Consider the following 70,387-nt stretch of genomic DNA (forward strand, 5'->3'; position numbering starts at 1 on the left):
ACAGACAATTGCAACCTGCACGTTACATCTCCCTTAACAGACAGATGCGACCTGCACATTACATCTCCCTTAACAGACAGATGCAACCTGCATGTTACATCCCCCTTAACAGACAGATGCAACCTGCACGTTACATCTCCCTTAACAGACAGATGCGACCTGCACATTACATCTCCCTTAACAGACAGATGCAACCTGCACGTTACATTTCCCTTAACAGACAGATGCAACCTGCACGTTACATCTCCCTTAACAGGCAGATGTGACCTGCATGTTACATCTCCCTTAACAGATGGAATGTGACGCCAGCGTTGTATTTGATCACATGACGCTTTTTCAAGGCACATGACCATTGAAAAGCATTGTGATTCCTAGGCCTTTCTATGAGTTTTCTATAGGGTACCTTTGTTCATAATGGGTTGAGCCATGGGTTAATTTCCTCATTATTAAGGGTCTCACTCGGTTGCCGAAATTTGGTTCACACAGTGCTGGGACAACCAGGCAGAAGATGGTAAACACAAAAAAATGAGTGTTAGTGTGCAGGCAGAACGATTAGGAGGTGAATCAGACCAGGCAGCAATCTGCAGGGGAGTCTTCAGGAAGAATGTCTGTGCCATCCCTGTTTGGCCAAGATGGAGGCACCGTCTCTGGCCCTGCATTGTTCTACAAACTAAAAGCAATGTCCTTACAAACACATTAGAACTGTACACAGATGACCTAAATACATTATCTGTAATCAATACTAGCTCAGTGTGCATGAAATACATTTTCCATTATAACTGGTTTCTTTTTATATGGAAAGTGTTATGTCGTTTCCACACCACATTTTGTTCACACGCTTTTTTATTCTAAAATAATTTATTGATATAACAACAGAGCTGCTGAGAAAATATTTGAACCAACACACACACACACATATATGGGCACTCTCTCACACACACACACACAGAATTTATGGCCAATGTCACCTTCACAGGGAAGCAGTCCTCATAGCCTTGAGGTCTGCTCCAGCCTGTGTATGCACTCTGCACATTATCCCTGCACGGTAAAGCGCTGCAGAGGGTACATGAGCAGTGGTCAGGAGCAGCAGCAGGGATGAGCAGCCTGTGGACGGATCAGTGAGTGCTGACCATAACCAGGGATAGATCCAGTCAGAATCAAGGAAATCGTGAGAAAATCTCGAATCAAGGTAAATTGGCCTTGTTGTGTGCCAATATTCATTTGCATGGTAGTTATGAGGAAATACATATTCATATACGCGTTAAGTCACCTGGTTCTCTGAAGACTTTGGCCATCTGTTCCTCCCTATGTCTTTCCTGTGGGCTCTTTCCTATGAACCTGCCCATTCACTGTTCCAGACCTCCACAGGGGGGAGATGACCCAAATATAGAGGGTCTCTCTGGGAAAGAATCTTCTGGCAAGAGTAGCTGAGGAAACAGTTATGTAACCAGGGAGACAGATTGGAGCCATTCATTGTAGATCAGAAAAAAAAAATCATCCTCATTCATGAATTAATGAGGATTGCATCCGGGTTCTTGTTTGCAGCATGGTTGAGCAAAGAACAAAGAATGATTGTTTTTTTCTTTGTTCTTCTTTTGAGGTTCTCAGGGTTTTTTGGCTTTTCTTATTCCACACACTCAAAATGGCTACTAGGAAATGTGGCTAAACTAAATGTATAACACAACACATTGCAGAGGGCTCGATCTAACCATAATCTTCTCTAAGGTGTGTTCTGGGGGATTATTTTATGGTTATAGTGTTTTCTTGAGACTGTAAGTTGCTGAATTAATAGAAAAATTAAGACAACGGTTAACGGTTACAGTATGTCTCCATCTCTAAAACTGTCACAACTTCTGTCCAGTATCTTATACTGCAAGTTATTAATGGATCACTGCATACAAATTGCTTTGAAAATATTGAAAAAATAATCAATATTGTTTGATTTACTTTAGAGTTGTTGTGGTGTGACAATGTTTGTTTGAACTCATTTGATCAATAGAGAGAAGCGAAATACCATAATAATGTAAAACAGCACATTGCTGTTGCCTGAGTCAAGGTGAGGCTTGGCTGACCGAATGTGTATTTTTATTAGGAATGTCACATAATGAATTTATTGTGAATGTTATGTTACAGAAAACGGAATGGTATTTAGCATGCTAATGGAGGCATGCTGTAAAGACCATGGGCCCTGCAGCACACAGCTTAGCCTGCCCTGAGATTTTAAAGTGCTGTGACTGGTCACAGATCTCCCTTTTGGCCGAGACTCAAATAGCCATTATTAACCCCCGGGGGAATATCGCAGAGGCTGTTCAAACCTATCAGGATGAATGGCTAGGGTCTGTTACAGGAAATGCAATAAATTATGATATGTATTTCTTTTTTCTTTACAGATGTCCTTATCCTGAGCAACTCTCAGTTTGTTTCTTTAGTTCTCCAAGTATACAGTTGGGAATTTTTAAAACTGAAGCAATTCAGGTAAAACCAGTCAAGGGTACAACAGCTGTGCTTTATCTGATATTGAGACCTGTTAACCTATTGCCTTTCAGTTACAGAGTTGCTTAACCATTACACCCTCACTACCAGGAATTAGGCAACAATGTCTCCAGTGTGTGTACAGATGCACTTATTTCCTCTACTAGTGAAACTAATAAAGAAAATTAATCACTGAAATGATTTGCTATCGCATTTACTTGAAGGTACCAGATCATTAAGTAGGTTCACATTGCATACATCTACAGTTGATATCCAATGTAATTACGGCACATCTCTCTCGGTTCACTGAGCATATTTCCACTCCTCTGGGTTGTGGTCACACTGAAAGCCTGCTAGCATCAGGCTCTGTGATGTAGATCTTCTGTAGTACAGCCCTTCAATGGCTGAGCTCCAAACACAGCAAAGCAATCCAGAGAGAGCGCACTGACCAGACTTCACAAAGCCAGGTCCAGGTCAAAATATTAGCATGACAGAAGGGATGGGAATGCAGTATACATGGCTGTAAAACGAGTGCTCTTCAGAATGGGCTGGACAGCAATGTTGGGGAAAGAGTTTTTGGGGAAAGTTCAGCTCTAATAAAGGATGGACCAAATACTTTTAACTTACAACTACAATGGAGTGCCTTGGAATTGGAATTTGAACCTGTTGCAAGGTTATGTAAATATGGGAACTTCTCCAAAAACCTCTCCTACAAAATGTTTTTGTATTCCCATATGAAAACACAGTGAAATAATCAACTTATAAAGCAATACCACCATTTTGTCATTAAGTATCCATGTTCCATTAGAATGAATGTCCGTAATTACTCCCTGACTTTTCTTTTGGCGATCTCTGGGAAAACATGATTTCTTACGTTACTTACCTTTTCTTTACTTACATTCACCAGGAAGTCCACACTACAGAAGAAATACTGTACTTGGGAGGTCTTTTTCTCAACCTCATACATTTGGTTTTCACAAGCAGTCAAAGTCCTTCATTGTTGTATTATTTATTAAATAATAATTAGCCAACTTTTTGCAGCTTTAAAAATGGCAGTTAAACCAGTGGAATGACAGCAATGCCTCCAGCACTGACGCACGAACAGCAGCAGCTGAAGAAACAGGTCAGCTTACTGGTGACAGGTCACACACAGTCCAACTGGAGGTCAAATGCCACCTGTCACACAAACACATCTGACACTGGCATGAGGATTCATCGAGGCTTCCACTCAATACTTATGAGAGAGTAGCAATATTGGCATTATAATGGTACAATTGTAAAAAATTACATTATACTGTATGGGGTTTTGGTTCCAGTTCTGGATATTTGATGATCAAGTCTTATACTGTACACACACTGACAAAAGAGACCAAAAAAGACTAATACATTTATTATATAGACTAATATATTTATTTTGGCAATAAAACCTCTCATCATGACAGGGATGACCAAAAAAACCCCCCAAAAAAACAATCAAGACGCCATCACTCCCAGTGTAGCCTAGACATAATATTGCTTGATAATGCTTAGAAATACATTTGCTAGTTTTAAAAACCACCTGATGGTACATATCACTTCATGGCTCAATACACTTTGGTCACCCGTGGGTCGACTTGGAGGACCTGAGGACCTGAGGGCCGGTGTAATCTGAGGTTTACGTGATCTGTATGTGATTCTCAGTTGCTGGCAGCAATCATGCCGGTTTTGAGCGGCTGATAGGTAATAAAAATCTACAAAATCTATTTTTAAGAGGCGGCAAGAATACAAACAAACTGAGACTGAAATCAAATCGTCACAGTTTGATTGTTAAATCAATTATTAAAAATAAAAGTGCCAGACCAAAGCAGAAATGGCACAATAAACGGATGCTGATAGGACAAACACTGCACTGGCACTAAGCTGCTGCTGCTAAAATGACCTGGCTCTACTGTATCGCATTGAAGAACAGAAAGAAGGAAAGAATTAAAATCTGTTTAAAGAGCTTGGCAGTGACTGGACGGAGATTGGGAGGGGCGTGGCATCAGTGGCCAGCAAACGTCATTAATCTGATGCAATCTGATGTTGGGCAGATATGGGATTGAAATGTTTAAGCTCTGCAAGTGTGTGTGTGTGTGTGTGCATGTGTATGTGTGTGTCAATTGGGATTTGTGGGACTTTTCTTGCCTAGGTTGTCTATGGGGGCATCTTGAATGAGATCTACAGAGCTGAACATTAATCTATATACAAACACAATATGGGAAATCTGATAAATGATTTTCAAACAAATAATTTAAATAATTTAAAACCAGCCCTGCACATAATGTGACAGTTAGCACAAGTGACTTCAATACACCGCTGTTCCCTGCAGATCTGAACCCCACACGTCTGGGGTAGAGGGAGTGATTTTGGGAGGTGGGTCTTCACTGGAAGGAGGCGCGGACCTTACGCCCTTTCAGAGGCTGAGGAGGACGATAGTTATCCACCATGCAGCACGGGGTCTCCCCTTCAGCAGTAAACAGGAGACTGCGGAATTTATACATCTGTGTGTGTATGAGAGAGAGAGTGAGAGAGTGAGAGTGAGAGAGAGAGAGAGAGTGGGAGAGAGGGGGAGAGAGAGAGAGGGAGGGAGAGAGAGGGGGGAATGAGAGAGAGGGGGAGAGAGAAAGAGAGAGAGGGAGTGAGAGACAACGATACAGTTTACATTTTAATTTACCATTTACATGCAACATTTTCAACATTTTATTCCATTACTGCATGTCATCTCGGTTTGCCAAAATGAGGCAGCATTTACGATTCTGTGTACAGAGGGAGGGAGAGCGAGAGAGAATAAGCGTGAGAGAGACAAACAGAAAGAGGGAGAGTCAGAGGGTGTGAAAGAGACGAAACAGGAATCAAAACTGTCTTCAATTTGGTTTTCCACATGCCAATAAAACGTGCTATAATAAGATTTAAATGGCAAATTATAAATTTGCAATTTGTGTAATTTGAGAAACAGACTTGTGAAGTAGTTGTGTGTGTGTGTGTGTGTGTGTGTATGTATGTGTGTATATATATATATATATGCCACTAAATCCCCTAGGAACTCTAGACAGAACAATGCATTGCTGTGTGTGTATACATATCTGTCCCTCCATCCATGTGTGTGCGCGTTTGTGTGTACATATGTGCATATGCGTGTCTGTATGTTTGTGTTAAAAGAGGTAGAGTGACTAAGACATGCACATGAATAAATCAGTGAAGGAGAAGGGGCAGAGAGAGAGAGACGTGGGAAGGGGAGATGTCTGTTTTTCTCTTCCTCTCCTGCAGCTGTGGGCAGTGTGTGCCGTGCTGGATGTTTTCCCCGCCACAGGCCGGGCCTATTTTAGGCCCTCTCATTGGAGGCACTAGCTATACACTGACACGCTCCAACCCCAGCCTGTTTTATGAATGAGACACGAGTGAGTTGTGACATGTGACCTGCAGGGCCTCCTTTTTCCCATGAGCATGGAAAATATTAAATTAAAAAAACAACAACAACCACAAATGACTCTCAGAACCTCTGACTGGGCCTTTGACTTGGGCTATCTGCTGCTGTTGTTAGAGGTCTTCAGGTTAACCCTATCTAAGGTAGCACTTAAAGCGGTGGGAATTGTCTCTCATTACAACACTGCTAAAATAAAAACACTGTGATAAAATAACAGTACCACTGTTATATGTGAGAAAATAACCTGAGAATCTACAGCAAAGAGAGCAGCCTCGGAGTTAAAGATCTCTATCCTTCCTCTCTCTGAAGTGAACTACAGGCAATTCAGGGTGAGCTCAGTTAACAGAACAACCGAGGGTGCATAAATGGAAATGAGCAAAGGATATATCCGCACAGACATTAGGAAATGTGTTTTCACACAGAGAGTGGTCAATGTGTGGAATAGCTTGCCATGACATGTAGTGGAGGCAGAAACACTGGAGGTTTTCAAGATCAGGCTTGATAAGGTGCTAGATACTATTTAGCTTTTGGGCAAACTAAGCAGTAGGCAAATTTTAGTGGTAGGAAAATGCAAGCTTGGCTGGGCTGAATGGCCTGCTCCCGTCGTTATGTTATGTAATGTTATGTTATGTAATGGCCTTCCAAGCTTCTGAGCAGCAGCATTATGATCAGTGAACAATGCATGTGCATTTGTGATCAATCAATATTGACCGATTGCTTGGTAATCCACTAATTAGGTAACTGGTATTAATTGGTAGCAGGTTTACAAACCTGACAATTACCTGGTAATGTTATTTAAACGACGGGGTCATTAGGTCCAGTTGCTAAGAGGATATGTGACCTTTGTGCTACACTGATTATTGTTGCCATTGTGGGTGGCCAGTGCAGGCAGCATGCCTATGTTTGCATTACATACATTTCACACACAAATTCATACACATACGCATGTGTGCACACACACACACACAGTCACACACACATGCCACATACTGTATGTATGCACATATACAGTAAATGCACACATACATTACTCAGAATTTATACTCATAATTCAGGAAGTAATTCAGAAAGAATTTTGCCATGTCCATAAAAAATGGTTATGAAAGACTGTGGCCGTTTTAATTTCTGTAACCATATTTCATCCACGCAGTGGCCATCATCTCCATGAACCCATAATTATCACTTTGTGTAAACTGCAGCAGAGCTTCGAAGGCTCAAACTCTGACCTTAAATGAGCTGAGCTCCACCCACCCAAGGAGAAACCCGAGGTTGACTTTGCGCAAGCGAATGGCAGATCACACGGGAACCGTGGCAACAGTGTGGCCTCTCTGTGGGCGACCCGTCAGTTTCGGAGAAAAACAGTCTTGAGAATGAATGGCAACTAGATGAGATGACTCCACTTCCGCTGTGACTGCCTCACTCTGCAGTTCAGTTGCTGACTTTCACACAAAAATTTACACTTTTTATAGCCGTTTCACACAATCAAGCTCGCTCCATTTCCCGCAATGTATAAGACATATGGGCCTGACCTGGGAGGAGAGGCACTGGAACTATGCTATCCCACTGAGCACAAGCTAGGATCTAGACGTCTACAGAAGTGTAAATCTAGGTCGAGACTTTGAAACGTACTAGGTTAACCCCAATATAGCTCAGTTTTTTATCTGCATACCGTATAGCCTGTTTTCATTCTAGTTGCCGAGGAAACTCTGACTTTTCAGCAAAAACCGCTTTCCCCCAACATGTTCACTACATCTGACAACAACAGACCATGGAAGACAAACACAGTGTCTGTTGGTTTCCCCTATAGGCAAGGGGAAGGAAGGGACAACACAATAGCGATGTGTGTTCTCAATTCACCATGGAGATTCAGTGAGCTGTCACTCAAGTAAGGCAATGGGGGTAGCAGTGATGGCATATTAACTCAACAGGTAGATAAGCGGGACACGGACTCAAGTCAGTGGGTTAAAGGCAGTAAAGTTTCTTCATTTCTCACCATGCATTATTAAACAGCTTGCTTTGGATTTTGTTTCCAGACCGGAATCCGACTCTAATGTATCAGTACCTTGCTGTTGGTGGCAGTATTCTAACTGTGTGTGTGTGTGTGTGTGTACTTTTAATCTAGCTATTTAAACCCAATAAGCATAAGTTTATAAATTACTATAAGTGAAGTTCACAAAAATGACACTAATCTAATTCTATAGTTGGGAAGTAACTGTATTACTCTAGAGGATAGAAAAGAAATACGAAGCTCACAATTTGATAAAGAGAAGCTTTAAAAAAAGTAAATGATAAGTAAAGTAATCTACCATTACAGAGGGCACCTAGTCCTCACACCACACAGTATTTGGAGGAGGGGTGTTGTGGCAAAAATTTAAAAGGCCTCAATAATAAAGAACTGTTTAAAAAAAAAGCTGGTGGCAGGAAATGTATCGACGTGACAGAGGGCACAAGGGTGAAATGAAAAAGAGGAAAGGGAGGGGGAAGGAAATAAAAGAAGCAAGGGAGCGAGAGAGAAGGAGAAAGAAAGAAGGCGGCTGTTCAGACTTAATTACATGAAACACAATCGCGCCTCCGCATAAAATTCACTTCCCTGTGACCAGAAATAACGGTTTAGGAACTGAACTCTATCTAAACACACACCACTTCAGACTTCAGACAGAGAATAATGTCGCTCTATCATTATGCCTGGATCTGGTCCCTGGTCAAGTTTTGCCTTACTTATTTAGCTCTACCTTTTATATTACATTACATGTTGTTTGGCTGATGCTTTTATCAAAAGCGACCCTGGAGCAATGTGGGGTTAAGGGCTTTACTCAACAGCTGTGCGGATATAATTGTGGCTATACCGAGGATTGAACTGCTGTCCACTTCACAATATATTTTCATTGTCTTAGTTTATTCAATCCTTCTGTCATTGTGGCCTTCATTGTAATGTAATGCAATTGCAATATTATAATTTCTGCCAAATATGTGTAATAATTTTTTTATTTTAATAGCTTGCATAGCATGAAAAAATCACCTGATTTGCAAATGACTAATGGTGTAGCGTGACTCTGGATACCAGGGAAATATGTCAGTTCATGCATCGATAAGCAGTTTATATTGACTTTATGTCATATACAAACATTTAATGTGTGCGTTCCACCATTGTTACTTAAAGCCCTTCATTCATTAAGTGGGAGTGTATGTGTGTGTTTGTGTGTAAGCAAAGCAAAGTAACTATGGGGGTGGCTGTTAGCAACGGGTGTGATGTGCTAAAACAAAGTACTAAAAAAGGTCAACCCAGACTACAATCAGAAACAGTCCAAAAAGATTTTTAAAAGTATTTATAATTTCTTATAAAAGGGTGAGGCCAACAACTTTTTATTTTACAGGGGTAGAGCTGATTCCAATTGGAGGGGGTATGTATGTTACCTGGGTAGAACTGACACTGATTGGATGGAGTATGTATGGTACCTGGGTAGAGCTGACACTGATTGGATGGGGTATGTATGGTACCTGGCTGGAGCTGACACTGATTGGCTCCTTCAGGACAATCCAGGTGACACTCTCCAGCAGGGGGGGTGTGGTCAGGGACCCATCGTATGTCCAGTAGTCCAGAGAGGGAGGGAGCAGGATCGCCGGGTCAAACTTCGAGAAGGTTGTCTGCGAGCCCTGGACCAAACAGACATTTATGGAGTCAAAAGAGCGAATATTCACAAAACAGTGGTCAAACTTTCCAAGGTTAAATTAATCTAGGTTGATCAGTGAGATCTCACCTTGGACTTGATGCTGCCCAGAGCATCTAGAACTGTCTGTAGCTGGGGGTTGTCAGCACCAATCTGAGGAGAAACAATAAGGTCTGATCAAAAGCAGTTCCGACCCAGACCAACATGGGTGATTTTTCTCAGGATTTGCACTTCATAACGCACTCATTCCTACAATTGTGGTTGACGTACCCTACTTAGAGTAGGTTTCATCAAACAAAGGAACGGATTCATCAAAGTTCATTAACCACAGGTGTGCAGTCTCACACAAGCCTGCCGATGTAGATGTGAAAAGTGAAGATGAGGCTCACCTTGAGGAAGACTCCGACCACAGCCAGGCCGTCAGGCTTGCTGGCAGCATCCCCAAAGCTGGGGTATTTGGTGTTCCAGTGAACCAAGTGAAGCTGTGGAGAAGCCATGTCAGGGGTACGGGAGAAGCAGGCATTAATGAACAATGCCAGGATGACCAGGTGTGGTCAGCTTACAGAGCATAGAATATAAAAAACTATACAATGTATTGCTGCGTGGTTCACTTAGTGGCAATACTAGCAACACGAGAAGCTGGATTTCCAAAATTATGGAAAGACCCCAAAATGATGCCCTGCATAATTTTAAACAAAGTATATGGCCTAAATATGGCCTATATTTGTTAAACAAAACCAAAACAAATGCTATGATTAAGTAGCCCTGGGGGGCGGGGGGCGGGGGGTCCAGGTCATGCAGGTTGGTACCTCGCAGGCAAACTTGGTGCCTCCCACGGTGTGCTCTGAGCCTCTGTCATCGCCTCCGCCCCAGTGAAAGTGGAACTGCCTCAGCCTGTATGTGCCCGAGATCGGGCCTCCTGTCAAAGCTGATGGACAGTACAGATTCATTGTGAGTGAGTGAGAGAGAGGAGATATGCTTGCAGTAATATTGGAAAAAAAAAATGATGCTCTGCTAACAGGCTGGTGCATACAGCAAGGCTGAATCTAACTCGGCAGAATGCACTAATGCTGTCCCCTGGCCCATCAAGGCCTCCAGCCTCTTGGCACAATGAATGCTCCCAGTCCATCCTGATCAGTTCTGCTGCTGAATCCAGACCGGAATTTCATAACAATAGTGGTATCAGGATCGTTGCAAAGCATCCACATCCAGTTTTACATCTTATTCATATACGGATCACGGTGATGACTGGTTTCATTGCACAATTATAGTTTCAGCTTTACTTCCATCACCAGTTCATTCTCAGCTAGCTTGATTAAAAAGATCATGCAAACCCAAGGTTAAACAAATACCAAGGACTTTATCTCCCCAGATAATGATTTAGTCTGCAAACATAGACAAGTGCTACTAAAAAGCTAAATAAAAGCATCATAATTCGAATATTATATGATATTAGTCATAGAAACCATTATAGAAAAGCCACAACAACATATGAATGTTTGTCCACTACAGTGAATGTCCAGCAAAAGCTAATGACCTTCCCCTGAGGCGTTAAAAGAAGTGGATAAAAACAAAACGGCGGACGTTCTGTGCTCGTGCCTGCATTGATAATTAATAATCCTGGATTGCATGTCCATACTCTTAGCCTACTTTGGAGTAATGTTTATAAAATTTGAATGTTTTTGGAAGCGTAGACTATTTACTTAAAGAAATGTTTCATTTCTACAGATTTCCTGGCGTATTACACATCAGCTGGTTAATTTTTAACGATTTTTTTTAACAGCTCACATAACACGAGAAATAATCTTTTCTTGCACAAGACACTCGTGCTTGTTCTCCATGTGCGGTTACAAATAAATCTATTTACGCATGCTTCGCTGCTACATATTGCCACACATGTACAAAAATGCCGTAATTATATAGTCTCTGTGACACTAATACTTACTACATGGGTCACATTAGCCTATCTATCACTGTGCGTACGACATAACCAACTGAATATCAGTTAATTGCAATAACCTAGGTCTGGGGTATATTAGCTTTCGTATTTCTGCTGTTGAACTTCTGACAAATTGCTAATAGTAGCCGACACATAGTCACAATAACAGTTACCGTAATAACACATAATCAAAACATATGCTGACGAAGAACAAAATAATGACTAACTTGAGCGGTCATCGTCGTCAGCGAAGTCCACTTGGAAGGAATGTCCGTTGTTAAGAATGCCTTTGGAAGTGGCCGGGTCGTACTTAAGTTGGAGCGGTTTCAGGGAAGCGTCGTACTTGGCTTGGCTCGGGACAATATCAATGGGTGACTGCCTGGGTCCATCGGCAACAGGAAAGTCTTGAACCCATTTGTCAGGCCCTGGATTTAAAATATTTAGGGAAAAAAAACTATCTATTGCTGTATTGTCTGGAGAGAAAACAACCTGACATGGAAACACGGTTCACTTGGTGACAATTCAACTGACAAGGAAACACGGTTCACTTGGTGACAATTCACTCAACTGTTTGCGAAGTGTTTCCTTAATTTTATTAACTTGTTTTTATTTACATTTGTGTAATTAGATTTGTGAACTTAAACTTATGCTATAACCTTATGATATAACACAGTAAAATGGTGTTTCCTGCACATTAAAGTTGCGCGATGAGCACGCCAGCCAGCCAAGGTGAGTGCCGGCTACTACTGTAGGCTACAGACTGTAAGCCCAAAATGAACGAGGAACAGCGCCCTTGACGGTCCTTCCACAATGGGACGCTGAAGCAGAACTTCGGATCAAATAAATGTATCCATAATTGCTCGATGGTGTAAATATATGTCATTCAACATAAACCATTCACAGTAGCTGTATATGCAGCGTCAAATCTTGCGGTCAACGGCAGACGGTCGCGATTCTCACCGTTGCATGGCGCATATCCCCAGGCATGAGACATGGTGGAAAAATTGCGAGTACCGAGGTATCTACAACCTGTAATTCCTTCGAGTGGGTCAGATCTGGATGCAAACAGCCAGTTTCTGATACCCTTGCGGGACAAGTGTCAGCGCTTATATAGACGTCCCTGGCTCATATGTAGGTCTATCTCAGCTGCCTTCAACAGCTGCAGGAGGAGTTAAAGATAGGAGCCATCAATCGATAGGTGGCTCAGTTATCCCCCCCCCCCCCTTCTCTTTCTCTCTCTCTCTCTCAAGACTACACTACAGTGTTTCTTTCCTATAACAAGGATGGAGAACCCGCTGAACCTAATTCAGTTTCTATATCCAAGGACACACAGTCCTCGCGATGAATATTAACATCCGTCCTGATGGCATTTTCTGTGGGAGAAGCTTGCATTCGACAAGCGTGCATTCTGTCTGTATGTTATTGTCAGAATTTCAGAGAAAACATGAGAGAAGCAGTAGATTCGCTCATTTGCTACATGGTATATCCTAAATATAGAAGGTTTCGGATGGTATATAGAAATACTCCGCTAGCATTAAACCGCGAGCTGGTTAGCACATTGCAGAATCCAATAGCCTACCCTGCAACGATGTGTTTCCTTCTTCTCAACCACATATTTTAAAGGGACCACCACACTCCAATGACTGAACCGAATATAATTAATTGGCTAAAATATAAAAAGGGAATCATAAATTATCATACCCTACATATTTATATGATATTTGTTATTTTATGACCCATTAACACATCGGTTGTTCAAAAATATATACAGGATCAGCTCAACTAAATCATAACTGAACTTGAAACTGGGTTTTTAAATGAACGTTTTCTGTGGATACAAATAGGCTACACGAGTATCGGCAATGGTACGCTACCTAACCGTATTTTTTTCATGGATACTATACGTTTTCTAATTCGAAGTTCACGATGTTGCAAACTAGTAGGTCCAGTATAATGTGATAATATCTGCAAATCACATAAAAACCCGTGATACAATTCAGCTGTTCTGTTAACATTCACTTCGTCGATTGAATTTATCACCCAAGCACTAAATTGTAGCCAATTGTCAGATTCCAATTGAAGCAATAGCAAGCTTTTGCCACCACGTTGTGGTTGAATCCTGTAATGTCATGTAAAAGGACTCAAGATAAAACACTCATTCAATACACGACATTTAATGAATGTCGCTGAACATAGTCGCCTTGCTTTCCGCTCACTTCTTTTGTTGTGGGTCCACAACTGGACAAATTTAGGCCGTCTATTGACCTCACGCATTCCGCAATTACGCCAAACACTGGCATGTATTAGGCTATGCAGTGCAGTAAAAACCACTTTCCTGATTCCCTCTATTATTGTATTGGCTATTTGTCTCACTTAATGGTTTCAGATCTAAATATCTAATATATTAGACTGAAGAAAAAAATATTTGCAAAAATGATTTCATTTATTTAATTAAAAAAAATAAAAAAGTAATCAAACACCCATGTCACCCATTAGAAAAAGCAATTTGCCCCTTAAACTTAATAACTGGTTGTACCAGCAATAATAGCAACCAATAGCTTCCTATAACTCGATACCAGTCTTTCACATCGTTGTGGAGGAACTTTGGCCCAACTCGTTTCTACAGCTGGATATACTTCAGCACCCTTGTACCATTGAGCAAGCTGCCTATTCTGCAATGCTTTAGTATTTATCCCTTCAAATATACTAAAGCATTGCAAAATAAGTAACTTGCCCAAGGGTACAATAGCAACATCCCACCTGGCAATCAAACACCACAACCCAGTTCCTAATATGATACTGCCTCTCACTTCAGTTCAGTTTGCCTCCGTAATTCCTTTTCTCCTGATTATGGTTACACAACCTTTTAAATCTCAATTATTGGATACTTATACAACTGATACAGCAAACAGTCACTAAAAAAAATACAAAACTACAGGGATTATATTACATTGCATTCAGGCATTTGGCAGACACTCTTGTCCAGAGCAATTTACACAGTTAATACATATTTTTTAAATACTATACGTTTACGCAATTGGATATTTACTTCAGTAAATGTACACCAGTGCATACTATGTTTTTGAAAAATGGTCAAGCAACATACTTTTCATAGTTCAGTATTTCCGACTAAAGCAAATAACAGGAAATAAATGCCTTTAATTTTTACTTTATTTTTAAAAACAGAAATACCAAATGTCAGCTTCCAAAGAGTTGGTGAGCAGACATTATTGATACATTTTTGTTATCATTTAAGTTTTCACAAGGCACCGGGGCAATATTGGATAATGAGCTGGTATGAAATACCAAAACAGATTGGCCTTCTTTCCGATCCCATTTTAGGAGAACAAACCATGTGAACAGCAACTGAATGCGGAAGTGAAGAGTTGGATGCTGGTTACAGTATCAGTAGCACAGCTGCACTGGGCCTGCAGTGGACTGGTTAAGAGGACTACATTCCTACCACTACTGCTAAAGGCTAAACTGAAGCCAAGCCAAGCAAGCCTGACACCATGTTAGCAGATACTGTATGTAATCCAATCCAACTTTATGGTAATCCACCTTGCTTAAAATAAAAAAAAAATAAAAAAATTAAAAACAATGAGTGCCAAACAGTGAGATTTCACCAACTGAATTTTCACACAAAGCGCACTCAAAGCTACATGTACCATCCTTTATGCTAAAACAGGAACACGTATACATTTCAGACATCCCCTAGTGGCCGAATGACACCAGTGCACCAGTGCAGGAAATGATCCGAGTTCAGATGAAAGACAGTAACGTCAGTGGTCATCTCCTATACTGTTAATTTGTCATAATTTCCAATGATGCAATGGACAAAACACCTAAAAATGTCAAACCTTAAAATGGGTTCTTGGGACCTGGGGGGATGTGGATTTATGGGGGAGTGGTTCTATGGGAATGTGGGTTTTTTGGATCTGTGGATGTTGAGTTTTTGGGAGAATGGATCTATGCAGATATTCGTTTTTTGAGAGTGGGTCTATGGAGTTATGGGCTAATTGGACAGTGGGTCTATGGGAATGTTGGCTTTTGGGATCTCGGGGGGATATGAGTTTTTGGGGGAGCGGGTTTATGGCGATGTGGCACTTTGGCAGAGTTGAAGCAGCCGGCAGAGCAGGTCCACTTTGATGGCGCCATACAGCGATTGGCAGAGCCGGCCCATGGTGCAGCCCACTAAGCCCTCCTTCATCTTCCACTTCTCCAGCATCTGGTGCACCTTCTCCTTCAGCCCGTCGCGGTTGTAGTCGTGGTCGATGGTCTCCATCTCCGTCTCCGTGAGGCCCAGCTGTCGGGCGCAGCACTTCCACTGGGCCGCGATGTTCTCCCTCAGGAGGTCCAGGTGATCCTCCGTCACCGGGGAGTCCTCTGGGGGCAGTAAAACACAGCACTAGCAACTAAGCAAAAACTTGGTTAGTTCTTTGATGGGAGACCACCACCAGAAACAAGCGGAGCTTGTGCGCTTACCGTATTGCTGTAGAAGCTCGTTGTACAAGCATTTGCTGGTCATGCTGGGCTGGTAACTGCCTGACGCAAAGTCCTGGCCGCGGATATGCATGCGGTTGTTGCTACCAATTTGTACTCCACAGGCGCTGTGTATGAACGTGTTTCCTAGGGGGGTAAGGCACACAGACCCCTCTGTGAAAGCCTTCCACAAAAAGGCTTTTTGAGGTGCTCCAACAATGGACAAAAAAACTGTACTCTTTAAATTAATGGCATTAAAAAGTAATTCTAAATGCATTCTTTAGAAGTTCTAAAAGTGATGTGTGATAGTAGTGATAGATGTGTGGTAGTGCGAAGCTGGTCTTTAGGTACTGTAAATAACTGTGAATTCAAAGTCCTGGTAAAATTAATCCTGTTTACAAATCATATTCTCATGGGTTTTGGAAAAGCCTTTAGTTTTCACAAATAGCTTATCTTCATAAACCAGTTATATGAGTCAAGCATCTAGCTACTTAATGAAAAATTTTCAAATGTTAGGAAGTCCATCTGATTCCCACTTGGTTGATAAGAATGTCCCCAAGCAGTATTAAGAGTATATGAATTGTTCTGAAGGAAAGCTCTGAAAAGAACATTCTATGTGTTTCGCATACATTTGAAATGAAAATGAAGACCATCCACGTTGCCATGTTCTAACATTAACTTAACAACAAGAATTATTGGTTGGTACCAATGGAATTAAAATGACCCGGATTCTGAGGAAGTATTATATACTAATTATTTGGGTCTGGAGACAGAACGATTCTAGCATCTGGACCTACAAGTGGTATCTTCGTAGTTACCATGCTCTGAAAACAGTATCTTATAAGAATTCCCTGGGGAAGGAGTGAGTATATCCACATAATTACCTGCCTCTGGTGTTCGCATCTTGGCAGACATGTTGAAAATATTTCCAGCTGTGAAATCAGGAGCCTCTGACTCTGGTGTGGGATTGGCTGGGTTGGAGTGGAGGCGTTGGAATAGGGAAAAGGGGTGGTTCATCATAAAGGGGCTGACTGGAGGTATTCCCACACCATGGGCAGGGCTCATGGGCGTGGCCTTAGAAGTGGAACTGGACAGCGTGTTGTACGAGTCCAAAGGCTGGGCAGGCTCCTGGCGGACGTGGTCATTCTTGGACCAGGACTGAACCGAGGACTCCAGGCGGGGGACGCCCCTCTCCATGGGGGCGTTGAAGAGGGGGGCGGCGTAGTGGGCATAGGGGGAATAGGGGGCAGGGTTTTGGTGGGACATCGGAGTTTGAAGCTCCGAGTGGCTGTAGCTGCCATGCTGGTGATAGCCTAACTCCTGGTCCAGTTTGGACTTCAGGCTGCTGTCAGCGATGGGCCCGGCATCGGTTTGAAGGGACCCTGCCCGGGAATCCTCAGAGACCCCCAGGTCCTCGATGCTGGCCTCGATGGGCACACTGTCCGAGCTCCGCAAGGGGGTCGGTGAATCTTACAACCGAAACCACCCAAATTAACAACCATACACAATCTGCACCCACCATAATATATGAAATGATCAATAAAAAATATATATCATCAAGATTCACAACAGACACAAATAAACAAATTATTGATACTTTTAGATTTGGCAATATAAAGACATATTTTACTGTGAAGTATATAAATAATTATATTTTAAAATAATTCTACATATTTAAAACATATTGCAATATATTGGTCAGACAAAATGTTGTTAAGATACTGTTTCCACAGTCAGATACCTGTATGTGTCCTGCCCAGGGAGAGGGATCTCATAGATTTCAAATAGTGGTCTGGCCCTTCATACTTGGCCTGCAGGTCAGAAAGTAAAACCTCGGGGACCTCAGTGTGAATACATCATTGTAAACATGAATACAGTACAACAGGTATAGCATTGTAAAGGCTAGCTGTACAGTGGTTCTAATCGTTGGTCTGTCTGGCTAGGTTACTGATTCTAAAGGCTTCTGTGACTTCTTACTGATATGCACTGCATGCAGAAACTCTCAGGGCCAATATAAACATAAAATAATATCAAAATAACCTAGAACTAAACTATCCCTTGCAATAGGTTGACTTCAAAAAGGGACAGGAAATCAGTTTGTTTTTCATATCCATGTACAAATAATACAACGTGTTGCCTTTTCTTGCAGTATGCAAGGATGATGGCTGATGTAAGTCCTTATATTTTTGCCAAGGACTTAAAACATGTGTACTAAACATTTAATTTACATTTCATCCAAGATGTATGCATTTAAATTGGTTCCATAGTTCTTACCATGAGCTCTGCAGAATCTTTCTCCACATTCTTTTCTAAATCTTCTCTGTAGAAGGGCTGGAAGTATTTGTAGCTCTCTGTGCAAAGACAGCATAATGGAATTACAGCAGTCACATGAGCTAAATTCCACCATGCACTCCCCAAGGGGGGAAGAAGGGATGACCAGAGGTTGAAGGTTGCAGATTTAATGTTGACTGAATCTGTATGCAAGTAGACCGTTTACAAAGCTCTTGGCCAATCAGAATATGAGGCGATGGCATCAGCCAATGACTAACCGGAGGGGGGCATCAACATCATCACTCACCTGCAAAGGTGGGCCGCTGCTCGGGGTCCTGGCGCCAGCATTTCCGCATTAATTCTGCCATCTTCTCTGGGGTTTCAGGAGGAATGGCGTTTTCATCCGGCCGATCGCCGTTACGCACACACTGACACACTTGGTCTTCATTCCGGGCATCTGACAACCGGAGAGACATAGACAAACTCAAATTCTGTCAAACCCTAACAGCTGCGTCGCATCAACAGAGCTTTACCATCGCAACCGAGATTGACGGACAGTGGTGACCCTCCACTCTACAGCCTGTGACCTGGAGAGCAGCCTGAAACTGACATCTACTCCTGTTTAAAATGGCCATGTCATATGAGCGCAGAAAACCCCGGCGGGGCGCTCACTCTCGTACGGCTCCTGGGTGGTGAGGATAACCCACACGACGATGGCGAAGCTGTAGACGTCAGACTTCTCTGAGGACCGGGTGTGGATGCTCTCCAGGTGCTCCGGGGCCATGTAGAAGAGGGTCCCCGCCGTGCGGATGTTACTGCGGTCCCCTCTCCTGCTCTTCCGCCGGGACTCCTCTTTGGTCAGTCGGCTCCAGCTCTGATAGGTGGCCAGACCCAGGTCTGCGATCTGAACACACACGTACCACCACGGTGATGATTTTACTACTCTTCTACTTCTACTCTACTACTCTTCTACCAAATTATGAATCTCCACGCTGGAACATGTGGAAGTCAGGAAATAAATACCTTGATGTGGAAGTCCTTGTCTACCAGAATGTTCTCAGGTTTGAGGTCCTTGTGTATGATGTCATGCTCAGTTAAATACACCATTCCTTCCAGGATCTCCAGAATAATCCTCCCCTTGATGGACAGTGGTACATTCACCTAGCAGAGTGTAGTAGAACAATGTAACCAGAAATACAAAAATGAACCTGCTCTCTTTTCACCAATCGGAATGGACTAGATTTGGCAAGATTTTCCGCTATTTGAATATAATGTTATGAAAATCTTCATCTTTTTTTGTTTAATACCATGAAGACAGGTAAAAACAATGACAATCACCAGCACTAAATCTGTGAATTCAGTATGAGTTCAATTATTTCAAATGCATTTTTTACTGGTCTGGGAGAGAGACGTATGGAGAGAAACGTTTCATGGGCAGTACAGTATGGCAGCAGTGAAATGAAATGCATTTATTTATTTAATCAAATAAAGATTTACTTTCTGGTGACAGCCTGGGGCAAAAATGCAGGTAGTGAATGCAAGAAACCATACAGCCAATAAATAATGGTGTCGGGGGGGGTGGGGGGGGTGGTGGTGGTAATGGAAGTGTCAAACAGAATTAGGGAGGAAGCCTAATCATGCATAAACCATGAATTTCCACACCATGCTCATAACTCCTCAAAGGCACCTCTTTGGGCACAATTTAAGGCAAAGTATAGTTTAAGCCACATGGTAAATAGTAAATGGTTGGCTATTTATATAGCGCCTTTATCCAAAGCGCCGTACAATTGATGCTTCACCCATTCGTACACACACTCACACTCCCACACCAATATTGGCTGTCATTTTAGGCACCAACCAGCACCAACACATCCAGGGCGGGATCGAACCGGCAACCCTCCGACTGCCAAATGACACACACACACATGCACACAAACACACACACAGAGACATGTGCACTTACATACATATACACACACAGACGCACATAGACACACACACACGACAGTGCATTGTGGGGACCTTACTTCCTGCAACAATGACATCAGGTTTCCCTTGGGTATGAGTTCCATCACTAGTGAGTACGCCCCATTTTCCAAAATCACCCCCAGCAGTTTGACGATGCGCTTGTGGTTTAGCTTGAGCATCAGGTTTCCCTCCTCCATCAGCGATTGCTTATATCCCCTGAAGGAGCAGACAGACAGCCACCCATTAGAACCATAAGCTTAAAGGTACAATAGGTCATTTTGGACTTCTAACGGTCAAGAGAGGAATTGCAGCAACAAACACGTTCAAACCACAACACTGTTTATCCCTCCCCTTCTCTGTAAACACGCTGACATTGAAACACCATTGGCTGTGGCAATTAGAACCAATTTTCAATCAATGAGCCTGAGTTATACACTGTTTTGGTACAGTGCCGCTCTGTTAACTGTATATTCTAAAACCCGAATTCAAGAACAATAAGTAGAGAGTGAGTCAACATCTCAGTGAGCCTTTTTCAATGATAGGAAGGGATTTACAATGGTCTTGTAAGAATGTTTTAACACAAAAATCTTACCTATTGTAAAGTGTTATTACACCTGGCCTGTATTCATTACATTACATTACATTATTGGCATTTGGCAGACGCTCTTATCCAGAGCGACGTACAACAAAGTGCATACCCATAACCAGGGATAAGTTCGCTGAAAGACCTTAGAGGGAAGTACAATTTCAACTGCTACCTGTACAACAAAGATAAGGACGAGGGCCAATTTTTTTTTTTTTTTTTTTTGAGAACAAAGAAATAAACAGAGCAAAAGTGACCAAAGTTAACTATCCAAACACTGCTTACCTAGCCAACTAAAAATACCGATACACAAAGCAAGTCACAGAGACAACAATTAAGGTTCACAGGGAGGTAGGGAGGGATGGGGATAGGTGCTGCTTGAAGAGGTGTGTCTTCAGCTTGCGCTTGAAGTTGGGGAGAGATTCTACAGTTCTGACCTCAACGGGGAGTTTGTTCCACGACCGTGGAGCCAGAACAGACAGTAGTCGTGAGCGTGAGGTGGAGGTTCGGAGAGGGGGAGGTGCCAAGCGGCCTGTGGAGGCTGAACGAAGAGGTCTGGCAGGGGTGTAGGGTCCGATGATTTTTTGTAGATAAGCTGGGGAAGACCCTTTAACTGCTTGGAAGGCTAGCACCAATGTTTTGAATTTGATGCGAGCCATGACAGGCAGCCAGTAGAGGGAAGTAAGCAGGGGGGTGACGTGTGAGTATTTGGGAAGGTTGAAGACCAGACGAGCTGCTGCATTCTGGATGAGTTGGAGGGGTCTGATGGCGGACGCTGGGAGGCCAGCCAAGAGGGAATTGCAGTGGTCCAGGCGGGACAGAACCATCGCTTGGTCCAGGAGCTGGGTCGAGTAGGGGGTGAGAAAGGGGCAGATTCTCCGTATGTTGTATAGGAAGAACCTGCAAGACCAGGTCACCGCCGCAATGTTCTCGGAAAGGGACAGTCTGCTGTCCATCACCACGCCGAGGTTCCTTGCACTGGGTGACGGCGTGAGTGTGGTATCCCCGAGGGAAATAGAGAGATCCAGATGGGGAGAGGTTTTAGCAGGGATGAATATCATTTCAGTCTTGCCTGGGTTGAGCTTTAGATGGTGGTTGTCCATCCAGCTCTGGATGTCCCTCAGGCAAGCAGAGATACGGGCTGAAACCTGCGTACCTGGAACGAGACGAAGAGTTGGGTATCGTCCGCGTAGCAGTGGTAGGATAGCCCATGTGCAGTGATCACAGGGCCAAGGGAGCGAGTGTAAAGAGAAAAAAGAAGCGGGCCTAGGACTGAGCCCTGGGGGACTCCTTTGGCGAGGGGCCGAGGTGTCGATACCAAACCAGCCCAGGCAACCTGGAAGGAGCGACCAGAGAGGTAGGACTCAATCCAGTCCAGGGCTGTGCCACAGATGCCCGTTGCTGACAGGGCAGACAGGAGGATGGAGTGATCCACAGTGTCGAAGGCAGCAGAGAGATCTAGAAGAATGAGGACAGAGGAGAGGGAGGCTGCTCGTGCGGCATGGAGTGACGGAGAGGAGCGCAGTCTCTGTCGAGTGGCCCGATCTGAAGCCAGACTGATGGGGGTCTAGCAGGTTGTTGTTAGAAAAGAAAGAAGAAAGTTGAGTAGAAGCGGCTCGTTCTATAGTTTTAGAAAGGAAAGGAAGAAGAGATACCGGGCGGTAGTTCTGGATGATGGAGGGATCCAGAGCACGCTTTTTTAGCAGCGGAGTGATGTGGGCCCTCTTGGAGGATGCCGGAAAACAGCCGGAAGACAGGGAAGAGTTGACAAGGGAGGTAACAAATGGGAGAATGTCAGGTGTGATAGTTTGGAGAAGAGAAGAGGGGATAGGGTCAAGGGCACAGGTTGTAGGGCGGTGGCAGAGCAGGAGTTGAGAAACATCAGAGTATGTAAGGGGGGAGAAAGTGGAAAAGGAAGGGATGGGCCTAGAGGGGGGGAAGGGCACAGTGAGGGGGGCGGTGGTTGTAAAGGATCTGCGGATGACTGTGACCTTCTCATCGAAGAAATCAGCAAAGTCATCAGCAGCGAAGGAGGACTGAGGAGGAGGAGGCGGTGCGTTGAGGAGAGAGGAGAAAATAGAGAAAAGTTTCCGGGGGTTAGAACCGGAGTTCTGAATTTGTGTTTGATAGTATTTTGCTTTGGCGGCAGTGACAGCGGAAGAGAATGCCGCCAGGAGAGACTGGTAAGTCGTGAAGTCGTATTCAATCAATATTAAATGGTAATCAAATGAAATAAGACATTTTATCTTATGCCCCCTTGTCTAATTGTCCATCCAAACTTAAACTAGCTAATAAAAAAAATTATCTTTTGCTGTTATTGTTAGCAAAATGAGGTGTTAGTTTTAGAAGGAGAGTCTCGTAATTTCACCAGTCAACATAAAGCGAAAAGCAAAGAGTGGTTGATTACACTATGGCACTAAACCATGCGGTTTAGCCTCCGTGGTTAATCAAGGTCTCAGAGATAACATCCGTCAGTCACAGGAAGAGGTAAATGATAGAAAACTGAAGATAGAGAAGACTGCAGGTAAGCACATTAAAAATGGCCATTGCCTGTGTCAAATGTACAGATTCCAGTGAAAATGCACTCCTCATGTCCCCATCTCTCCCACTGCATCACTAAAAAGGGGAAGCATTAACAAACTAGTACTTCCTAAATGTGGGTGCCGCCCAAGGCTATTTTAGTGCCATAAGTCTCTAGAGTACCATGGATATTATTTGAATGCCAGATGCCAGCTGAAGTGCATAAAAGAACAAAATAAACACAATAAACAGATTGGCTATTTTTTTATCAGGTACTCAAGTGAAATCATGAAAAGGAATAAAATTAATTTGAATGGAGGCTTACACAGGAAGTGCAGAGCAGTCGATATGAAACCATGGAAAACATGAAGTAAGAGAAAAATAGAGCACTTGTATGTTCCCTTGGAAACACAGCTTAAAGAAGAACTTTAGAAGAAAACCCCATGTATATGCACTGTGGTAATGGAGTTTTAAAAGCACAAATAATTTAGGAGATGTCTTAGCATAATGAATTGGCATACGAATAGCAATATTTATGTTACCCCCTGAGCACTATTAGGAACACCTGTACATCGACATATGCATGTGATTATCAAATCAGCCAATCATGTGGCAGCAGATATGGGTCAGGAGCTTCAGTTAATGTTCATATCTACCATCAGAACGGGGAAAAAATGTGAACTAAGTGACCTTTGATCGTGCGATGATTGTTGGTGCCAGACAGGGTGAGTATCTCAGAAACATTACATTACATTACATTACATTAATGGCATTTGGCAGACACTCCTATCCAGAGTGTCATACAGTTGATTAGACTAAGTAGGAGACAATCCTCCCCTGGAGCAATGCAGGGTTAAGGGCCTTGCTCAAGGGCCCAACGGCTGTGTGGATCATATTGTGGGTACTCCGGCCTTGTGGGTCTCAGTCATGTACCTTACCACTGACCTTGTGGGTCTCAGTCATGTACCTTAACCACTATGCTACAGGTCGCCCTAGAAACTGCTGATCTCTTAGGATTTTCATGCACAACAGTCTCTAGAGTTTGCAGAGAATGGTGCAAAAACCAAAAAACATCCAGTGGGCTGAAACGCCTTATTAATGAGAGAGGTCAGAGGAGAATGGCCAGACTGGTCAAAGCTGACAGGAAGGTGACAGTAATACAGACATTACAACAGTGATATGCAGAAGAGTATCTCTGAATACACAATGCGTCAAAACTCTAAGTGGATAGGCTACAGCAACAGAAGACTTAATAAGTCGACAAAATAAGTCTAATAAATACCTAATAAAGCACTCACTGATGTATAATCCATTACCATGCCGAGATTTCATGAAGTTTTTTTATACCAATACAATGTAAGTGTAAAGAAGAATAAAAAAGTACAAAAACAACATTTATAACACAGACCTATTAACTATTATTAAAGCAAAATAAATCATATCTAAATATTTTCACGATGATTTTATGTTATAGTTTTTGCTTTACATTCTGAAATTGGTGGCGCAAGTAGCGAAGAGGTCACAGGGCCGAAGTGTTCCCCTGGGTCGGCGGCGACTTACTCCTTCCACGGGGGTCCGGTGTACACGGTCTTCAGGACCACCTGGCCATGCGTCTTGTGGTAGCACAGGAACACTTCACCGAAGCCGCCATAGTCCAGGGGCTCCTTCTTGATGAGGTCAGCAGAGTTCATGAATATGGATTGTGGTTCCGCGGCCATGGCTGTCCACGAGGTCCTCCTCAACGGACCTACGGAGAAAGCAGATCTGTCGGCTTGGTTTCCTCTTCCCATTGAAGACAGACTAACGGCAAGAGCAAACGTGCTTCTGCCGATGCTGAGAGCAAGGGAAATTCCCCGTGACGTACGTCATTTTGTTTCCTTCTTAAGATAAGGAAGCTGCCAAGTTTCAAAGTTTAGCAATGACACTGTCACTCACACTTTGAGTTTTAATTATTTTTTTCTTTATCAGGGGGCTATAAACACCACTTTAAACACTACCAGGACATGCTCCTCCATCCATCCATCCATCCATTATCTGAACCCGCTTATCCTGATCAGGGTCGCAGGGGGGCTGGAGCCTATCCCAGCATACATTGGGCAAAAGGCAGGAATACACCCTGGACAGGTCGCCAGTCTATCTCAGGGCACACACACCATTCACTCACACACTCATACCTACGGGCAATTTAGACTCTCCAATCAGCCTAACGTGCATGCCTTTGGACTGTGGGAGGAAACCGGAGTACCCGGAGGAAACCCACGCAGACAGGGGGAGAACATGCAAACTCCGCACAGAGAGGCCCCGGCCGACGGGGATTCGAACCCAGGACCTCCTTGCTGTGAGGCGGCAGTGCTACCCACTGCACCATCCGTGCCGCCCAGAACATGTTCCTATGAATTAAAAAATTACTTCTAAAAAGGTCAATTAAAAGAACAATTTTGTTCTGCCAATTATCCTCTTTGAAGATATTTGATAAGTTAACTCTTTCTCAGGGAAATTGAACTGGCCCTAATTGCTCTGAATGAAAAGCTTTACTTACTGTATTTATTTATATATTTAATTGTTTGTTAATGAATGAATTAATGAGCTACGGTTTCCTCGACTGTAGACGCTTACGGTTACGGACGACACTGTACCATTATACCTGTTTGCGGAAGTGCTGTTTCGAGAAGAGGCTATATTGCGATTTTCATATGACTTCCCAAATGGCCACGATGGATACTGAAACTAATGTGGCACAGTTTTAGACTATGGTCATGCCCTTATAAACAGGACAGTTTAACGCCAAGATTAAAACAGGTTTAACTGGGAAAATTTGAGAAAACTTTTGCGATTGAACGTGTTTCTATCCGAACATCAGATCAGAATTCAGGCAATAGTTTAACTACACATCCACAGCTAGCTGTTCAATATGTGTTAAAGAAGTTGTGGCATACCGTTCTCTGCCACAATAAGAATCATGTATCCAATTACCCTGTATGTTACTGTGCGCATATTCCCATCCATCCATCCATCCATCCATTATCTTAACCTGCTTATCCTGAACAGGGTCGCAGGGGGGCTGGAGCCTATCCCAGCATACATTGGGCGAAAGGCAGGAATACACCCTAGACAGGTCGCCAGTCCATCACAGGGCACACACACCATTCACTCACACATTCATACCTATGGGCAATTTAGACTCTCCAATCCGCCTAACCTGCATGTCTTTGGACTGTGGGAGGAAACCGGAGTTCCCGGAGGAAACCCACGCAGACACGGGGAGAACATGCAAACTCCGCACAGAGAGGACCCGGCCGACGGGGATTCGAACCCAGGACCTCCTTGCTGTGAGGCGGCAGTGCTACCCACTGCACCATCCGTGCCGCCCAGAACATGTTCCTATGAATTAAAAAATTACTTCTAAAAAGGTCAATTAAAAGAACAATTTTGTTCTGCCAATTATCCTCTTTGAAGATATTTGATAAGTTAACTCTTTCTCAGGGAAATTGAACTGGCCCTAATTGCTCTGAATGAAAAGCTTTACTTACTGTATTTATTTATATATTTAATTGTTTGTTAATGAATGAATTAATGAGCTACGGTTTCCTCGACTGTAGACGCTTACGGTTACGGACGACACTGTACCATTATACCTGTTTGCGGAAGTGCTGTTTCGAGAAGAGGCTATATTGCGATTTTCATATGACTTCCCAAATGGCCACGATGGATACTGAAACTAATGTGGCACAGTTTTAGACTATGGTCATGCCCTTATAAACAGGACAGTTTAACGCCAAGATTAAAACAGGTTTAACTGGGAAAATTTGAGAAAACTTTTGCGATTGAACGTGTTTCTATCCGAACATCAGATCAGAATTCAGGCAATAGTTTAACTACACATCCACAGCTAGCTGTTCAATATGTGTTAAAGAAGTTGTGGCATACCGTTCTCTGCCACAATAAGAATCATGTATCCAATTACCCTGTATGTTACTGTGCGCATATTCCCAGCTAACTGTAAAACAATGAGTTAATAGCGCCTTTCCAAGTACTTTTTCGTACGACGTGAGATAAAGTATGCGAGAAAACTGAGCTAATGTAACAGAGAGAAAAACTTACCTTTTTTTACATAACACCGTCCAACTAAACTTTTAGACTTCCTGATAAGCCGTGTCCAGTCGAAACTGAAAGTACCAGAACGGCATTGCCGTAAACTAAAGGCTAATGTAATCGAAAGCAGAGTCACGGATTTATTCGTCCCACAATGCATGTTGTGATCTCAAAATATGATAATGCAAATCGTGTTACTGTCAGAAGTGGACCCTTCGACTTATTTACAACAATTATCATGATCATCACCATCACCAAGTGTGGAAGATTTTGTTCCTAGGATTCTCTTTAAATAAAAATCTGCCACATTTTCTTGTGACTTATGATGACTTTAGCTTGTCATCATAATCCAAATGATGTTGTACTCTGCCCATTATTACACTTATTATTACACTGCACGTAAAGTGTTTATTAAGATTTGTGCAACAGTTCTTTACCCCCTACACCAACCCACACACAGTACTTAAAAGTATGGCAAATATATACCGTTGAATTGGTTGCATAGCCCTTACATGCAATAACTGTACCAAGTTCATGATCCATTAACACTGGCAAACGTTTTTGTATCGTTTTTGGAAATGCTTTTCCAGGCCTTCACAACAGCCATTTTCAGTTTATCTTTGTTTAAGCGGGATTTCAAATCCAAATCAGTGAATACTTTCACTTTTCTTGAAACCCACCAGCAGGGGGAGTCAAAGCTAAAGTGAATGCTTTCGCATGCTTGTTGTTTTGGAACAGTAAGGTGAATCCCCTCCCCTCGTGCTGAAAAACTTTGCTTACTTTCCTAACTGTGGCGGCCGCCTTTCCGAGCGCGCCACCACACGATGACACTTTTCAGAATCATTTCCGACATATGCAGCATGTGACACCCTCTCCCACATAGCCTGGTAACTTCCCACACCCAGTCCCTGCTTCCTGCCAGACCCCCACTGCGCTGAGTGCACCCACGCTCAAATTCCCCTGCCTCCTGTACAGTGGGGAGGGGGGCTTGCATTCATTCTTGGGGGTCAGTGATGTTTTTGCCTGACCTCCTTAAAAATTGTCCGTCAAAGCATCCGTTCGAACCATGCTGATCTGGTGTGTGTCTACCTCTTTTGGTTGTGATTTATGTGAAACTCAGAGGAAGCAGCAGTGTGTTTACCTGTAAATCTATTTGGCCAATATGATATTTTCCTGGAGACCAACTAGATCAACAAGAGGACAGTCAATAGGTGCACTCAGGTATAATTCTCATATGTACAGTTTATTTCATATACAGGTGTACTTTAGTTTAATTCACATACAGGTGCACTCCAGTTTAATTCACATACCGGTGGACTACTGCTGACTGCAACACCTCAAGTATTTGTCAAATTCGAAAGATAATAAAGAAAATGAATCCATTTGAAAAAAGAAACATTAAAGACAGAATAGGAAAAAGGAAATTGAATGATTTAATTTCATTATTTCCTTTTTTCATTTATCGTTATTGTTCCCTTTTTTCATCCTTGATGCACTGAGATCAGTAGGACATTAATGTTCATTCATCTTAGCAAAAGAAAAAATGAAGGAAAGAAACAGTTTTTGAGACAACATTGGTGATGACCTTCAACTTATACGTTTCTCTCAAAAGAATGGAAAGCAATATCTTTCATTTACTGACAATTTCATTTATTAAAAAAAAAGGTAGATCACTCATTGATGAAATTTCTGCCTCTCTCCTTACCAGACTGGGAAACCACCATTTTGGAATTTACTTCAAAAGATCAGTGACATGCAAACATCACGGCAGCAAACTGCATTTAAACTTGTACGCTAGTTTCTGGAAACGCCCCCCTTCTGTTAGCTTCTGTGTGGATAAATGTACTGCCACAAAGTGAAACAACAAAACTCTTGCTAAAAATAGAACACCATATTGGAGGTTTATGAAACAAAGAGCTACTGGAAATGGTTTACTGTACATGCACAAGATTAACCTCACTCACCTTTTTACATTACACCAAAACACAAACATCAAAGAAAATCATCTGTTATGACTGGATCAGCTTCATTAGATTGAACATGTTTTGACTCTCTTCATACCTTGAACAGAAAAGCACTTTACTTACAAAGAGACAAAAATAAATATTTATGTATTTATATATTTATTTATTTATTTTCTGAAAATCTGATTTGGAAACAAATATTTTTCTCCATGCTTAATTGGCATATTTGGAAATGGAGTCACACAGAGTGAGAGTGAGAGTGAGAGAGTGAGAGAGTGAGTGAGAGAGAGAGAGAGAGAGAGAGAGAGAGAGAGAGAGATATTCTGGATTTTACATTGACATCCATTGTTCAGTAAACCTATTCTTTTCTGATTGTCTGCCCCCCCTCAAAGACTTTGATTTTGAACGACATACATAATTATACTGTGCATTGTTTAGAATGATAGCTTCAATAACAGGTATCTTGATGCCTAGAAAAGGAACAAGGAAATAGTGGCACAGCATAGAAAACAGGATATGGTATACAGTGAATTTCAAGAAACACAAACCCAAAAACATGCAGAAATGATAGGTAAGACTAGTTTTGACGTATGTGCTTGCTCATGTTGCTCTAGATTGAACAAGAGATATGATGCTTTGCGATTGAGTAGTGACAGCTATTCAGCAAATATGTGTGGCCTACTTTGGAACAGTTCAAAGGGGCAAAGCCAAAAACATTTTTGCCCATATGACTCATGGTTTGGGGGAGAGTGCATACTTGTGCGGCATTACAATGATTTGATAGAATGATAAATATGACGAGGCCCATCCAAATTGTTATATTCTCTGCATGCCTCTGAAAGTTTTGTTTTAAGTGAGGTTAATATTTTTTACTTTAATTCAGAGTACCCAGCAACTGAAACTGATTTTCCAACTTGACTAAATATACACTGCTCAAAAAAATTAAGGGAACACATCAGATCTTGATGAACGATTTATTAATTTGTTAAGAACAAAATGATGTAGCAACGGTCAAAGGAAACCAAAATCATCAACCCATTGAGGGCTGGATTCAAAATCACTCCGAAAATCAAAGTAAAAAATTGAAATCACAGGCCGATCCAACTTGTATGAATTTATCACGACAATTCATAATGTGACACAGTAGTTTGTATGGCCCCTGTGTGCCTGGACGCACTCCCAACAATGTCTGGGCATGCTCCTGATGAGTGTCCTGGGGGATCTCCTTCCAGACCCGGATCAGGGCATCAGTGAGCTCCTAGACAGTCTGTGGCGGTACTTGGCAGCATCAGGTGCACCAATACATAATGTCCCATAGGTGCTCAATTGGATTTAGGTCAGGGTAACGTAAGGGCCAGTCAGTGGCATCAATGCCTTCCTCATCCAGGAACTGCCTACACACTCTGGCCACATGAGGCCGGGCATTGTCATGCTCCAGGAGGAACCCAGGGCCCACTGCACCAGCATAAGGTCTGACAATTGGTCTGAGGATTTCATCCCGGTACCTAACAGCAGTCAGGGTACCGTTGGCTATGACATGGAGGTCTGTGCGACCCCAAAATCCCTGGCAGCACCCCTGACTGTAAGTCTGCCATGTACACTGCTCAAAGAAATTAAGGGAACACTTAATCATCACAGTGTAACACCAAGCCAGTTAAACTTCAGAGATCTGTCCATTTAGGAAGCACAAGTGATTGTGAATCAATTTCACCTGCCAGGGATTTTGGGGACAGTTTGGTCAGAAACATGAACACCAGTAGCCGGTTGGAGGTCATTTTGTAGCGCTCTGGCAGTGCTCCTCCTGTTCCTTCTCACACAAAGGAGCAGATACTGGTCCTGCTGCTGGGTTTATGCCCTTCTACGGCCCTGTCCAGCTCTCCTTGTGTGCTTTTGCATCTCCATTGCACCCGTTGTCACTTTCATTTGCACCAACGCAGGTGAAATTGATTCACAATCACTTGTGCTTCCTAAATGGACAGATCTCTGAAGTTTAACTGGCTTGGTGTTACACTGTGATGATTAAGTGTTCCCTTAATTTCTTTGAGCAGTGTACATGGCAGACTTACAGTCAGGGGTGCTGCCAGGGATTTTGGGGACCAAAAAAAGCATCTGACAGTGGGCCCCACCACCCCAAGCCAGTCCATCATTACTTAATTACACTGCAGTTTTTGAGGACCCCTGTCATTCTGGGCTAGGGTTCACAGACTTTGAATATATCGATCACGTATATAATGCGCAGCTGGCTATGTGCAAATTTCAATTAAATATTCCCTAGTAATGCCTAATAGTAATGACACTTTGTGAGATATCACACAAAGTGTCATTACTATTAGGCATTATTAATATATATATTATTTGTATATTGCATAATGTATCATAAGCAGGAACATTTAGTACCAGGGTGACATCACAACCGGCCTCGAAGTCAATATTGCCATCGTCTCCACTTGGCATCACTATCCTACACACGCGCATACATTTTAACGAGGCCGTCTTTAACTCTCTTTTATCTGGTAAATGAAGTTCGCGCGTCAAGTCACCCAAAGCGAATATTAACATAAAGAACTACATATCCCAAGAACCCTCACAAACCAGACTTGACAGTCGGTATCGAGGAGTTTGCCGAATGTAATTGAATGGTGAATTAGTAGTGGGCTTATAAGCTCGTCGATAGTGAGTCATTTTGCTCTACATTTCAGCATCGTTTGTAGCATTTAAGATAAAACTAACGCCAATAGTGAAGATGGGAAACGGAGTAAACAAGGTACTTCGCGTATTTGTTGATTGATCAATTCTACCGGTGCTTAAGTAGTGTTATTCTTTCAGTTGTGCCTTATAGTCTACTTTTCTCTGTGAAATGGTATTAAAGTTGTATTTCCCCTGGCTACAAACCCAAATGTAGTACATTCATTTGTCTAGATGCTATATTACTAAAAAGACACGGTGGCGAAAAAACACGGTCAAGTAGATTATTGAATGATGACCCAAAAGGAAAACATTATGATAGCCTATTCGTTTTTTCCTCCATCGCTGATTAGGCTATGCATTTCGTATAGAAAAACAAAACATGTCTTTAGAGAAGTGTGTTAGCATTTCGGTCACAGTGTAATGAAGGCTATTTATCTTTCACTGACATCCACTCCTTCGGTTCACTGGTAGGCGGTGAATTGTCTGTGTATTCGAATAGCTTATCGTGCTGTTTAATTTTTTTTTGTTTGGTAAGTAATTGCGTGCTTCAAACCCCGAAACCAGTAGGCTAGTCTAATTGTAGTTTACTAGTGCTCTGAATTAAGCCGAAAAGGCAAGTGCTTCGCTCTGATTTGAAACATTAGTGCTGATAAGAGATCACGCATTATGTGCCTGGAACCCCCTCGACATGGTTCTCAGAATAATTGTGAATGTTTCGTCGCCAAACTGCTGACACATTTCGCGTATATTGTTCTTCATCCACTGTGGTCTGGTACAGGAGTAACCCGCTATTGGCGTATGATTAGAAAATTAGGCATCCCCGTTTAAGTTTTAAGTTTGCCGTATTTCAGCCTTCCAGCGGCAAGATGCCACTGCAGTCTCCTATCAATCACCTGCTGAGCAGTCCTTAGAAAAATTGCACTTGTCAGCTGCAATTTTCATAACTCCACTGGACGTGGTTTAGTTTGCTTTATTTAGTTTGGAATGAACCATTGATTATGTCTTGAAACAGCTGTGTAATCATGCCGATGCTGTCATATAGGCTACATACAGGTGAAACTCGAAAAATTAGAATATCATGCAAAAGTTAATTTATTTCAGTAATTCAACTAAAAAGGTGAAACTAATATATCATATAGACTCATTACATGCAAAGTGAGATATTCCAAGCCTTTATTTCTTATATTTTTGATGATTATGGCTTAAAGCTTATGAAAACCCCAAATTCAAAATCTCAGAAAATTAGAATATTGTGGAAAGGTTCAATATTGTAGGCTCAAAGTGTCACACTCTAATCAGCTAATTAATCCAAAACACCTGCAAAGGGTTCCTGAGCCTTTAAATTGTCTCTCAGTATGGTTCAGTAGAATTCACAATCGTGGGGAAGACTGCTGACCTGACTGTTGTGCAGAAAACCATCATCGACACCCTCCACAAGGAGGGAAAGCCTCAAAAGGTAATTGCAAGAGAAGTTGGATGTTCTCAAAGTGCTATATCAAAGCACATTAATAGAAAGTTAAGTGGAAGGAAAAAGTGTGGAAGAAAAAGGTGCACAAGCAGCAGGGATGACTGCATCCTGGAGAGGATTGTCAGGCCATTCAAAAGTGTGGGAGAGCTTCAAGGAGTGGACTGGGGCTGGAGTTGATGCATCAAGAGCCACCACACACAGACGGATCCTGGACATGGGCTTCACATGTTGTATTCCTCTTGTGAAGCCGGTCCTGAATAACAAACAATGCCAAAAGCGTCTTACCTGGGCTAAAGAAAAAAAGAACTGGTCTGTTGCTCAGTGGTCCAAAGTCCTCTTCTCTGATGAGAGCAAATTTTGCATCTCATTTGGAAACCAAGGTCCCAGAGTCTGGAGGAAGAATGGAGAGGCACACAATCCAAGATGCTTAAAGTCCAGTGTGAAGTTTCCACAGTCAGTGTTGATTTGGGGAGCCATGTCATCTGCTGGTGTTGGTCCACTGTGCTTTATTAAGTCCAGGGTCAATGCAACCGTCTACCAGGAAATTTTAGAGCACTTCATGGTTCCTTCAGCAGACAAGCTTTATGGAGACGCTGACTTTATTTTCCAGCAGGCCCACACTGCCAAAAGTACCAAAACCTGGTTCAATGACCATGGGATTACTGTGCTTGATTGGCAAGCAAACTCACCTGACCTGAACCCCATAGAGAATCTATGGGGCATTGCCAAGAGAAAGATGAGAGACATGAGACCGAACAATGCAGAAGAGTTGAAGGCTGCTATTGAAGCATCCTGGTCTTCCATAACACCTCAGCAGTGCCACAGGCTGATCACATCCATGCCACGCCGCATTGAGGCAGTAATTCGTGCAAAAGGGGCCCAAACCAAGTACTGAGTACATATGCATGATTATACTTTTCAGAGGGCCGACATTTCTGTATTTAAAATCCTTTTTTGATTGATTTCATGTAATATTCTAATTTTCTGAGATTTTGAATTTGAGGTTTTCATGAGCTGTAAGCCATAATCATCAAAATAAGGGCTTGAAATATCTTGCTTTGCATGTAATTTGTCTATGTAATATATTAGTTTCACCTTTAAAGTTGAGTTATTGAAATAAATGAACTTTTGCACGATATTCAAATTTTTCGAGTTTCACTTGTACGTGTAAATATTAGCTACATCAGGTGTTAATTGAACCTTACACTGAAAGGTTGTTCCTTGTGCTGTCCCATTACATTGCATTCCAGTAATCACCACAGTTATTTTGTTTGATTTCAATTGATAGGCATAGTGACCTTATAGTTACCATATAATGCATTTGGAGAGTGGTTGCAGAGGTTGAGAAAGAAGATGACTGCTCTAAAATCAGACTACAGAAAATGCAGTCTTAGCTATCATACCTTAAATCCAGCGTCTTCCTTTTGATATTAGTTACTATGTATGTACTATATACTGACCATACATTTATTTATAGAACAGCACAGTAGGTTAAGAGCAGTGGTCCCAGGGGATGCAGAATGCATGCTGGGAAGGGCTGCCAGTCAGATGTCGAAATCCCAAGGAATGTTTGTCATCTGGCATACTCTATATTGTATATATAAATATATTGTTGCTTGGCCAAAGTTGCACTTGTGGAAGAAAGACTCATGAGTCACAAAGGAAACACACTCAGCATTTGATTTGTCGTAGGGAATTTTGTTATTATTAAGCCTAATCACCAAGGTTTGATTGAGCTGTTAAAACAGTGCAAATCTGTGGTTGAAGTTGCTGAAACATTTCTCCTTGGAAGTATTGAACAGTTGGATGTTGGTTTTAAGGGAGAACAGATTGTGGACATTGTTCTGAGTTTTGATTCAAGTGCCAAATTTCAAAGTGATCGGGAACATATAGTTGTAGGGATTTAAATACAGTTAAGTGATGACATGCTTGATCCTGTGAAGACTCATGGTCTGATGTCAGATTGCATAAATGGATGGCTCAATGAAATATTGAAGAATTTTGGAAATTAATTTGAGGGAATCATGGAACCATGTTTGTATGCGTTTTTCAGGTCCTACCTGGGCTGTTCCTGGGGAACTTCAAAGGTAGGTTTATTTCCAGCTTGGACGCAGAGCGATTGTGAGGGTAATTGCGGTTAGTAATTTTTGGCTTTCAAAAATGAGTAACCTTTGATTAGTCATTTTTTGTTTTAGTATTCTACAACCTGCGGTCTCATATGAACAATATTATACAATAATATGAGATATGTACATCAGCCTGGATATATGTGCAGTATGTGAAACGTCCAGTGGCAGACTGACTGCATTGTATTCTTATTATTTTTTTGCCTCACAGATGCGCGAGACCGAGAGCAGCTCTCGAGACACAATATCACTCACATCCTGTCCATCCACGACAGCGCTTCCCCCCTGTTACAGGTACGATCACCCACCTGTCTGCCTGCGGGCTGGGAGGGGTCGGATGACACGGCAGCCTGCCCGTCTCGCGCTTTCTCGGCAGGTCTCCCGGGAACCGACGCGCTTATCTGTTCGCTCGCAGACTCACCTCACTTTATCTCCTCTCCCAGATTGTAACAGTCAAATGGACATCCTTCCTCTATGTGCAGCTTTTACCGTAAGAAGCCAGATACAAATCGAGTCTCACCCGAAAAGGTGTTTCATCTTTGTTTTTCCTTCTCTTCAAACTGAACGCCTAGGATGGGCCTGCAGGTGAATGGGCTGGATGAAACAAGCTTCCATTTTGTGATCTTAAATCATGTTGCCGTAGGTTTCAAAACCAAAACCAAAATAAATATATGTACATTATGGTTGTGCAGCCTAGCTCAGGTTCAGGTGTTTTTCTCCATTAAATGAGGCTGTGTGTTCCATTCCCCTCTGCACGGTTGATGAACAGTTTTTGGCAGATTTCTGCACATAAGGATTTTGGGGTACAAGTGGTTCCCTGGTACAGTACATAGTCACAGTCTTGGACCCCACCCATTTTTTTTTTTTCTTAAAATTTTTTTAATTTTTTTATTGTGATTCCTGATTATGTAGTGTGCAGGTGGAGCAGGCGTTTCTTAAGGAAGTAACCAGCTTGGATGTTTGCTTTTTTTAATGTCAATACATGTCATTTTTCCTCATTCAGTTTTCTGTCTGTAGCTACGTGTAAAGTGTGCAGAGGTGTGTAGTGAGTGTGTAAGAGTGTGTAACACGTTCTGTTTCCGCCCACAGGAGATGACATATCTTTGTATTCCAGCCGCTGATCTGCCCACACAAAACCTGTGAGTGACTCCTCTCAGTTGTAGTAATGCACATGCGTGGGTGACCATTCAGTCCCCTGGGCCTAGACTCAGCCTCATAACTGCATCTCATCGCAGGAATATGCTAGAAAATATGTTTCATCTATTTGAGCAACTGCAATGCAACATCTAAGAATCTTCATATATATAGGCATGTCGGAGTCAATACAAAGCCATGCTACCAAACATATTCATCTTTTAAAGTGAGGAGCTATCTCAAGTTCTACAGTATGTGTGTCATGTAAAAATGGGAAATGCACTTGGAAAATGTATTTCTGCTCAAAGATAGGGCTGAATGCCCTATCTTTCAGCCTGCCATCTAATTATCCCCTGATTCAATTGGCAATACACTGTTCTCTCCCTCTCCACCTTTGCTAATGTGTGGTCAGTGTTCTGGTGCAAAATGGCAGCCGTGCATCACCGTTGGTGCTACACATTGGTGATGGTTGAGTTTCCCGTCATCACCATAAAGTGCTTTGAGTGTCTAGAAAAGCGCGATATAAATGTAATGATCTATCTATCTAAATGGTGAAATGCCTTTTTAACATTAATTTTTATGAAAAATGATTGCACTGAGCCATGACCCATGTCATGGATTAATATAATCGTGCAGGCCTGCCCACACGCACACACACCAAAATCAGAAACCCATGCATGTACACATAATCACTGATGATATCTTACACATTTGCACACGTGTATTCTTGGGCATACACACAAAGATAAACATGTGCTCGCACACACTCAGACACACACGCACGTGTGTGTGTAAGTACATTTGAAAAAAAAAAACACAGACGCAGACACAGGCTTCCTGCTGAGGGTTCGGCTTGTCCTCTGCAGGAAGGAAGCTTTCTGTGCTGCCTCAGAGCCTCATCTTCAGCCCAGCCCTGTTTTTATAGCTCAACAGTCTTGCACCCAGACCTCTGTCAGAATAGTACAGCACAGCCTAGGATTGCACAGTGCAACACAGCATGGCATGGCATAGCATAACATTAAAACACATAACACAGCACAGAGCAGCGTGCCATAGCATAACATAGCACAACATAACCTAACCACACAGACCAGCGTGATAGTATAGTAGAACATAACGTGAAATTGGTATAGCGCAGAACCGCACAGAAAGGCAGAGCATAACATAACTACATTATATTACATTACATTATTGGCATTTGGCAGACGCTCTTATCCAGAGCGACGTACAGTTGATTAGACTAAGCAGGAGACAATCCTCCCCTGAAGCAATGCAGTGTTAAGGGCCTTGCTCAAGGGCCCAACGGCTGTGCGGATTTTATTGTGGCTACACCGGGATTAGAACCACCGACCTTGCGTGTCCCAGTCATTTACCTTAACCATTACACTACAGGCCGCTACAGACCAACACTATGATTAGGATGGCATAGCACAGAACAGCACAACACCGCATAACAGCTCAAACTGCACAACATGGGACAACAGTAGCACAATATTAGCAGGACATAGAACAGAACAGGGTGGAACAGTATTGCTTGACAGATAGGCACAGTATAGAACAGCACAGCACAGCATAGCACAGACCACCATATTTGCTCCTTGCTCTGATCGCACTTGCTACCTCCCTGTCTGGCCTCATCCCACAGAAAAATGTAGGCCAACATGGACTAGCTGCCAGTCCTACTGCAAAATTGGATGAGTGAACAGTATCAAAAACCCACATTTTATTGGCAAAAACTCGCTGGTGTTTTACTAAGGGCTAGAAATCTGAATGTGTAAAATAACAGGGTTATTTCAAATATGCACAAATGTAGTTTATTTTAAAGGAATACACCAATACACCATTTTGGGAAATATAAATTCCGACTTACCAAAACGAGATGTTCGATTTCATTTTCATTTTGTGCATTCACTGGCTCGGTTTCCATGTTAGCATTACGTGTTAGCTAAGCATAAAGACTTGAAGCCAAGGATACATATGTGTTCTGCAGTTATAGTTTCAACCATCTAACTTTTTTTCCCCGTACGTGTATTTCAAATCCACATGATACCTTGTGTAAATAAGACAGCTCTGAAGTTGCTGTAAGGTGTATTTCTTCACTTTGAAGAAGAATGCAAATGACTCCTCTAATATTTATGCTAAGCTAACGTGTTATGCTAACATGGAATGCACTAAAATGAAAATGAAATCGAACATCTTGGTAAGTCGGAAAAAAGGTATATTTCCCAAAATGTTGGTGTATTCATTTAACCCACTGTGTCTTGGGAATTATTATTGTTGTTGTCATCCTCATTGTTTAGTAGCTGTTTGTTTGGCGATGGATTACAGTACTGAATGTTATTTGGTCCCAATGTTGAAATCTGGAGGGAGTGTTGTAACCCTGGAATTTCCCCCCATGCTCACAGGACCCAGTATTTCAAAGAGAGCATCTCGTTCATGCACGAGTCTCGCCTGAAAGGGGAGGGCTGTCTGGTCCACTGGTGAGTGCGTGGAATCCGGACCCCCAACCGCCCACCCATCCCACCATCACCTTCCACCCCACACCATTTCCCCTGGACATGTGTGATGGACAGCTGATGGGCGTGGGGGGGAGGCATGTTAAATGTACAGGATTGACGTTATGGCTGAAGGGGCTTTCCATGTGAGGGTTGGGCCCCAAGGCACCATCTCTGAGACACCATCCACCACCTACACGAGTGGACTCCCCCAGAGAAGAACGACAGCATTACGATGAGCAACGTCATCTCCTCAGTGAACCAAAGCGTAGCCTTGTGAGAACATAGATAAAAAGGTGCTAAAGTTAATCTATTCTTGAACTTCCCAATTTGGCTTTTGGTAGGCAAATAGGCTGCATGTGCTCCTGCAACAGAGGAAGCTGAGGAACGCTCCACAAACATTAAGACAGTGACAACTCTGCTACATCTTCAGGAGTATTACAGTCGGTTTGCGTTAGCTTTGTCATTAAATAGGAGGTGTTTAAAAGAGCAGGAGCACTTTATTGTTCCTATCTCTTTTCTGTGAATATTGGTTATTCCCATCTTTCTTACAGTCCACCTCTTTTTCGCGCTCTCCCTTTCCCTCTTTCTCTTTCCCGAGTGTGATTTGTCCTAACTTCCGCCTCTTCTGTCTGTGACTATTGCTTATCCTCACTCACTCCTCACTCACACATACACACACACACTCACTCACACACACTCACACTCTCTCTCTCTCTCTCTCTCTCTCTCTCTCTCTCTCACACACACACACACACACACACACACACACACACACTCACTCTCTCACACACACTCACTTTCACACACTCACTCTCACTCACACACACACACACTCACTCTCATTCTCAAACTGAAACACACACTCACTCTCTCACACACACACTCTCACACTCACACACACTCTCACACACACACACACACACACACACACACACCCACTCTCATTCTCACACCGACACACACACACTCCCACTCACACACACACACACACACACACACACTCACTCTCATTCTCACTCTCTCACACACACACTCACTCTCTCACACACACACTCTCACACACACACCCACTCTCATTCTCACACCGACACACACACACACACTCTCCCACACACACACACACACACTCACTCACTCACTCACTCACTCACTCACTCACTCACTCACTCACTCACTCACTCACTCACTCACTCACTCACTCACTCACTCACACACACTCACTCACTCACACACTCTCACACACACACACACACACACACACACACACTCACACACAGTCTGGCAGGCGTGTCCCGCAGTGTCACCCTGGTGGTGGCGTACCTGATGACCGTGACGGGGCTGGGATGGCAGGATGCCCTAACGGCTGTCCGGGTGGCCCGGCCCTGCGCCGGCCCCAACATGGGCTTTCTGAGGCAGCTGGAGGACTTTGAGACCACGCAGGCCATCCATGTGAGTGTCCCGACTGCCCATCATCTCAGTCTTTCATTGGAGTCATCTCAATTACTGTCACTGCACTGGTGCTGAAGAGATCTTCTGATGTAACACTGGTGTTGTATCACTTGGGACATACAGAACAGTAGTGACGCACGCTTGTGACATTACCGCAGTGGTGTATCACTGGTGATCTTACAGTGGTGGTGTATAACAAATGTATTTGAAATGTGTTTTTGTCCTAATTATTATTATTATCTTTTGCTTTTTACCCCAGTTTCGGACTTGGCTGAAGGAGACATACAAAGAGACCCCCTTTAATGATGACGTGGAGATCCAGCTTCTATTGGCACAGAAGCCAAAGGCCAGCAGTACAGAATTGGCCTCTCTTGACATGAAGTACACCTGACACTGCCCCCTACAGCCCCGGATGTGCAGAATGGTGCCACACACAGCCTGCTACAGGGTTTGGAGAGCCAGTTACTCTACCGTAGCTCTCCTGTGTTTGTACAAGCGTTTGTGCAGGACCCTCAGGGTTTGGTCCTTTATGCTGGAGATGAGGGTTAAAATAGAAGAAGCACATGCTTGTTTGTGTGTATATTCAGCTGCGTTTGTGTGGGAAAGCTCTGCTTGAAGCTACTGCCTGAATAGTGTGAAAATGTGCAATATTTTCTAAAATAATAATAATTTAAAAAGAATCTGAGGGATATTTTGGATGTGCTTTTGTCATTTCTATATCTCTTTTTGTAATAAAAATGTTTTAAATCACTTGTTTCTGTATTAAGTATAAAATAAAATGGACTGGAATCACAACATAATTTACACTGTACAATTATTGACTAACATTGTAGTGTGAGTAAATATTTGTTATTGCATAAGAACAGAACAGGCTCTTGTTCAATGGAGAGTCATAGTGCTTCCATTTTCGCATGTCAAATAATTATGGTTATTATTATCGCAGGGGGGAGTGCCCTGCGATGGACTGGCGACCTGTCCAGGGTGTATTCCTGCCTTTCACCCAATGTATGCTGGGATAGGCTCCAGCCCCCCTGCGACCCTGTTCAGGATAAGCGGGTTAGGATAATTAATTAATTAATTAATTAAATAATTATGGTATTTATTGCGTTTAGGTGATATTTGTATGGTTTTGTGGGTGTAATGTATGCAGTATTGTGGTTCGTTGATATGTAATACCAGTTAATCTCTACTTTCTACCAAGGCTGGCACATTTGGGCATATTAATCAGGTCAATACACTTATATTCCTATGGATACGAGTATTTTCCAAATTCAATTAGCATGATATTACACAACTAGGATAATTGTACCATTAATAATGTATCCATATAATATGTGGGGCAATCAATGGGCAAAAGACCACAATCTTCAGGGGAGAGCAGGCAAATAAATAGTGTTTGCATAGACATGCCGAAAATGTACTTATGATATTGGTTATGATACTGGCATGAAAGTATTGTTAATTGAGAATAGAAAAAATACACGTTTCTACATTTTCTGTTCATTGAAGCTTTTAGTTGACACATTCAAAGTCACTTAAAGTGCTGGAATGCAAGTTTAAGCAATGGAAAGTGCAAATTATCCATTTGTTCAATTATCCATTTGTCCCAAATGTTATGTTGCCCTGAAATAAGTACTATAAGCATGTTTTGTTGTGATTGTTTCTTGCTTTCTTGATGAATTGTCTTTAGGCCTACTGTTTAAACTATGGGAACGTTTGGTCGGTTGTGAATCATTGCAGACTAGACTCGATAGCAGTTGCAGCTACAGTATTTGGCCAGCAGGAGGAGTCCGTCCTTATACATTTATGTATTGATGACCATTAATATTACAAAAGTCAAATGTTTGATCCCCTTGCGTAACTATCTAGGGAGAAAGAAACATTAGACAACTTCTCTTTGGCACACTTAGGAATAGATAACTTTTCTATGAACGTACATGTTTGTTTGTTTTTTTTGTTGTTGTTTTTAAACAGGCAGAACAGATCATGAAATGGTCCAAAAGATTTAGGTCATTAAAAAAAAAAAGAAAAAAAAAAAAAGAATAAATTGTCAGGGAATTAGTCGAAAACAACAAGCTTAAAAAATGTGTTTTGAATTTCAAAAATAGCGCATTGTTTGTTCCACTGCTTTTGTGCGGCTTGAATTTGCCGTTAGCGAGGGATTTCCCTTGTGTTTTCTGTAGCTTCTAAAGCGCGATAAGGTTCAGAGAACTTCATTGACCAGACAGCGATGCTGATTTCAACGAAGCTCCTCCCAACCACCCCCCACCCACCAACCCCTAACCCCAACGCTTATTTAATGAGCACTAAGTTCCTCCTTTAATGTTGTTTTGAGTGTGCTTATACTGAGAGCGTGCCGGGTTCTAACTTTCAAAGGTAAGAAAGCTCGTCTCCGTGGTATGAGCAGAGAGCATGTGGATATGCCCCTGCGGGTTGTTCTAGTGAGTGACAGGCAGAATGGTAGTGGAAACGGTGGTATGGTAGTCGTTATGTAAAAATTATACAAAATGATCTGGGAGTTAAATGAAAGAGCACAACCTTTTTATCCCATCCACGCATTACATAATAAAAACTACTGTGTTACCATATTAGTCAATCGATGCTGATGAAAAAGCCTAAAATAGGCTAATGTGTTATACCATGTTATAATTTACTTGTTAATTACGCTATATAGTGTGCTGGGTTAGGTAACACGGCACTGCTATTAACTAAAACTGAAGACACTGTTTGTAAACGAATGATATGCTGGGTCGAAGTATAGGCATTTTCCTATTTTGCATGCAGGCTGACAGCTCAGGCTTAATTTAATAACGTTCATCCTCCCTGGCTGACATAATTGTGTCTTGCAGGTGTTCAACATGTCTCCATGTACCCATTCTGTTGCATGCGTTTTGACAGATATGAATTTAGAGAGTGACTACGGCACGTCAGTTTCTTGTGGCAATGGCAAGCTTAGACAATGGCTGATTGACCAGATTGACAGCGGAAAGTACCCCGGATTGGTTTGGGAAAATGACGACAAAACCATTTTCAGAATCCCGTGGAAGCACGCGGGCAAACAGGACTACAACAGAAACGAGGATGCCGCGCTCTTTAAGGTATGGCCCTATTGCAGCCAATGCATGCAGCAGCGTGCTTACGATACAGCTTGCGTAGATGTCACTGCGATAATACTAGGTCTATATGACTGGTGCCACTTTCGATGAGTTCTGTGTGAGGGCAGTCAGTTGACCGATACTGAAAAGATGTGCAGACCTAAGTGGATACTATCGTTCAAGGGCAGATTTTGCTACATTTGTTTCATTTCCCTTTTCCACAGTTGGCAACACATTGTTTTATGACCTCTTGTCAAGACTTTTGCTTGACGAAATTGAGCAGTTAAAAAAGGAGAATATTAAAATTGGCGGTGTGGGTTTTATTCTGAACTGCTAAACCACATAAGAATCGTGTGGCTCTGTCTTCTGTGAACGCAATAATGAAACGATTGTTTCAGCCACAGGTGCAAACTGCAGACGATTTTTTATACGAATTTTAACTGTCGTCGTCATGATTACATACATTTATAATATGTCCTTTTTAAGACCATGTGATTTATTTGCGCTCACAGTAGGCAACAGTACATGTAAAGCTGGACCAGTTCTTCCAAAACCGTCACTCCCTTTACAGAATTAGGCTACGTTATACTGCAATACATTGATAAAATATATTAGCATGATATTGCCACAAGTCATGATATATTAGCAAAGAAAAATGACCATTTTCAGATATTGCAATGTATTTTGTAAAAATAATGTATTTGAAAATATTAGATATTTAGCAATATTTTAAAATATCGGTATGCTTACAATATATTTCTGTATTCAATTTATTTGAGAGACTAACGTCACAGTAAAATGTCCAGTGTTAATTCAACTCTAATGAGTAAAATAGGATGCAGTACCGTAGGTCTCATATGTAGGCGACTCTGTAAGCATTGATTGAACACTTTGCTGTGTGGGTAATATTTGGAAAAGCTGCTGCTCCATAGTCTGTAACTGATTGGCTGTTCATCGCAGGCCTGGGCACTCTTCAAAGGGAAGTTCAGAGAGGGGATTGACAAGCCTGACCCTCCCACCTGGAAGACGCGGCTCCGCTGTGCCCTGAACAAAAGCAATGACTTCCATGAGCTGGTGGAGAGGAGCCAGCTGGACATATCCGATCCCTACAAAGTGTACAGGATCATTCCCGAAGGTGTTAAAAGAGGCAAGCACCCAGCAGATTCATCCTTATCTACGCACTGCATTTCACTGTGTGTGTGTGTGTGTGTGTGTGTGTGTGTGTGTGTGTGTGTGTGTGTGTGTGTGTGTGTGTGTCTGAGAGTGAGTGTGTGTGTGTGTGTGTGTGTGTGTGTGTGTGTGTGTGTGTGGCCCGAAATAAGGAGCGCTGGAGCACGTAAATATCAAAACATCAGTCCGTTGCATTAAACAATGTGTTTTGTTGAGCTTCCCGTGCTCCAGTGTTCCATATTTCGGGCTAGCGCCCATTAAGTTTTCCGGGTTTTCCTCATTGCTTTATTGTCCTGGGGTGCGTTTCCCGAAGCCGTCTTAACGCTGCGTCGTTCGTAATTTGTACCTTACACTCTACCTTAACGTTTCAGCGTGTTTCCCGAAACGTTCTTAGCTAAGTATACCTTCTGTAAGTGGTACTTTCGTAAGTTTGGTCTGGACCACTCTTGGCTATACCTTATCGATGTTTTCAGCTCACTCCGCTAGTGGCCACCACTGTTACGACCGCAAGCCTCTGAAATCAGCTGTTGCTCATAGTTACATCTCAATCTGTTAAGCAATATGTACACTAATAATTCTACAGTTGTAATTGCCTAATAATATAACTAAAATACCATATTAATGGGATTCATGCAAATAATAAAACTGTACATTATGATGGATGCATGTTGCACTTTAGTGAATATGTCCATATTAAATTCACATGAAAATCTCACAAACAACTCTTAAAAGTAATGGTCAAAAGATTGTTGGTTGTCAGGACAACTAAACACGTGATAGATGGACCTCTGGCTATATAGTGCAGCAGTATATGGTCTAAAAAGTATTTGCGCATGAATGACCAGAGATTATAGGCTACTACGAGAGAGCATGCAATTTGACTTCTGATTGGGACGTCAGAAGTACAGTGCCCTGTTTTTGATCACGCTCATTGAAGCAGGAAGTGCAGAGGTGCAGAGGAAGCCAATGCGTGCTCTGTGAGAGCTTTTTTTAGCGAGCTTCGGTTGCGCGGTGCGAAACGCGCCACTGCGGAGCTCCAAGCGCATATGAGCTCACACGATCGCCCAGCTGCCCTGTCTTGCTGTGCTTACTGCCGTTTCTGACGGGCCTCTGCTCAGCGCTCTCTCACACGCTGTCAGAGCAAATGCAGCTCAGTGTAACAACCACACACTTTGTGTTGGACCATGCAATTATTGTGAGAAGTTTTTTCAGTACCAGTAGCGTGTTTTGTTAAGAAGTGCCATGCATGTTGGCAAGCACTGTTATGACATGGGTCAGTTAAAAGTGCCATAGTTGACTTCGCTCTTAAATGAATTTCTCTGCCTTCGTGTCGTCGTTATATCTTACTCTGTGTTTTTTTGCGAAGCAGTTGTTTGTGTATTTACTTGCTACACATTATCATTAATTAACAAAACTTTAAGTAGAACAGGTGAAGTAATATTAAAACTTCTGTCTGCGAATGAAAAAGTAGGGAGGACGTGCACTGCGGTTAGATTGCATCTTGTCCCTGAAGTTTCTTCTTGGCTGAGTGGGAGGTGTCGCGGGCAGTACTGACAGTGTGCTGATGTTCCTTCCTTCTTCCAGCAGCCAAAGCGATGAGTTTGGAGGAGCCAGCGGCTCAGATCAACCCTCAGGGCTACTCCATGCATCCTCCATATGCACAGCTGCAGACCCAGGTGACTCCACACACCCGCACCACGTCAGCTAACAGTTTGGAGCTGGGCTTGGGAGCCAGTTGTTAGGTTTGGTTTGGTTGTGGGTTTGGTTCTTGGTTGTACTTTTGTACCTGAGGGAATGGGTTTCTGTGAGCTGCATGTGGGAATGATTCATGTTGAGGAGAAATGGATATGTGCAGTGTGACTGGAAGCTGAACAGGTGAACAGTGGGTGCAATAGAGCAGGCCCTAATAAGGTCTTGTTTAGAGTTACAAACCTCCCAATGGGCGCTACTGCTGTACAGTTATTACCAAAAAGGCCTTCACTCTCATTGATGATAAATGTTATGCCATACCCACTTACTGGGTGTTTATGTCAGAAGATCTTTATGAGTGAAGATACCAGAAGATATTGTGGTTGTAATATAAGATTTTAAAACATTATATAATTTGATTAATGTATTAGAGGCTTTAACAGTGATACTTTTTATTTAGAGACCTATCTAAACCTATATTGACCTGTGAATCAATCCTGTGGTCACACTAAGCAGTCCAAAACTAGTGCATCACTGTTGCCGAGCCAATATATGTTCTAGATTGAACCTGAAAACTGTTAAACCTGTTAAAACCTGAAAGTTTCTACTATCATGAATATTCATTAAGGGTGTGTCCAAGGACATTGTGCCAATGGGAGTTATGTTTTCAGAGACTCACCTCTTCATGAATAATCATAAGCGATGCTGCTGAAAACTCCTTTCTGACTGGAATCATGAGAACCAGAGAGGATGGAAGGAATGCAGAAGCTGGCCATCTGATTGGCTGTTTGGGTCTGTGTTAAAGCTTAGTTTTGCCCCTCTCCTTGCCCAGGTGCCCGGCTACCTTCCCCATGAGAGGAGAGAGTGGAGGGACTACACACCAGAGCCACAGAACCCCGCAGAACTCCCGTTCGGCCAGTGCCCTTACCCCCCAAGGAACCTGCCCTGGCAGGGGCTGCCTTGTGAGAATGGTAAGGGTGTTTGGGTCTGCGAGCCCCAGGGGACAAATGCAGCTCTGCATATCTCCTGTGAGAATGTATGTGATGACTAACTGGCCTCATGTCCATGCAAGGCTCCTGTAAGAGGAGGGGACGGGGTGTCTATTTGATTTTTTGGGGTGGTGGGGCCCAATGTTAAATCTTTTCATGGGGCCAAAAAACTCTGGTGGCGCCCCTGTGAGTATGGCAGGGGTATATTCACAGTAAATATTTAGATTGCACTCAATGATATTTGATTATTGAGCTCAAGAGAACAAACTGACATACTTGTTTCAGTATGAGTCTTCAGTGTGCTGTGGGCTTTCGTGTTATTTTGTTGTCATACTTTACGTTGCATTACATTAAAGTCTTTAAAGTTTATGTAGAAAGTCAAATGTTGAGAGTGACTTAAAGAGAGTTGAATTCCTCTGAAGAATACGGTCTATGCTACCTTGGGTGAGTGCTATGGGGAGGTGGTTTGAGAGGAACCAAGAAGCTATCTGAAGAGGTGGGTCTTCAGTCTCAGAAGATGGCGAATGATTCTGCTGTCCTCACCGCTTTTGGAAGTTCGTTCCTCCACCCTGTGGCCAAAACAGACAGGCACTGGGACTGGGACTGGGTGAGGCAACTGTGCAGGGAGGAGAGAGGCAGTCACCCTGATTTTGCAGGCTGGGTATTGCCTCATGCTCAATAAAATGTCAGAGCAATCCACTTCCTCATTTTAAAACTATGTCTTCCAGTACTTGGGGGTACCCGACAAGTCTAAACATTTGCGTAACTTAAAGTTGAGTGCATGGAATGGCTACTCTCTAGATTGTTTTCCACCTAATTTCCGAAGCTCTGTCCTGCAGAAATGAAGGCATTTGGTAATCAAAAACTAACCGCATGTGGACAGTGGAGGTGTGGAAGATCCGGAAAGGATCAGAATACCTGCTGAAAGGCTGATGTATGGAGGCTGAAGGGGAATTTTTTTGAGATTTCTGCTTGAATGTGGGAGGAACCTGTTTGCAGACAGTGTGTAAAATAATAATAACGACCATGCCGTGTAATGGGCAATGACTTCCTCATTCATCTGAATCGGTAACATCATATCAAAGCTCAAAGTCTCAGGAAGACAAAGGAGGGATTCACCTCTCAGCAGTTTGCTTTGAATACTGGGTTTGAATAGAACTCTCAGGGTCTCTTGTTTGCCATCTTTTTCTTGCATATTTAACATTCACAGTAATAACCTAAGTATGGATTACGTTGTATGAAACTGGCTTGTATTATTTCATGCTATAAAGGCAGTTTGTAGGTCAATATCAGTTTGACTGAATTGGGGTCAAGGACAAGTGGTTATTTGTTTTAATAATGCCTTATTTCTCCTTGTGTTGATAGGGTATCAGATAACAGGGTCCTTCTACACCTGCTCCCCCAATGAGTCTCAGCCCTCAGCCTTCTCACTAGACCCCAACTTGAGATCAGCTGAAGCCATGGCCTTCTCCGGTAAAGAGCTGAAACATATACACACAAACGCACATGTATGTACACACACATACAGGTAAGCACACACAAATACACACACACAATCATTCACACAGTTGAAATCGGGCGACTTTGGTGGAATAATAATCGGTTGTTAGTTAACAGGGTCCTGTTTTCACCCCAGTGTATCACTGGAGTTCAATTCCAAAGCTGACTGCTTAAATTCTTTAAGCTAAAGTGTGATACCTGTAGATTCTATTGATCTTTTTGCCAAACGACTTTCTCTGTGTTTCAATGAGACGTATTGTTGCCTGGCGCTACAAGAATAAGCTTATCTAAGTAGTTATCTGTTTAACAAGGAAAGACAGTGCTGCTTTGTATGGCAAATTTACAGTAGTTCCCCATTTCCACATTTTTTAAAATTATTTCCTTTGTCCAGTCTAATTATCAAGAAACTGGGGGCCTCAAATAGTTCCTTGAAATAGTTCAACATATAAGCCTGGCTTTTATTATGTAAGATAAATCCTGAATCCTATTTCATGACACCATTGCATCTTAGGATATTTTTTCTTGAGTGATTTTTCATAGAAATGTGGAAATGCCAACTAAACACAGTAAAACAGTAAAACATCCTTAGTTAGCTTCAGTGTTTTGTGGCATAATATTGTGGCATAAAAGTTGTAAAAGTTCTTACTGCTGATTTTATTTATTTGCCAATGGAAAATACAGAGAATCCATCAAAATGTTGGTGTTCGTGACGTCCACATATTTAGCTTATTTATTCATTGTTTTAGTCCCGGTAGAAAACTGTAAAACTGTTCCAAGCTCAGAATTAAACAGTACCCATAATGCCTCACTCCACCTCCCTCCCTTTCCCTCACCTGCACCCAGACTGCCGCCTGCACGTCTCCCTGTTCTACCGGGACTCCCTGGTCAAGGAGGTGACCACCACCAGCCAGGAGGGCTGCCGGATCTCCACGTCCCCGGAGGACCGTCTCTACGGCAGCATGGACCAGGTGGTCCTCCCGTTCCCGTACCCGCAGTCCCAGAGGAAGGGGGCGGAGAAGCTGCAGACGGCGCTGGAGAGGGGCGTGCAGCTGTGGCTGACCCCGGACGGCCTGTACGCCAAGCGGCTGTGCCAGGGCCGGGTCTTCTGGGAGGGGCCCCTGGCTCCATTCTCCGATAAACCCAACAAGCTGGAGAAGGAGCAGACCTGTAAGCTGTTTGATACGCAGCAGTTCCTCAGCGGTGAGTCCAACAGACTTCATTAAAATTATTTGTTTTTTAGCTGACACTTTTATCTAAAGCGATTTGCAGTTGATTAGACTAAGCAGGGGGCCATCTCCCCTGGAGCAATGCGGGCTTAAGGGCTTTGCTCAAGGGCCCAACAGCTGTGTGCTGAACCATCAACCTTATGGGTCCCAGTCATGTACCTTAGCCTTAACCAAAGCTGACCGGAAGGTGACAGTAACACAAATAACCACACAGTACAACAGTGGTATGCAGAATAGCATCAAACCTCTGAGTGGATAGGCTACAGGAGCAAAAACACTTAATAAGCCAAAAAAATAAATCTAATGAATACCTATTAAAGTGCTCACTATATTTGTCAGTCACCTCCACTCTAGTATACTATTGGAGAATTCAGATATCCCCCATGAGTACGGCCCCTTTGGTGGGTTGAGGGGGCCACCCAGGTACTTCCTGTGGCTGTTACCTTTCACTCATAATAATTGTGCATTCAGAGCCTGCAGGGAAAAGTGAAACAGTTTCTCACCACAGTGATCGTCCTGGCTCATGGCTTGCCCTACATGTGAGGCAGCTATAAGAAACCGAAGATTAGTCATTAGCTAGTTTACATATATTTTTTTCTTATTTCAAGGTTGAGCAGGGTTGCATGGAGCAGACAGGGAGGAGTCATTGCTTAAAGATCAGTGTTTATCTCATAAATAGATTATATTATTTGTTTATCAGAATTATATGATAGAAATGTCTTCTTGTTGCTCAGGTAGGATTGCCTTTGTCTCTCTTGTCCATGTGCCTGTCACACATTTAAAGGCTTTAGGAGTTCAGGAACTCTGGAAGTTAGGACACTGAGACAATGCTGCTAGAAATTCTCCCACCCACCCAAAGATCAGTCAGCTCCTGTCCCCTGTTCACCGACTGCAGGATTGGTGATCAGTCATGATTTCCACAGGAACAGAGACCTGGCAGCAAATAACCATTCATTACAGCCTTCTCTAGAAACCTGCTGGACTTCCCCTTTCTTTCATGGTTCTTTTTCTGGTCTTCCTTTGAATTAAAGAAGAAGAAAATGACCAATTAACCAATGAATGAAAGCAGATAAGAGACTCCATCCACTATAATGGAGGGGACTTAGCTACACTCTCCGAAATATAGGTGCCTATAAAGGTACAAATGCTTGTCACTGGGGTGGTCCTCTGTGGTGCATAAATGCCCCTAGGAAGCAATATATAACTAATGTGTACATTTTTCGCTTGCTCATTTATACCCTAAGAAAACATTACTGTACTTTCAGGGTACTTTTGGGAAATTTGATGCTTGAAGAACAAAAATGTACTTTTTTCTGAGAGTGTACTCTACAGCCAGGCTTGTATATCTGTTCCATTGGGTCTTCCCTGTTCCTCATTGGTCTGTTCTCCTCTGTCTACACCCTTCAGAGCTCCACAGTTATGCCTACCAAGGTCGCCCACCACCCAAATTCCAGGTGGTTCTCTGTTTTGGGGACGAGTACCCAGACCCCCAGAGGCACAGCAAGCTGATCACTGCCCAGGTACGTGTCACACAACTCGGCTGTTCCGTAAGCCACCTGACCATCCATACAGAAAAATAAACTTCAAAAGTAGCTAATTTTGCCCCACGTTGACATACCATTAAACAGGAAATACACAGAAGGCTAAACATAATGGGGATAGCTAGCTCTGTGTATGGCCTTCATCTCTATCATACCCATTCTCTATTTCAAGCCATGAGTTGTATGTCTGGAGCTTTTCTTTTGACAGAAAACATTCTTTGTAAAATATATTTATGCGATTATAATCCTTTCTTCCCCGAAATCAGATGTCTCTTACTTATTACCATTATTCATCTTTATTATGTTGACATTTTCATGCCAGTTCTTGTGATCACACCATATACGTATTACACCATACAAGGATGTTTGGTACCTTGATGCTTGGTGACATCGTACAATTGTGTCTATCAATTAAAGTTTACAATCTTAGTGCCTGACACATCATCTCCACCTTTTCAAGGAACTGCAGTGTGAGGACCAGCACACCCAAATGATATTGAAATGTGTTGGTGTGTAAAAGGTTGCAGTGAGTTATTGAGAGCTCTGATTACTCACTGAAGCACTGGGTCTTCCCCACACACCACAGTGATTCATGGTGTAGTATTTTCACGGAAAGATCAATTAGTAATGTCTGATTCACGTTCCTGCTGATTTCTCTGAAGGTGGAGCCTGTGTTCGCCAAGCAGCTGCTGTACTTCGCCCAGCAGAGTGGCGGGCACTATGGCCGTGGGTACGAGACGCCCAAGCAGTTGGCCTCGCCCACCGAGGACTACCAGAGGCCCGTCCAGCACCGCCCCATGCAGGAGTGACCGGAGTGTCGCTGTACGGATGCTGGGCGCTCCAGTGTCTGAGGCTGGAACTCAGATGTGGAGTTCTCATCGACATGTCACAAATTCGCTGGGTCTCGGGGGCCGGGTTGAGCCATGGGCTTGGAGAGACAAAAGCAGGGCTATCACTTTGTCTCTGTCCCTCTTGTTACCTCTCCTTCCCTCTCTCTTTCTCTCTCCTTTCACTCCTGCTTCTCACACTCTCTCTCTCTCTCTTGTGTTCCTGTCTCACCCTCTCTCAATTTCCCTCCTACCTCCTAACTCCATTTTCTCTTCCTGTCTTTCTTATCTCTCCCCAACCCATTCCAATCTATCTCTCACCTTGTCTTTGCCTTTCACAGTCATTTCCCTTCTCTGTCCTCTTTTCCTTTCTACCCAACCTCTCTCTCTCTCTCTCTCTCTCTCTGATGATGAAAGCATGGCTGGATTCTCTGTGGTCTATCAGTCAGTTTTCATAGATGAAGCTTTACTCTTACATTAGTTTGGGTCTACTCTTTCCTCAACCAACATGGATGTCACTGAACTGAATTACTTGTATTGTTGAATATTAATGTGAGATGTATGTTTGCGTTTTTTAAATGAAAATTGTAATAACTGTACAGTATGCAAATGTGATTGTGTTTTAATTTTTTATTAAATAATTTTACAAAATACATGCATGGAATTCATCTGTGTACTCTAATCTATCACTCATATCTCTCACGCCCTTTAAAATCGTTTATATTATATACATTCTCTGGATAATATGAATCATAAGCATTAGGTGGCATATAAAAGGTTTTTCTCTCGAACAAAATCCAAAAGCGCAAAAACATACTCACTGGGAGAGACCATTGATAGAATGTTGTTTGTTCATGAAATGAGGAGCCCACCTAAAAAGGTTCTCTGAGCAGTACTGTCCAATCAGTCCCTTAGTGTACCTTATGGGACCTGCCAAAGACAAACAATGGCTCAAGACAGACAACTTAACTTCACCCCAGAACACAGGCAGCCAATGGCAAGATATTACCAACTGAAGAACATTTTATCCATCGGATTTAAGATTCTAATGGTGTATTGTTGTTAGGGTTGCAGAAAAGGACATGCATCGTTTCTCCTGCATAAACAAACCATAACTTTTTTCTGTAGGCACACAAATAATGTTATGGATGGGCAAAACTATTCTTGAGACTTTGCCTAAAAAGGTTGTTTTACAATTATAATTTACTCAGGGGACATGTTCAATTAAGGCGGCACGGATGGTGCAGTGGGTAGCACTGCCGCCTCACAGCAAGGAGGTCCTGGGTTCGAATCCCCGTCGGCCAGGGCCTCTCTGTGCGGAGTTTGCATGTTCTCCCCGTGTCTGCGTGGGTTTCCTCCCGGTACTCCGGTTTCCTCCCACAGTCCAAAGACATGCACGTTAGGTATGAGTGTATGAGTGTATGAGTGTATGAGTGTGTGAGTGTGTGAGTGAATGGTGTGTGTGCCCTGTGATAGACTGGCGACCTGTCCAGGGTGTATTCCTGCCTTTTGCCCAATGTATGCTGGGATAGGCTCCAGCCCCCCTGCGACCCTGATCAGGATAAGCGGGTTCAGATAATGGATGGATCGCCAGGTCGCCAGTCTATCGCAGGGCACACACACAATTCACTCACACACTCATACCTACGGGCAATTTAGACTCTCCAATCAGCCTAACGTGCATGTCTTTGGACTGTGGGAGGAAACCGGAGTACCCGGAGGAAACCCACGCAGACACGGGGAGAACATGCAAACTCCACACAGAGAGGCCCCGGCCGATGGGGATTCGAACCCAGGACCTCCTTGCTGTGAGGCAGCAGTGCTACCCACTGCACTGTTCTTCAAGACTCGTACACACATACAGGCATACAAAGACACCTACACACTTTGTTATTTTCATGAGTTTAAATGGGAAGATTGCATAAACTAATTCAACAGTTGTATGGCGTGCTATATTGGGTCACCAAAACACAGTCAAATAAAATGTCCTGAAATGATCGAGCCATTCAAAATATCGACAGTCTTACAGTTTCGATGATCTTACAGTAAACAATTATTTAAAATAGCAGTACTCAACCCCCGTTTCCAAGTGAAATCTGTGGGTTACTGGGCTTCTAATTTTAGAAGACACCTCATTTCATGAAGGGGGGAGGGGGGGGGGTGGTTGTGGTTGTGTTTAAATGAAAAAGAAACAGACTTCCCAGATTTAAGAGTCATTATTGCAATAACACTCCAGCGGTCAACAGTAAACGAGAACAGGGAGATTCTACTTTCACACGTATTACAATGTAGAAATCAATGTGTAAAGTAATTACACTGCCACTGATATTCTTTAATGATTCAGAAAAAAATTATGAATTCAAATTGAAATTAAAAAAATTGATACACCATTCATTTTTCTTTTCCCTTCTTACCCTCAACCCTTTGAAAGACTTCAACTGTGTACATAAAACCACAAAAATTCACTTTTCAGAAGAAACAAATCACTTACTGTATGTACTGAGGGACAATGGCTTTCAATTTGGACTAATAAACTACACAGAAATAATGACGGACTTGAGTAAATATCTGAATTACAAAGGTGGAAAATAGCTTATTATTATTATTATTATTATTATTATACTATTATAATTATAATCTTCTGGTGACCCTCTTTGCACAGAATTGATGGTATCAGTCATTCAGTGGTATTGAAGAGGAAGCAGTGCTGTAATGGTTTTCGGTGTTTTTACTGAATGGAGTCTCACGTCGGAGAAAGAGCTTTCCTCAGAGAGGTTAAGGTTCAGATAAAAATCTGCTTACTGAAAAAAAGGAACAGAGACACACATTTCTCATGAAAGCATTTAAATCAATTTTATCCCCAGTGTATAGCTAGTTAATCAATGAGCAGGGAACGCTAGGGAACGCTGTGTGTTTCTGTATGGGTCTGAGCAGGGAACGCTAGGGAACGCTGTGTGTTTCTGTATGGGTCTGAGGAGGGAACGCTAGGGAACGCTGTGTGTTTCTGTGTGGGTCTGAGCAGGGAACGCGAGGGAACGCTGTGTGTTTCTGTGTGGGTTTGAGGAGGGAACACAAAGGAATGCTGTGTGTTTCTGTTTGGGTCTGAGCAGGGAACGCTGTGTGTTTCTGTGTGGGTGTGAGCAGGGAACGCTCGGGAATGCTGTGTGTTTCTGTGTGGGTCTGAGCAGGGAACGCAAGGGAACGCTGTGTGTTTCTGTATGGGTCTGAGGAGGGAACGCTAGGGAACGCTGTGTGTTTCTGTGTTGGTCTGAGCAGTGAACGCTAGGGAACGCTATGTGTTTCTGTGTGGGTCTGAGCAGGGAACGCAAGGGAACGCTGTGTGTTTCTGTGTGGGTCTGAGCAGGGAACACAAGGGAATGCTGTGTGTCTCTGTTTAGGTCTGAGCAGGGAACGCTGTGTGTTTCTGTGTGGGTGTGAGCAGGGAACGCTTGGGAATGCTGTGTGTTTCTGTGTGGGTGTGAGCAGGGAACGCTAGGGAATGCTATGTGTTTCTGTGTGGGTCTGAGCAGGGAATGCTGTGTGTTTCTGTGTGGGTCTGAGCAGAGAACGCGAGGGAACGCTGTGTGTTTCTGTATGGGTCTGAGGAGGGAACACTAGGAGACGCTATGTGTTTCTGTGTGGGTATGGGCGGGGAACACAAGGGAACACTGTGTGTTTCTGTGTGGGTCTGAGCAGTGAACGCTGTATGTTTCTGTGTGGGTCTGAGCAGGGAACACTGTGTGTTTCTGTGTGGGTCTGAGCAGGGAACGCTCTGTGTTTCTGTGTGGGTCTGAGCAGGCAACGCTAGGGAACGCTGTGTGTTTCTGTATGGGTCTGAGCAGCGAATGCTAGAGAACGCTGTGTGTTTCTGTTTGGGTCTGAGCAGGGAACGCTGTGTGTTTCTGTATGGGTCTGAGCAGGGAACGCTAGGGAATGCTGTGTATTTCTGTCTGGGTCTGAGCAAGGAACGCTTTGTGTTTCTGTGTCGGTCTGAGCAGGTAATGCTGTGTGTTTCTGTGTGGGTCTGAGCACGGAACGCTAGAAAATGCTATGTGCTTCTGTGTGGGTCTGAGCAGGGAACGCTGTGTGTTTCTGTATGTGTTTGAGCAGGGAACGCTGTGTGTTTCTGTATGTGTTTGAGCAGGGAACGCTAGGGAACGCTGTGTATTTCTGTGTGGTTCTGAGCAGGGAACGCTGTGTGTTTCTGTGTGGGACTGAGCAGGGAACGCTAGGGAACGCTGTGTGTTTCTGTGTGGGTCTGAGCAGGGATCGCTAGGGAACGCTGTGTGTTTCTGTATGGGTCTGAGCAGGGAACGCTAGGGAACGCTGTGTATTTCTGTGTGGTTCTGAGCAGGGAACGTCAGGGAACGCTGTGTGTTTCTGTGTGGGTCTGAGCAGGGAACACTAGGGAACGCTATGTGTTTCTGTGTGGGTCTGAGCAGGGAACGCTGTGTGTTTCTGTATGGGTCAGAGCAGGGAACGCTGTGTGTTTCTGTATGGGTCTGAGTAGGGAACGCTGTGTATTTCTGTGTGGTTCTGAGCAGGGAACGCCAGGGAACGATGTGTGTTTCTGTGTGGGACTGAGCAGGGAACGCTCGGGAACGCTCTGTGTTTCTGTGTGGGTCTGAGCAGAGAACGCTAGGGAACGCTGTGTGTTTCTGTGTGGGTCTGAGCAGGGAACCCGAGGGAACGCTGTGTGTTTCTGTGTGGGTCTGAGCAGGGAACGCTGTGTGTTTCTGTATGGGTCTGAGCAGGGACCGCAGTGTGTTTCTGTATGGGTCTGAGCAGGGAACGCTGTGTATTTCTGTGTGGTTCTGAGCAGGGAACGCCAGGGAACGATGTGTGTTTCTGTGTGGGTCTGAGCAGGGAACGCTCGGGAACGCTCTGTGTTTCTGTGTGGGTCTGAGCAGGGAACGCTCGGGAACGCTCTGTGTTTCTGTGTGGGACTGAGAAGAGAACGCTAGGGAACGCTGTGTGTTTCTGTGTGGGTCTGAGCAGGGAACGCTAGGGAACGCTGTGTGTTTCTGTGTGGGTCTGAGCTGGGAACGCTGTGTGTTTCTGTATGGGTCTGAGCAGGGAACGCTGTGTGTTTCTGTATGGGTCTGAGCAGGGAACGCTCGGGAATGCTGTGTGTTTCTGTGTGGGACTGAGCCGGGAACGCTAGGGAACGCTCTGTGTTTCTGTGTGGGTCTGAGCAGGGAACGCTAGGGAACGCTGTGAGTTTCTGTGTGGGTCTGAGCAGGGAACACTAAGGAACGCTGTGTATTTCTGTGTGGTTCTGAGCAGGGAACGCCAGGGAACGATGTGTGTTTCTGTGTGGGTCTGAGCAGGGAACGCTCGGGAACGCTCTGTGTTTCTGTGTGGGTCTGAGCAGGGAACGCTCGGGAACGCTCTGTGTTTCTGTGTGGGACTGAGAAGAGAACGCTAGGGAACGCTGTGTGTTTCTGTGTGGGTCTGAGCAGGGAACGCTAGGGAACGCTGTGTGTTTCTGTGTGGGTCTGAGCTGGGAACGCTGTGTGTTTCTGTATGGGTCTGAGCAGGGAACGCTGTGTGTTTCTGTATGGGTCTGAGCAGGGAACGCTCGGGAATGCTGTGTGTTTCTGTGTGGGACTGAGCCGGGAACGCTAGGGAACGCTCTGTGTTTCTGTGTGGGTCTGAGCAGGGAACGCTAGGGAACGCTGTGAGTTTCTGTGTGGGTCTGAGCAGGGAACGCGAGGGAACGCTGTGTCTTTCTGTGTGGGTCTGAGCAGTGAACGCAAGGGAACGCTGTGTGTTTCTGTGTGGGACTGAGCAGAGAACGCTAGGGAACGCTGTTTGTTTCTGTGTGGGTCTGAGCAGGGAACGCTAGGGAACGCTGTGTGTTTCTGTGTGGGTCTGAGCTGGGAACGCTATGTGTTTCTGTATGGGTCTGAGCAGGGAACGCTGTGTGTTTCTGTATGGGTCTGAGCAGGGAACGCTCGGGACTGCTGTGTGTTTCTGTGTGGGACTGAGCAGGGAACGCTAGGGAACGCTCTGTGTTTCTGTGTGGGTCTGAGCAGGGAACGCTAGGGAACGCTGTGAGTTTCTGTGTGGGTCTGAGCAGGGAACGCGAGGGAACGCTGTGTCTTTCTGTGTGGGTCTGAGCAGGGAACGCTCTGTGTTTCTGTATGGTTCTGAGCAGGGAACGCTAGGGAACGCTGTGTATTTCTGTGTGGTTCTGAGCAGGGAACGCTAGGGAACGCTGTGTGTTTCTGTATGGGTCTGAGCAGGGAACGCTAGGGAACGCTGTGTATTTCTGTGTGGTTCTGAGCAGGGAACGCTAGGGAACGCTCTGTGTTTCTGTGTGGGTCTGAGCAAGGAACGCTCGGGAACGCTCTGTGTTTCTGTGTGGCACTGAGCAGAGAACGCTAGGGAACGCTGTGTGTTTCTGTATGGGTCTGAGCAGGGAACGCTCGGGAATGCTGTGTATTTCTATCTGGGTCTGAGCAGGGAACGCTGTGCGTTTCTGTGTGGGTCTGAGCAGGTAATGCTGTGTGTTTCTGTGTGGGTCTGAGTAGGGAACGCGAGGGAACGCTGTGTGTTTCTGTATGGGTCTGAGGAGGGAACACTAGGAGACGCTATGTGTTTCTGTGTGGGTATGGGCAGGGAACACAAGGGAACACTGTGTGTTTCTGTGTGGGTCTGAGCAGGGAACACTGTGTGTTTCTGTGTGGGTCTGAGCAGGGAACGCTCTGTGTTTCTGTGTGGGTCTGAGCAGGCAACGCTAGGGAACGCTGTGTGTTTCTGTATGGGTCTGAGCAGCGAATGCTAGAGAACGCTGTGTGTTTCTGTTTGGGTCTGAGCAGGGAACGCTGTGTGTTTCTGTATGGGTCTGAGCAGGGAACGCTAGGGAATGCTGTGTATTTCTGTCTGGGTCTGAGCAAGGAACGCTTTGTGTTTCTGTGTCGGTCTGAGCAGGTAATGCTGTGTGTTTCTGTGTGGGTCTGAGCACGGAACGCTAGAAAATGCTATGTGCTTCTGTGTGGGTCTGAGCAGGGAACGCTGTGTGTTTCTGTATGTGTTTGAGCAGGGAACGCTGTGTGTTTCTGTATGTGTTTGAGCAGGGAACGCTAGGGAACGCTGTGTATTTCTGTGTGGTTCTGAGCAGGGAACGCTGTGTGTTTCTGTGTGGGACTGAGCAGGGAACGCTAGGGAACGCTGTGTGTTTCTGTGTGGGTCTGAGCAGGGATCGCTAGGGAACGCTGTGTGTTTCTGTATGGGTCTGAGCAGGGAACGCTAGGGAACGCTGTGTATTTCTGTGTGGTTCTGAGCAGGGAACGTCAGGGAAAGCTGTGTGTTTCTGTGTGGGTCTGAGCAGGGAACACTAGGGAACGCTATGTGTTTCTGTGTGGGTCTGAGCAGGGAACGCTGTGTGTTTCTGTATGGGTCAGAGCAGGGAACGCTGTGTGTTTCTGTATGGGTCTGAGTAGGGAACGCTGTGTATTTCTGTGTGGTTCTGAGCAGGGAACGCCAGGGAACGATGTGTGTTTCTGTGTGGGACTGAGCAGGGAACGCTAGGGAACGCTCTGTGTTTCTGTGTGGGTCTGAGCAGAGAACGCTAGGGAACGCTGTGTGTTTCTGTGTGGGTCTGAGCAGAGAACGCTAGGGAACGCTGTGTGTTTCTGTGTGGGTCTGAGCAGGGAACCCGAGGGAACGCTGTGTGTTTCTGTGTGGGTCTGAGCAGGGAACGCTGTGTGTTTCTGTATGGGTCTGAGCAGGGACCGCAGTGTGTTTCTGTATGGGTCTGAGCAGGGAACGCTGTGTATTTCTGTGTGGTTCTGAGCAGGGAACGCCAGGGAACGATGTGTGTTTCTGTGTGGGTCTGAGCAGGGAACGCTCGGGAACGCTCTGTGTTTCTGTGTGGGTCTGAGCAGGGAACGCTCGGGAACGCTCTGTGTTTCTGTGTGGGACTGAGAAGAGAACGCTAGGGAACGCTGTGTGTTTCTGTGTGGGTCTGAGCTGGGAACGCTGTGTGTTTCTGTATGGGTCTGAGCAGGGAACGCTGTGTGTTTCTGTATGGGTCTGAGCAGGGAACGCTCGGGAATGCTGTGTGTTTCTGTGTGGGACTGAGCCGGGAACGCTAGGGAACGCTCTGTGTTTCTGTGTGGGTCTGAGCAGGGAACGCTAGGGAACGCTGTGAGTTTCTGTGTGGGTCTGAGCAGGGAACGCGAGGGAACGCTGTGTCTTTCTGTGTGGGTCTGAGCAGTGAACGCAAGGGAACGCTGTGTGTTTCTGTGTGGGACTGAGCAGAGAACGCTAGGGAACGCTGTTTGTTTCTGTGTGGGTCTGAGCAGGGAACGCTAGGGAACGCTGTGTGTTTCTGTGTGGGTCTGAGCTGGGAACGCTATGTGTTTCTGTATGGGTCTGAGCAGGGAACGCTGTGTGTTTCTGTATGGGTCTGAGCAGGGAACGCTCGGGACTGCTGTGTGTTTCTGTGTGGGACTGAGCAGGGAACGCTAGGGAACGCTCTGTGTTTCTGTGTGGGTCTGAGCAGGGAACGCTAGGGAACGCTGTGAGTTTCTGTGTGGGTCTGAGCAGGGAACGCGAGGGAACGCTGTGTCTTTCTGTGTGGGTCTGAGCAGGGAACGCTCTGTGTTTCTGTATGGTTCTGAGCAGGGAACGCTAGGGAACGCTGTGTATTTCTGTGTGGTTCTGAGCAGGGAACGCTAGGGAACGCTGTGTGTTTCTGTATGGGTCTGAGCAGGGAACGCTAGGGAACGCTGTGTATTTCTGTGTGGTTCTGAGCAGGGAACGCTAGGGAACGCTCTGTGTTTCTGTGTGGGTCTGAGCAAGGAACGCTCGGGAACGCTCTGTGTTTCTGTGTGGCACTGAGCAGAGAACGCTAGGGAACGCTGTGTGTTTCTGTATGGGTCTGAGCAGGGAACGCTCGGGAATGCTGTGTATTTCTATCTGGGTCTGAGCAGGGAACGCTGTGCGTTTCTGTGTGGGTCTGAGCAGGTAATGCTGTGTGTTTCTGTGTGGGTCTGAGTAGGGAACGCGAGGGAACGCTGTGTGTTTCTGTATGGGTCTGAGGAGGGAACACTAGGAGACGCTATGTGTTTCTGTGTGGGTATGGGCAGGGAACACAAGGGAACACTGTGTGTTTCTGTGTGGGTCTGAGCAGTGAACGCTGTATGTTTCTGTGTGGGTCTGAGCAGGGAACACTGTGTGTTTCTGTGTGGGTCTGAGCAGGGAACGCTCTGTGTTTCTGTGTGGGTCTGAGCAGGCAACGCTAGGGAACGCTGTGTGTTTCTGTATGGGTCTGAGCAGCGAATGCTAGAGAACGCTGTGTGTTTCTGTTTGGGTCTGAGCAGGGAACGCTGTGTGTTTCTGTATGGGTCTGAGCAGGGAACGCTAGGGAATGCTGTGTATTTCTGTCTGGGTCTGAGCAGAGAACGCTGTGTGTTTCTGTGTCGGTCTGAGCAGGTAATGCTGTGTGTTTCTGTGTGGGTCTGAGCAAGGAACGCTAGAAAACGCTATGTGCTTCTGTGTGGGTCTGAGCAGGGAATGCTGTGTGTTTCTGTATGGGTCTGAGCAGGGAACGCTATGTGTTTCTGTGTGGGACTGAGCAGGGAACGCTAGGGAACACTGTGTGTTTCTGTGTGGGTCTGAGCAAGGATCGCTAGGGAACACTGTGTGTTTCTGTATGGGTCTGAGTAGGGAACGCTAGGGAACGCTGTGTATTTCTGTGTGGTTCTGAGCAGGGAACGTCAGGGAACGCTGTGTGTTTCTGTGTGGGTCTGAGCAGGGAACGCTCGGGAACGCTCTGTGTTTCTGTGTGGGACTGAGCAGAGAACGCTAGGGAACGCTGTGTGTTTCTGTGTGGGTCTGAGCAGGGAACGCTAGGGAACGCTGTGTGTTTCTGTGTGGGTCTGAGCTGGGAACGCTGTGTGTTTCTGTATGGGTCTGAGCAGGGAACGCTGTGTGTTTCTTTATGGGTCTGAGCAGGGAACGCTCGGGAATGCTGTGTGTTTCTGTGTGGGACTGAGCCGGGAACGCTAGGGAACGCTCTGTGTTTCTGTGTGGGTCTGAGCAGGGAACGCTAGGGAACGCTGTGAGTTTCTGTGTGGGTCTGAGCAGGGAACGCGAGGGAACGCTGTGTCTTTCTGTGTGGGTCTGAGCAGTGAACGCAAGGGAACGCTGTGTGTTTCTGTGTGGGACTGAGCAGAGAACGCTAGGGAACGCTGTTTGTTTCTGTGTGGGTCTGAGCAGGGAACGCTAGGGAACGCTGTGTGTTTCTGTGTGGGTCTGAGCTGGGAACGCTATGTGTTTCTGTATGGGTCTGAGCAGGGAACGCTGTGTGTTTCTGTATGGGTCTGAGCAGGGAACGCTCGGGACTGCTGTGTGTTTCTGTGTGGGACTGAGCAGGGAACGCTAGGGAACGCTCTGTGTTTCTGTGTGGGTCTGAGCAGGGAACGCTAGGGAACGCTGTGAGTTTCTGTGTGGGTCTGAGCAGGGAACGCGAGGGAACGCTGTGTCTTTCTGTGTGGGTCTGAGCAGGGAACGCTCTGTGTTTCTGTATGGTTCTGAGCAGGGAACGCTTGGGAACGCTGTGTATTTCTGTGTGGTTCTGAGCAGGGAACGCTAGGGAACGCTGTGTGTTTCTGTATGGGTCTGAGCAGGGAACGCTAGGGAACGCTGTGTATTTCTGTGTGGTTCTGAGCAGGGAATGCTAGGGAACGCTCTGTGTTTCTGTGTGGGTCTGAGCAAGGAACGCTCGGGAACGCTCTGTGCTTCTGTGTGGCACTGAGCAGAGAACGCTAGGGAACGCTGTGTGTTTCTGTATGGGTCTGAGCAGGGAACGCTCGGGAATGCTGTGTATTTCTATCTGGGTCTGAGCAGGGAACGCTGTGCGTTTCTGTGTGGGTCTGAGCAGGTAATGCTGTGTGTTTCTGTGTGGGTCTGAGTAGGGAACGCGAGGGAACGCTGTGTGTTTCTGTATGGGTCTGAGGAGGGAACACTAGGAGACGCTATGTGTTTCTGTGTGGGTATGGGCAGGGAACACAAGGGAACACTGTGTGTTTCTGTGTGGGTCTGAGCAGTGAACGCTGTATGTTTCTGTGTGGGTCTGAGCAGGGAACACTGTGTGTTTCTGTGTGGGTCTGAGCAGGGAACGCTGTGTGTTTCTGTATGGGTCTGAGCAGGCAACGCTAGGGAACGCTGTGTGTTTCTGTATGGGTCTGAGCAGCGAATGCTAGAGAACGCTGTGTGTTTCTGTTTGGGTCTGAGCAGGGAACGCTGTCTGTTTCTGTATGGGTCTGAGCAGGGAACGCTAGGGAATGCTGTGTATATCTGTCTGGGTCTGAGCAGGGAACGCTGTGTGTTTCTGTGTCGGTCTGAGCAGGTAATGCTGTGTGTTTCTGTGTGGGTCTGAGCAAGGAACGCTAGAAAACGCTATGTGCTTCTGTGTGGGTCTGAGCAGGGAACGCTGTGTGTTTCTGTATGGGTCTGAGCAGGGAACGCTCTGTGTTTCTGTGTGGGACTGAGCAGAGAACGCTAGGGAACACTGTGTGTTTCTGTGTGGGTCTGAGCAAGGATCGCTAGGGAACACTGTGTGTTTCTGTATGGGTCTGAGTAGGGAACGCTAGGGAACGCTGTGTATTTCTGTGTGGTTCTGAGCAGGGAACGTCAGGGAACGCTGTGTGTTTCTGTGTGGGTCTGAGCAGGGAACGCTCGGGAACGCTCTGTGTTTCTGTGTGGGACTGAGCAGAGAACGCTAGGGAACGCTGTGTGTTTATGTGTGGGTCTGAGCAGGGAACGCTGTGTGTTTCTGTATGGGTCTGAGCAGGGAACGCTAGGGAACGCTGTGTATTTCTGTGTGGTTCTGAGCAGGGAACGTCAGGGAACGCTGTGTGTTTCTGTGTGGGTCTGAGCAGGGAACGCTAGGGAACGCTGTGTGTTTCTGTGTGGGTCTGAGCAGGGAACGCTGTGTGTTTCTGTATGGGTCTGAGCAGGGAACGCTGTGTGTTTCTGTATGGGTCTGAGTAGGGAACGCTGTGTATTTCTGTGTGGTTCTGAGCAGGGAACGCCAGGGAACGATGTGTTTTTCTGTGTGGGACTGAGCAGGGAACGCTAGGGAACGCTCTGTGTTTCTGTGTGGGTCTGAGCAGAGAACGCTAGGGAACGCTGTGTGTTTCTGTGTGGGTCTGAGCAGGGAACCCGAGGGAACGCTGTGTGTTTCTGTGTGGGTCTGAGCAGGTAATGCTGTGTGTTTCTGTGTGGGTCTGAGTAGGGAACGTGAGGGAACGCTGTGTGTTTCTGTATGGGTCTGAGGAGGGAACACTAGGAGACGCTATGTGTTTCTGTGTGGGTATGGGCAGGGAACACAAGGGAACACTGTGTGTTTCTGTGTGGGTCTGAGCAGTGAACGCTGTATGTTTCTGTGTGGGTCTGAGCAGGGAACACTGTGTGTTTCTGTGTGGGTCTGAGCAGGGAACGCTCTGTGTTTCTGTGTGGGTCTGAGCAGGCAACGCTAGGGAACGCTGTGTGTTTCTGTATGGGTCTGAGCAGCGAATGCTAGAGAACGCTGTGTGTTTCTGTTTGGGTCTGAGCAGGGAACGCTGTGTGTTTCTGTATAGGTCTGAGCAGGGAACGCTAGGGAATGCTGTGTATTTCTGTCTGGGTCTGAGCAGGGAACGCTGTGTGTTTCTGTGTCGGTCTGAACAGGTAATGCTGTGTGTTTCTGTGTGGGTCTGAGCACGGAACGCTAGAAAACGCTATGTGCTTCTGTGTGGGTCTGAGCAGGGAACGCTGTGTGTTTCTGTATGGGTCTGAGCAGGTAATGCTGTGTGTTTCTGTGTGGGTCTGAGCACGGAACGCTAGAAAACGCTATGTGCTTCTGTGTGGGTCTGAGCAGGGAACGCTCTGTGTTTCTGTGTGGGTCTGAGCAGGCAACGCTAGGGAACGCTGTGTGTTTCTGTATGGGTCTGAGCAGCGAATGCTAGAGAACGCTGTGTGTTTCTGTTTGGGTCTGAGCAGGGAACGCTGTGTGTTTCTGTATAGGTCTGAGCAGGGAACGCTAGGGAATGCTGTGTATTTCTGTCTGGGTCTGAGCAGGGAACGCTGTGTGTTTCTGTGTCGGTCTGAGCAGGTAATGCTGTGTGTTTCTGTGTGGGTCTGAGCACGGAACGCTAGAAAACGCTATGTGCTTCTGTGTGGGTCTGAGCAGGGAACGCTGTGTGTTTCTGTATGGGTCTGAGCAGGGAACGCTGTGTGTTTCTGTATGTGTTTGAGCAGGGAACGCTGTGTGTTTCTGTATGTGTTTGAGCAGGGAACGCTAGGGAACGCTGTGTATTTCTGTGTTGTTCTGAGCAGGGAACGCTGTGTTTTTCTGTCTGGGACTGAGCAGGGAACGCTCGGGAACGCTCTGTGTTTCTGTGTGGGACTGAGCAGGGAACGCTAGGGAACACTGTGTGTTTCTGTGTGGGTCTGAGCAGGGATCGCTATGGAACGCTGTGTGTTTCTGTATGGGTCTGAGTAGGGAACGCTAGGGAACGCTGTGTATTTCTGTGTGGTTCTGAGCAGGGAACGTCAGGGAACGCTGTGTCTTTCTGTGTGGGTCTGAGCAGGGAACGCTCGGGAACGCTCTCTGTTTCTGTGTGGGACTGAGAAGAGAACGCTAGGGAACGCTGTGTGTTTATGTGTGGGTCTGAGCAGGGAACACTGTGTGTTTCTGTTTGGGTCTGAGCAGGGAACGCTGTGTATTTCTATGTGGTTCTGAGCAGGGAACGCCAGGGAACGATGTGTGTTTCTGTGTGGGTCTGAGCAGGGAACTCTCGGGAACGTTCTGTGTTTCTGTGTGGGACTGAGCAGAGAACGCTAGGGAACGCTGTGTGTTTCTGTGTGGGTCTGAGCAGGGAACGCTAGGGAACGCTGTGTGTTTCTGTGTGGGTCTGAGCTGGGAACGCTGTGTGTTTCTGTATGGGTCTGAGCAGGGAACGCTCGGGAACGCTGTGTTTCTGTGTGCGACTGAGCCGGGAACGCTAGGGAACGCTGTGTATTTCTGTGTGGTTCTGAGCAGGGAACGCTAGGGAACGCTCTGTGTTTCTGTGTGGGTCTGAGCAAGGAACGCTCGGGAACGCTCTGTGTTTCTGTGTGGCACTGAGCAGAGAACGCTAGGGAACGCTGTGTGTTTCTGTATGGGTCTGAGCAGGGAACGCTCGGGAATGCTGTGTATTTCTATCTGGGTCTGAGCAGGGAACGCTGTGCGTTTCTGTGTGGGTCTGAGCAGGTAATGCTGTGTGTTTCTGTGTGGGTCTGAGTAGGGAACACGAGGGAACGCTGTGTGTTTCTGTATGGGTCTGAGGAGGGAACACTAGGAGATGCTATGTGTTTCTGTGTGGGTATGGGCAGGGAACACAAGGGAACGCTGTGTGTTTCTGTATGGGTCTGAGCAGGGAACGCTGTGTGTTTCTGTATGGGTCTGAGTAGGGAACGCTGTGTATTTCTGTGTGGTTCTGAGCAGGGAACGCCAGGGAACGATGTGTTTTTCTGTGTGGGACTGAGCAGGGAACGCTAGGGAACGCTCTGTGTTTCTGTGTGGGTCTGAGCAGAGAACGCTAGGGAACGCTGTGTGTTTCTGTGTGGGTCTGAGCAGGGAACCCGAGGGAACGCTGTGTGTTTCTGTGTGGGTCTGAGCAGGTAATGCTGTGTGTTTCTGTGTGGGTCTGAGTAGGGAACGTGAGGGAACGCTGTGTGTTTCTGTATGGGTCTGAGGAGGGAACACTAGGAGACGCTATGTGTTTCTGTGTGGGTATGGGCAGGGAACACAAGGGAACACTGTGTGTTTCTGTGTGGGTCTGAGCAGTGAACGCTGTATGTTTCTGTGTGGGTCTGAGCAGGGAACACTGTGTGTTTCTGTGTGGGTCTGAGCAGGGAACGCTCTGTGTTTCTGTGTGGGTCTGAGCAGGCAACGCTAGGGAACGCTGTGTGTTTCTGTATGGGTCTGAGCAGCGAATGCTAGAGAACGCTGTGTGTTTCTGTTTGGGTCTGAGCAGGGAACGCTGTGTGTTTCTGTATAGGTCTGAGCAGGGAACGCTAGGGAATGCTGTGTATTTCTGTCTGGGTCTGAGCAGGGAACGCTGTGTGTTTCTGTGTCGGTCTGAACAGGTAATGCTGTGTGTTTCTGTGTGGGTCTGAGCACGGAACGCTAGAAAACGCTATGTGCTTCTGTGTGGGTCTGAGCAGGGAACGCTGTGTGTTTCTGTATGGGTCTGAGCAGGTAATGCTGTGTGTTTCTGTGTGGGTCTGAGCACGGAACGCTAGAAAACGCTATGTGCTTCTGTGTGGGTCTGAGCAGGGAACGCTCTGTGTTTCTGTGTGGGTCTGAGCAGGCAACGCTAGGGAACGCTGTGTGTTTCTGTATGGGTCTGAGCAGCGAATGCTAGAGAACGCTGTGTGTTTCTGTTTGGGTCTGAGCAGGGAACGCTGTGTGTTTCTGTATAGGTCTGAGCAGGGAACGCTAGGGAATGCTGTGTATTTCTGTCTGGGTCTGAGCAGGGAACGCTGTGTGTTTCTGTGTCGGTCTGAGCAGGTAATGCTGTGTGTTTCTGTGTGGGTCTGAGCACGGAACGCTAGAAAACGCTATGTGCTTCTGTGTGGGTCTGAGCAGGGAACGCTGTGTGTTTCTGTATGGGTCTGAGCAGGGAACGCTGTGTGTTTCTGTATGTGTTTGAGCAGGGAACGCTGTGTGTTTCTGTATGTGTTTGAGCAGGGAACGCTAGGGAACGCTGTGTATTTCTGTGTTGTTCTGAGCAGGGAACGCTGTGTTTTTCTGTCTGGGACTGAGCAGGGAACGCTCGGGAACGCTCTGTGTTTCTGTGTGGGACTGAGCAGGGAACGCTAGGGAACACTGTGTGTTTCTGTGTGGGTCTGAGCAGGGATCGCTATGGAACGCTGTGTGTTTCTGTATGGGTCTGAGTAGGGAACGCTAGGGAACGCTGTGTATTTCTGTGTGGTTCTGAGCAGGGAACGTCAGGGAACGCTGTGTCTTTCTGTGTGGGTCTGAGCAGGGAACGCTCGGGAACGCTCTCTGTTTCTGTGTGGGACTGAGAAGAGAACGCTAGGGAACGCTGTGTGTTTATGTGTGGGTCTGAGCAGGGAACACTGTGTGTTTCTGTTTGGGTCTGAGCAGGGAACGCTGTGTATTTCTATGTGGTTCTGAGCAGGGAACGCCAGGGAACGATGTGTGTTTCTGTGTGGGTCTGAGCAGGGAACTCTCGGGAACGTTCTGTGTTTCTGTGTGGGACTGAGCAGAGAACGCTAGGGAACGCTGTGTGTTTCTGTGTGGGTCTGAGCAGGGAACGCTAGGGAACGCTGTGTGTTTCTGTGTGGGTCTGAGCTGGGAACGCTGTGTGTTTCTGTATGGGTCTGAGCAGGGAACGCTCGGGAACGCTGTGTTTCTGTGTGCGACTGAGCCGGGAACGCTAGGGAACGCTGTGTATTTCTGTGTGGTTCTGAGCAGGGAACGCTAGGGAACGCTCTGTGTTTCTGTGTGGGTCTGAGCAAGGAACGCTCGGGAACGCTCTGTGTTTCTGTGTGGCACTGAGCAGAGAACGCTAGGGAACGCTGTGTGTTTCTGTATGGGTCTGAGCAGGGAACGCTCGGGAATGCTGTGTATTTCTATCTGGGTCTGAGCAGGGAACGCTGTGCGTTTCTGTGTGGGTCTGAGCAGGTAATGCTGTGTGTTTCTGTGTGGGTCTGAGTAGGGAACACGAGGGAACGCTGTGTGTTTCTGTATGGGTCTGAGGAGGGAACACTAGGAGATGCTATGTGTTTCTGTGTGGGTATGGGCAGGGAACACAAGGGAACACTGTGTGTTTCTGTGTGGGTCTGAGCAGTGAACGCTGTATGTTTCTGTGTGGGTCTGAGCAGGGAACACTGTGTGTTTCTGTGTGGGTCTGAGCAGGGAACGCTCTGTGTTTCTGTGTGGGTCTGAGCAGGCAACGCTAGGGAACGCTGTGTGTTTCTGTATGGGTCTGAGCAGCGAATGCTAGAGAACGCTGTGTGTTTCTGTTTGGGTCTGAGCAGGGAACGCTGTGTGTTTCTGTATGGGTCTGAGCAGGGAACGCTAGGGAATGCTGTGTATTTCTGTCTGGGTCTGAGCAGGGAACGCTGTGTGTTTCTGTCTCGGTCTGAGCAGGTAATGCTGTGTGTTTCTGTGTGGGTCTGAACACAGAACGCTAGAAAACGCTATGTGCTTCTGTGTGGGTCTGAGCAGGGAATGCTGTGTGTTTCTGTATGGGTCTGAGCAGGGAACGCTGTGTGTTTCTGTATGTGTTTGAGCAGGGAACGCTGTGTGTTTCTGTATGTGTTTGAGCAGGGAACGCTAGGGAACGCTGTGTATTTCTGTGTTGTTCTGAGCAGGGAATGCTGTGTTTTTCTGTGTGGGACTGAGCAGAGAACGCTAGGGAACGCTGTGTGTTTCTGTATGGGTCTGAGCAGGGAATGCTAGGGAATGCTGTGTATTTCTATCTGGGTCTGAGCACGGAACGCTGTGTGTTTCTGTGTGGGTCTGAGCAGGGAACGCTAGGGAACGCTGTGTGTTTCTGTATGGGTCTGAGCAGGGAA

The 70,387-nt window shown here is 44.9% G+C and overlaps 4 protein-coding genes across 7 annotated transcripts; 2 read left to right on the forward strand and 2 right to left on the reverse strand.

The window, feature by feature from the left end:
• Window positions 1-3,859: 3,859 nt before the first annotated feature.
• On the reverse strand, window positions 3,860-12,639 carry cahz (carbonic anhydrase). The gene is made up of 7 exons (XM_061254539.1): window positions 12,482-12,639; window positions 11,749-11,946; window positions 10,392-10,510; window positions 9,972-10,064; window positions 9,673-9,735; window positions 9,413-9,568; window positions 3,860-4,991 (listed from the first exon to the last, which is right to left on the reverse strand). The coding sequence occupies exons 1-7, from the start codon at window positions 12,513-12,515 to the stop codon at window positions 4,872-4,874; spliced, it is 783 nt and encodes a 260-aa protein (XP_061110523.1). The 5' UTR covers window positions 12,516-12,639; the 3' UTR covers window positions 3,860-4,871.
• A 1,306-nt stretch (window positions 12,640-13,945) lies between these two features.
• On the reverse strand, window positions 13,946-27,546 carry LOC133136919 (receptor-interacting serine/threonine-protein kinase 1-like). The gene is made up of 11 exons (XM_061254796.1): window positions 27,447-27,546; window positions 24,906-25,092; window positions 20,302-20,458; window positions 19,298-19,435; window positions 18,947-19,178; window positions 18,582-18,731; window positions 18,278-18,354; window positions 17,745-17,814; window positions 16,888-17,472; window positions 16,007-16,150; window positions 13,946-15,907 (listed from the first exon to the last, which is right to left on the reverse strand). The coding sequence occupies exons 2-11, from the start codon at window positions 25,061-25,063 to the stop codon at window positions 15,612-15,614; spliced, it is 2,007 nt and encodes a 668-aa protein (XP_061110780.1). The 5' UTR covers window positions 25,064-25,092; window positions 27,447-27,546; the 3' UTR covers window positions 13,946-15,611.
• A 4,510-nt stretch (window positions 27,547-32,056) lies between these two features.
• Window positions 32,057-41,550, forward strand: LOC133136875 (dual specificity protein phosphatase 22-B-like). Of its 2 annotated transcripts, none has more exons than XM_061254703.1 (7): window positions 32,057-32,165; window positions 35,611-35,644; window positions 35,895-35,977; window positions 36,773-36,822; window positions 39,223-39,297; window positions 40,593-40,764; window positions 41,024-41,550. In XM_061254703.1, exons 1-7 carry the CDS (start codon window positions 32,145-32,147, stop codon window positions 41,153-41,155), a joined length of 567 nt encoding a protein of 188 aa, XP_061110687.1. In that variant the 5' UTR covers window positions 32,057-32,144; the 3' UTR covers window positions 41,156-41,550. The 2 variants fall into 2 exon arrangements, with proteins under 2 accessions (XP_061110687.1, XP_061110688.1); XM_061254704.1 differs by lacking the exon at window positions 32,057-32,165 and adding an exon at window positions 32,548-32,795.
• Window positions 41,551-43,098: 1,548 nt separating this feature from the next.
• LOC133136873 (interferon regulatory factor 4-like) lies at window positions 43,099-53,452 on the forward strand. 3 transcript variants are annotated; one of them, XM_061254700.1, is made up of 9 exons: window positions 43,099-43,140; window positions 43,614-43,862; window positions 44,820-45,006; window positions 46,614-46,705; window positions 47,551-47,689; window positions 49,073-49,180; window positions 50,051-50,407; window positions 51,841-51,953; window positions 52,637-53,452. In XM_061254700.1, exons 2-9 carry the CDS (start codon window positions 43,623-43,625, stop codon window positions 52,781-52,783), a joined length of 1,383 nt encoding a protein of 460 aa, XP_061110684.1. In that variant the 5' UTR covers window positions 43,099-43,140; window positions 43,614-43,622; the 3' UTR covers window positions 52,784-53,452. The 3 variants fall into 3 exon arrangements, with proteins under 3 accessions (XP_061110684.1, XP_061110685.1, XP_061110686.1); XM_061254701.1 differs by having other exon boundaries at window positions 46,617-46,705; XM_061254702.1 differs by having other exon boundaries at window positions 43,104-43,140; window positions 43,663-43,862.
• Window positions 53,453-70,387: the final 16,935 nt, after the last annotated feature.

Source organism: Conger conger, chromosome 9 (genome assembly GCF_963514075.1).
Source record: "Conger conger chromosome 9, fConCon1.1, whole genome shotgun sequence".
NCBI classification, from domain to species: Eukaryota; Metazoa; Chordata; class Actinopteri; order Anguilliformes; family Congridae; genus Conger; species Conger conger.

Bases quoted from the DNA above. Each gene is read 5' to 3' on its own strand.
- LOC133136875 (XM_061254703.1), top strand. From the start codon at position 32,145: ATGGGAAACGGAGTAAACAAG. The intron at 32,166-35,610 runs GTACTTCGCGTA...TGCGTTTTTCAG, and splicing joins TGGGAAACGGAGTAAACAAG to GTCCTACCTGGGCTGTTCCT. The intron at 35,645-35,894 runs GTAGGTTTATTT...TTTGCCTCACAG, and splicing joins GTTCCTGGGGAACTTCAAAG to ATGCGCGAGACCGAGAGCAG.
- cahz (XM_061254539.1), bottom strand. From the start codon at position 12,515: ATGTCTCATGCCTGGGGATATGCGCCATGCAACG. The intron at 9,736-9,971 runs GTGAGCCTCATC...GTTTCTCCTCAG, and splicing joins TGGTCGGAGTCTTCCTCAAG to ATTGGTGCTGACAACCCCCA. The intron at 9,569-9,672 runs GTGAGATCTCAC...TGTTTGGTCCAG, and splicing joins TGGGCAGCATCAAGTCCAAG to GGCTCGCAGACAACCTTCTC.
- LOC133136873 (XM_061254700.1), top strand. From the start codon at position 43,623: ATGTCTCCATGTACCCATTCTGTTGCATGCGTTTTGACAGATATGAAT. The intron at 43,863-44,819 runs GTATGGCCCTAT...TGTTCATCGCAG, and splicing joins AGGATGCCGCGCTCTTTAAG to GCCTGGGCACTCTTCAAAGG. The intron at 51,954-52,636 runs GTACGTGTCACA...ATTTCTCTGAAG, and splicing joins GCAAGCTGATCACTGCCCAG to GTGGAGCCTGTGTTCGCCAA.
- LOC133136919 (XM_061254796.1), bottom strand. From the start codon at position 25,063: ATGGCCGCGGAACCACAATCCATATTCATGAACTCTGCTGACCTCATC. The intron at 17,815-18,277 runs GTAAGAACTATG...TCTGACCTGCAG, and splicing joins AAGATTCTGCAGAGCTCATG to GCCAAGTATGAAGGGCCAGA. The intron at 17,473-17,744 runs GTATCTGACTGT...TTCGGTTGTAAG, and splicing joins CCTGGGCAGGACACATACAG to ATTCACCGACCCCCTTGCGG.